Below are 71,821 nucleotides of genomic sequence, written 5' to 3'. Positions count from 1 at the left end.
GAGAGAAGAGATCCACTCTCAGGGCCATGGTGACCGAGGAGGTGGCTTCGCGGATCAAGACCTATAACTGGCCATGGAGGCTGGGGATCTTGTGGATATGACCACAGATCTAATATGGACTCCGCTGAGACAAGGGGAAACCAAGAGGGATGACAAGAGCGTAGATCGGTGGACTGGCAGCAGGGAGGGCAGCATCAATGGAGTCAGAACCGCCAAGGTTTCAGAGGTAAACAACCCAAACTGCCTAAGCCTGTAGAAAGGATTAGGTGCTTCAGGTGCCAACATGATTGTCGGTGTAAAGAATAGTGGGGTCCCCTCACGGGTGGACCCATGCCAATAAGATATCAACAGGTAATGCATGCCACGTTTTGTCCGGAACCGTGGTCATCCCGCATGATCAGTCAGTAACCACGTGACCAGGCAGCGACCATGCAACCAGGCTCTCTAACCAAGCACCGCGGCCAGTTCCCAGTCGCAGGAGTAAACCCCGCGACTAGTCTCCTCTGGTCGCGGGGCAGATATGTGTCTAAACAGTCTAATCATAATAAATGCTTTTTCACTTGAGTATTTCCCTTCCCTAGGTCCTCTTTCTGGTCGTCCACGACATGGTCGGCGCAGAGCTACCGTATCCCGTCCTATAGAATTAAATGCTACTGGACGGCTTGACAGGCGTGGCAGGAGGTCTTTTGCAGGTGCGCAGGCAGCGCGTGGGGATGGGACAGGGCAGTCCGAGTGACCGGGATGACGCAGGCGGTGGAGCTATGTGACAGGCTCTGTAACACCACAGAGCAAATGGGATACGTCTGCTCTTAGTAATGATGGGCATAGGTGGGAAGCTCTAGCTAGGACTGGGTCTCTGTCTTGACTCACGTGTAAATCCTCTCTCCCTCTGATATATAAAGGGAGCAGTACCCCAGGCTTGTAAGAGGGGGGTTTTTTCAGGCAAAACGAGTAGAAGGCTGGGCAAGAACATCATCTGTACCCAACTTAGACCACAAGAAAAGAATACACAGGATATAGGGTTATTACCCTGAGGGGGGCCTGAACCTGGATAAACCTTGGTGTTCTTGAGTTGCACATACACAGCTAGATTCAGCGGACGCATTTCGAACAAAAATCACGCACCCACTGTCCAACATACCCCGGAATCACTGTCAGGGATTTACCCTCAACATTTGGCACGCCAGGTATGGGGCGCATTTCTGAGTTCGAGATCCAACTTGCTATGAGGTGTTCTTCGTTGGATACGACCCAGATGGAGCCAATATGTCCCAAACTCAGGACATCGAATCAGGATCTGAAGGCTCCGGGAGGCAGCAGACGCATCCATGCTCCCGGCGCCAATGAGAGCTCACGGACCGCAAGCTCTGTGGAAACGGGCTTCTTCGGTGGCAGCCCAACCCGGATGAGTGCTCACCGCGCCGAGACTGCCACCTCCCATCTCCGTGACGTGAACCGAAACCATCAGGCATGTATGATTCGATCCGGAGAAAGAGTATCAGGGAACTAATCGCATGTGTCATTTCTCCGAGCAGGTTCAACCCAAGGACGAACAGAAGGGTCTACACCTCGAACTTTTGACATGAATAATGACCACTCCCCATAAGGTACTAGTAAGGAAGGCAGCTTACCAGAATCTCAGAAAGGTAACCCTCTCCCTTCCCAATGCTGACCACCCATCGATCAGAAGGGGAATCCTTGTCCTACCTTGCAGGATTTCAAAGGGTCACGGATGCGGTACTGGTCGCTAAGCGAGACATTGCTTTCCCCCGACCAGGAAGGAGCGCACATGACCGTGCATTGTCAGGTACATGGTTCAATTCTGTTTTTTTCCAGCTATTAAATACAAAGCGGAGTATAAGGGCCTCTTAACTGGAACACTAGCATCACCCGTGCAGGGAAAAATGCCAGCTAGCGATGAGGGACTTGCTGCTAGGTGTAACCCCGTCGCCAAGGGGTTTTCAGTACTTGGCCCGGACGATGGCGATATACCTCTCCGAAGTGGGAAAGCTAGAGCAATGCTCCATCGGCCGGGAAGTCACACACGTCCCTCGCAAGGACTTCTTCCCTGGCCGATGGGCTGGCCTGTCTAGCCTCTTCTAGTGAACCTGTCCTGGTCGGAGCCTTTGAGAAAAAGACTCACACGGCCACCTGCTGTGGTCTCGGACCGAAGCGGAAGGGATGCTCCGCTTAGAAGCGGAACACCAGAGGCAATGCCTCCCTCGGTGCCGTCGACCTCGGGTGGCCATGATGTGGTCGCCCTACTAGATTTGGGTACAACCTGGATGGATCAGATCTCAGACTACCTTCAGAATCAAGCAACCCCTGACGACAATGTGTCAGCAGAAAAGGTCACACGGGCTAACCATGACAATCCTCCTTGGTAGAGGGACGCCTCTATCACCAAGGGAGCAATGACCCTTTACTGAAGTACATCGCTCAGGATGGAGGGCGCATAGCGCTCCCTAACATCCTTGGAGGCAGACGTGGAGGCCGGACCTTCCACCGCCCTCTAGGATGCTCGCGAGCAGGTGAAAAGGTGCGAGTCGTGCTAGCACCACGACAAGGAGAGGAGCTCCCCCTCTCACTCCCCTCTCAAGCTGTCTCTTCTCCCTCGGATTTCTCCCTCAAGAGTCAAAGCCTAGGTATGCATGTGTTATCCATGCATTTCCTAGATCATGAGCTTCCCATCCATCCAATTCCTTTTCGTTTTTCCCAAGGATTCAATTCAATTTTGATGTCTTTTGGTGTTCTTAGTTGAAGAACGAGGAGCACCAGCGTTCTTCCTTTTTCCCGAGTGATTTCCTCCATTTCCTTCATCATCCGGCGAGCACCAACCTCGGCAAGGATCCTTGGGTAAGTTCCTTAGGCATCCATGGCAAGAATCCATGGTTTTGATGGTTGGATTTTGAGTTTTGAGCTAGGGTTGTAGAGTTCTTGAGCTTCAGAGCAATTTAGGGATTTGAATGAATTTGAGCTAGAGAATCAAGTTGATAAGTTGATGAGTGAGTTCTAGACTCTATAAACTCTCCTAAACATATTCCCCTTTGGTTTGGAGAGGCTCGCAAATCAAATTGCTGAGATTTCCCCCTTGAAGCAACCCCTCTGGACAACCCGGATAATTCGAATTGACCCGGATAGTCTGGGTAAACCTGGAGAAACCCTATTGAATTGTCTTTAGAAACCGTTAGAGTTTATGGTGCAATTTAAGTCTATAACTCTTTGGGTAGGGTATATACATGTTGATGTAACATAGATTTAGCATTTCGAGTTGAATCGATCGGGGAAAACACTGTAGAACTCAACTTGGCCAGAACCTGGATAGTCCGGATTAACCCGGAGGGTCTAGGTAAAAATTCAATTTATATTTAGCCGACAACCCCACTCAGAACCTCACCCGGAATTTCCGGCCCAATCTGGAGTATCCGGACTTGACTCGGAGGTTCTGAGTTATTTCAAACATGGTTAAACGAGAGCCCTCACCTGAAGGTTCATTCGAAGGTTCCGGAACTTGGATACTCCGAGTTCAACCCAGAGTCTCCGGCCTCCTGTTACTTTTTCGGTGTTATTTAGATCACAAGTTTCATTATTCCTATATATGTCTTACACTTTTAGCTTATTGTTATGCCTATTGTAGCATACATTATGCACTTTATTCATGCTTATCATTGCACACGTTCTTCCTTAGTGAACAAAGAACTGGAGCGTGTCGCGACCATGGTTGAAGGGGACGCCAATCTACCCGAGTTTTGTAAGTGTTGCGCGGGTAGCATAAGGCAAACCTCATAGCAACAAGGTAAGCATCTAAGCATATTTCTCCTATTAATTTGGATCATATGTGTCTAATATGATAAATATATTATGTACATTATGCATGCATTCGAGTCGATGTCGGGTTTCTGATAGGCAGAACCTATGTTGATACACTAATTCTCTTGTCATGAATAATTGTTGAAATGTATCCATGTAGTCTAGATTTAATATGATGTTGTCTAACTTAAAATGTTATTCGTGATGCTTAGCAAGTGCTCAGGTCCTCGGTAAAAGTCGAGCGATGAAATATTTCATCGTTCACGAGCATAGACTTTAATTACTTGTACAATGATTACAATGACGGGTTGATGATGTTGGTTGGATGAGTGGTGAGGATGAGACGAGATGTGGGCGGTGTTAGGGGTGTTTCTTCTGTCCGGATGTGGAGTTCCCCTGGGTAGGTAGGGAGAGGAACCCGGACACCGTAGACCGCTTGCGTCACTTAAGTACCAATCGTTGTTGCAGTTGGCTCTAGCACTTACCGTACGTACCACATATCGATCTAATGGTAAGACTAGCTTAATACCTCTGTAGTTGTGATCATTTGGGCTTGAATATTGATGGTGTGAGCGGGCGGGCTTGTAGAGACACTTGTGGTTGCTCTGGGAGTTAACCAAAGTGGGCTCCGCACCGAGCGATACACAATTCAGATGGTTGAAGCTTATTAGAAAAGGTTGACATGAGTACTCCTTGTATGTACCTGTGTGGTCGTGTAAGCCATATGGTCATCAAGTCTTGTGGGTAAAGTTATACCCCCTATAGGGTGTAAAAATATTTTGAAATATCACGCTCTCGGTCATGAGTATGCTTCTTTCCATTTGTAGCAGTCGTAGAGTTATGAATGTGGATTGAGATGGCTGATAGGTTGAGATGGTGTTTTTACAGATATTATTCATATGGTTCCTTTTACATTATGTTCAGTTGATATTTATGGACTAATTTTTTACTTTGGTCAAGTATAGATGCTCATACATGTTTATATCAAATTTACTTTCGCATATGAATTTACTTAACCATATTACCGTATTCTTGCTAACATCCTAATACATATTTTTTTGGAGTCGAACTATTTATAAATACACATTATGGATTAAGTCTTGCGAGTTTATTTGTACTCACGCTGCTATTTCAGGTACTACCGATAAAGAGAAGTTGATCTTTGGCTACTTCACACCCGCTGAAGGTTATAGCGGGCATGAGTAAGCAACTACTCAGAGCTTGTATTGATAGCCCTAGCTGTCCTATGTACATGCTATCTCCCCTCTCTCTTTCATTGTTTATACGTCTGTTTGATATTTTGTAGTTTGTTATTGGCTTTCAATATAAACTGAATTAATCTCTGTTAAAAAATATATATGTATGCGTGCGTTTGTTCAGCTGGGTCCTGCATGCTTGTATATATTGTCGTCGCTCCGGTGAATGATGACGGACGGGTATGGACGACAGACAATGGCATGAAAAGCACGCATAGCATGCATGCATGCCTACAAGGGTATGATGCGGTCTCACTTTTGCCTTTGAGGTTTTACATAAGCTCCAAGTATCAACATAGATCCTTGCGATCATTGTGCCCTACCTTGCATATGTACGTACGCCTTCATGTATTACGCTAGGTAATACATACATGTACATCCTAAAGTACGTATACAGGATATCATTGAGCATGGCTGTCGTATGATTGATGAAAGGAATGTACATTGTATACCGTACCCTTTTTTGTTTCCAACTCCTACATGGTCCTCAATACACACATCTGAATATATTAATGTAAATATACGTCATCAATAATTATGAAAATATAATTACATTATGAAAATACTTTCGGCTACGGATTCCCTATCACTACTTTCATCATCACAATTGAAGCACTTTTAGGTATAGTACCAATTGTCAAAGTTTTAAAAGATTAACGGCGCATATTCTTATTCTTCCTCGAGCGGCCCTTAAAATAACAAGGAACTCAATTAGTGGCACACTACAAACGACATGAAATGAAACCATTTGAGCACCTTAAAATAACAAGGAACTCAATTAATGGCACACTACAAACGACATGAAATGAAACCATTTGAGCACCTTCCTATGCTCCTTCCCTCCTCTACGCGCACACCGCCCCCTGCCTCTTTCCCCCCAGACACATGGGGCCATGGGCAATGAACCACTGCGCTGTGCCTACGGTCTAAGGCGAGAGGGAGATGAGAGAGAGACTCTAGATTCCTCCCTGGTCAGCCATGGAACCCAGCCAGCTTTCCTTGCGATCTTCTCTCTCTTCACCGGAGGGACCCTGCCATGTGGGTGCAGAGGACTTCACGGTTGTGTTGATTTCCGTGCACTGTTCAAGCCAAGGCCCACAGGCATGCATGCATGGTCGCATTGACGGATCCAGCAGAGTGCTCTCCCTTTTTCTCGTTTCTCTTTCTCTTCTCTTCCTTCTTTCTTCTTTTCAAGGAGCTTGAGGGCTCCCAGTACACCCAGGACAGTGACTTTTGAGCCCCTTCCGCTCCGCTCCCCCCCCCCCCCCCCCTTCCGATGCTCCCTTGCGCATGGTCATGGACAGCAGTCATGGTGGTTGGGTTGGCCAGCACGTTGCACTGCATGGCTATGGCTAGAGGCAGCTTCACTGCGGTAGGCAACCATGGACACTGTGGTCATTTAGGGATGGCAATAGGTATATTGATATAATACCCCACGGCTAGAAGCCATATAAATTTGTACTCGCCAGCTAATTTTTAAACTCGTGCTCGCACTTATTACCCATCGATCAAGCATGTAACAATAATATCATTAATTTAAGCATACATCTTAAAGATAATAAACAAATATCTCACAGATACATCATATATAACATGTATATCATATTAGTATATTATCACATAATTCACACATATAATATATTATTTTACAATTCAATCATGATTCGTGTAACACAAACAAACATTATTCAACAACACAACAAGTCTAACCATACAAACAAATATCAATAAAACATGTGTGAAACGGATACATGGACAAAGCCGACACGAGTAAGCCGATTTTATACTCAATCTATCCGTACCCATTAGGTTCATCTTCAAATCCACACCATGCACGGGTAAAATTTAGGATCTAAATCCACACCCGTTATGGCTTTTATCCGTAGCCACATGGATAAAATGTGCACATTACCATCCCCTGTCAGTACTGCGTTGATATAAAACCTTGATCTGATCTCTCCCCGGCAGTGTAGACCTTAGCTTAACTCGGTAAATGAGGCGTTGGTTTGTTCGGTCGTTTCGGATCGGGTCTCGAAGATTAGAGTGTGCATTTAAATCACCTACGAAATGATCGTCGAAGGGTAGAGACGAAGAAATTAAGGAACTTTCCAAATGATTCGCACAGATATACACCCATTCACTCAGCTCTCAGCAGCAGCTGATCATGTGTCGAACGGAACGGAACGGAACCACATGATCAGGAGGAGGATCCAGCAGTTCAGACTGTTTGGTTCATACTGCGCCTGCAACCTGCATCTGCAAGCATGGAACGGTTACTCTCGATGTCGCTGAACCACCGATCACCAATTCACCATTCACCGGCCATGGTAGGTAGGTCTGCCCGGCCGTGCGTCAATAATGAAGGCGGAAAAGATGACGAGGGAGACCAACAGACCGGCGACCAGTCCAGGGTGGTAATAAGTGCGCGCAGGAGTAACTTGGTACTGCTAAGCTCAGCTGCTCCACCCGCTCGTGCGCGGCGCAGGCGCAGGCGCAGAGGACAGAGCTGCAGCTGCAGCCATGGCTGCCCGCCTGCCCTTGCTTTTGCCTCTGCGTCTGATAAAGTGATAAGCTCATGTGCCGCTGCTGCTACAGCGTCCGTCCTGCGCCGAGCCAAAGGCCAAAGCGACGTGCTTTTGCTTTTGCGCGCACGCATGGCTCGCAGGCGGCACGGGATCCTCTGCGCCCATGAAAGCACCGTGGGAGTAGCGCCTCCTAAATTTCAAGCGACTGAAATTTCGCCTTCTTTGAGTTGACGAAGACAAGCACGCCACCGGAGAGGAGTTTGCAGCGGCGGATTTCGCCTGGGGGGAGGGGGGTATCATTGTTGCCGAGGTTAGACACAGTGGGAGGCAAGCCGGTCTGATGGTAAGGGCGGGGTGGGGTAGGTGCGGGCAACGGTAGAATGCTGGATGGGTCAGTCCTAAGAACAAGACGAATAGAGACGGTCTGACGGAGCCAGATTAGTGCAGTAGTTATGTATTTCTCTTTGGGTGGGTGGGTGGAGGGGATTTTTACTGTTGTCGAGGTTAGAGGGACGTCGTGGGAGGCAGGTTGGCTTGGCACTGGCATGAAGGGGGAGGCGGCGAGGATGTCACCAGATACGGGTGGCAGATGACCGCCATATGAGCTAGTGCCAGGGACGGGGCGAATACAGACGGCTATAGTTCCAAGTACACCGACTAGAGGGAGAGTGAATAAGCGGTTTCATAATTAATTGTTAAGCGATTAAATAAAACTAGTGAAATTTTAAACTAGAGATCACTAGAGCAAAATAAAGTAACTACAACTATGTCAAGATTTGCAATCCTAAAGTGACATATAAAAATTTATATTCTAAAAAGATAAATCGATAAGGTAAATTGCATGAATGTAAAATATAGCACAAGAGACATCACACGAAAAGGATAACGAAATTCACCCTGTGGTATCGGTGATTTACTGATCACCCCTAATCCACGTCAAGGTGAGTATAAGTAACTAATCGCTTATATATCAAGTATGCAATTCTCACTACGAGCAACTTGATCTTCAGTCAGATTAAAGCAATGAACTACTCAATATCTCAATTTCACTAAAGTGGCACTTTACCGCTTCAGTGAGGCGTGCTTAAAACCTCTCATAATCACTACCGAAGCTCCTTCACAAACTCCTTTGAAGGGCTCAACGGTACCACCAACTCTAAGCCATCTAGAAGGCGACAACATCTAAGAGTAACAAGTTGATGACACTTGCTTAAAGGATCATTAATACCATAAAACTCAAATACTATAAAGCATTGCACTAGATGATTTCACGCTCTCAATGATTGCAGCACTAGATGATTTCACGCTCTCAAGGATGCAATCACTAAGCCAAAAGAAGGAGAGCGGAATGACAAGTGCTCAAGAGATCAGAATGGAAGTGCTAGAGTATCTCCTTGAACCAACAAGGGGACTATTTATAGGCAACAACTTAAAATGTAGCTGTTATCTGAAGTCTGACAGTTTTGTGCACATGGCGATCAGATCACCATTGGCCTAACGGCTACTCCAGTGCAATAATTGCTTTGACTCTGAGCCATTATTGAACAGACAATCAAAACGATGCTAGTCATGGTCAGACTATGAGCCCTAAATAGAGATCTCAAACTCTATGTTCCCCTACCAGTCAGATCGGCATAGCCACAGTCAGATCGTGATCTAGAACAAAGAGTTCAAACCCTCTGTTTCCTATGGTGGTCAGATCAGCATGACCTCAGTCAAACAGTGTGCACACAACTTGGAATTTTGCCCTTGCGCAAATGGTAGTCAGGCCGTCGAGCCCAGGCGTTTAGATTGCTAGACACTCAGAATACTTAAAGGGTAGGTTTTCTGGTTTCTCTTAAAGTGAATTCCTCATTCTAGATGAAATACAAGTTTGAGCAATTATGATACTTTTGACACCTCAAGTAAACGAGCATAGAAACCCTTTTAATAGTGCATCATTTATCCTATCAATTCGATCATTTTTCTTTTTTAATCATCATTGATCGATAAAACAAAATACCCTACATCTTCCATACATGTCTTTTCTAGCTCCACAACAATTCTGAGACTAACATTCTCATAACTCAAATAAACATATTAGTCCATATTTAAATATTATTATTAATTATCAAAATACAAATTAGGGGTCTAGATGCTTTATAGGCGGAGCCAGATTAGTGTGACGGCGGTGGAGACGCCGCCAAACATGAGAGGAGGAAGGCGACGCGGTGGAGCGAATTATCGGCTGAGTTCACTGGAGGTGAAGTTCATAGGAAGGAGGAAGAAATAGGGAGGGAGATTAGATTTTCATTAGATGTCGCAGATTGGTCGACTGAAAAACAAATCGTTTCCAGGTATCTGTAATATGATCTTTTTTAAAAGAAGGATCACTATGTTTTAAGAAAAACTCTATGATCTGTATTAATAATAATGTAAGCAAATACATGAGTATCTAACTTTTACACTAAAGAACCTAAATGAACAACTTGTTACCGTCAAGTCCTTGAGGCGTTGAACGTGTTGAACTTCTTCTCCTACTATACACTGACTCTTACATCAATCACAAGCAGGAAGTAGGCTTTTAATGATCCCCATGGACCGGTACACTACGCCTTGGTAGCAATGTCATTCGACGAAAGAAAACTAGAAGGGATTTGTGGAAGTCTTTGATGTCGACTAGAGGGGGGTGAATAGTTATTTCTGAAAATTAAAATTCAGCAGCGGATTAAACAAGGTCCGGAGACTCCAGGCAGTTCTGGATACTCCGAGTACTGGAGTATCCGAATTGACTCGGATTATCCGGACTATACAGAACCTTCGAAAACAAAGTAAGCTAGAGAGATTCTACCAGAGATTATGAGCTATCACAGTATCTCTAAGATGGATATATTCTACTGAACAATAAAGGCACAATTTAAATACTCGCAAGCAATAAAATTAAGGCAAATCCTCAAATAGCAATATGAATGAATAACTTGCAAGAATTTAAATGGAGACAAGATTTAAATCCGAAGTTTAACCACCTCACAAAGAAGTGCCTATATCTCCGTTGAGGAGCTCACAAAGAGCCTGGTCTTTTTCAACCCTATCCTCTCCCAAGCGACCACAAAGATCAAGCAAGAGCTCTTACTCAAATCGAGGGTAATACAAACTCCCCGCGGCACTCCACAGCGATTGAGTGCTCTACGGGTGACCTCTTGTCGTCTAGAAGCATAAAGCTTCAAGAGAAAAGATTTCAATTTGCAGCTAGGCAAGAACTCAAATGCTCAAAGGGTTTCTTTCGCTCACTTGCTCAAAATCTCACTCCCCAAATCAAACTCTCAAAACTTTGCAAAGATTGAGCACTAGAGAGTTGGGAAGGCTATTGAGTGCACTAGAGAGAGTGAATGAGCTGGTGGTTCAGCAAAACTTCAATGAGAGGGGGTGAAGAGGTATTTATACTCTTCCCCAAAAACTAGCTATTACTGTGCAAACCAGGCAGACTCGGAGTCTCCGGGTTGCATAGAAAATCGTGCACCTAACCTGTCAGAACTAGCCGTTACACTGACCCGTAGTATCCGAGTCCACCCGGAGTCTCCGGGTAACACTTAGAGAAAAATCAGTTAGAACTCAAGTTCGGAGGATGCCCGGACCAACTCGGAGACTCCGGGTAAAAAACTTTGCTAACCGAGAGCCTGTCTCGGAGTCTGAGACATCAACAGCATCCGGAGTGTCCGAACGAACTCGGAGACTCCGGGATTTAAAATTAAATCCTAACCGAGAGCTCTTCACAGAGACTCACTCAGAGTATCCAGGTCAAATGAACTGTCCGGAGTATCCGAGCCATCCCGGAGACTCCGGGCACAAAAAATAATGCCTAACCGAGAGCTCTTCATGGAATCTCACTCAGAGACTCCAGAACACCTACCGAGTCCGGAGACTCCGGACCAGTCCGGAGACTTCGGTACCAGACAAAACAGCCCTTTGATTCCGGTGTTCGTGAGTGATGGTGTCTCTCAAAAATTGGTTTTCATAAAGCACTTTGAGCACTAAGACACGACCAAAACTACAAAAAGCATCCATCTTAATAGGACGACATTCCTAAGACTCAAAATTCAAATTTAAAAATAGTTGGAATCTAAGAGTCCCTTCATGTCACTTCTTTTTTTTTTTTGAGGGGTATAGACATCTTTTATCCTTTTTTCAACGGGACTAACACATGTTCATACACTTGATAAAACCATTAGTCCCTTTAATCGCTTGTCATCAATTATCTAAAACCTTCAAGGGGCCTAGATGCACTTTCAATTTGTTTACAACCATCTCGGCAAGAAATCAATCTTTAGCGTAGGCATCACCGTCGTCGTTCGAGTGAGTTGGTCCGATAGAACCAATCACAAGTAAGCAAAATCGATCCAGAACTCATAGGAGATCAAACTTGAGAATTGTGATCTAGAAAAAAGAAATTAAAGAAATCTAAAATGACTCCTAAAAAGTACAAATTTCCCACTCACTCAACGGTGGCGAAATCCCGAAAAGAGAGGAGAGAGGGACCCGACAATGAATTCCGGTGGCGACTATAATTTCCTATCGCCGTTGCTCTAGCTGGCTTCCGTTTTAGAGAAGTATGACTCATATTTTTGGAATAAACAAACGCACGTCCTACCACCTAAACTTGTACGCACCCTGAATTCTCCTAAAACTCGAAATCAGGATAGGTAGGACGTTTTGCCACTCACGCCCACCATAGCGCTCAAACTCGGGTTTCTCGGTAGCAAACGAAAGACTTGCCACCCGAGCCGAATGTCGCTCGCGAGAAGTATCACTCAACAGGTTGAGTTCTCACCTTTTCCCATTTCCCCAACAGGTTGATATCGTGAATAAGAATGTTAATGGGCATTTTATCTAGGTACCCGTGGATAAAACCTTGACATGTGCGGATTTAAGATGTAATTTTTATTTGTGGGTATAGGTATGAGTTTAAAGTTAAATTTAACAAGTTTAGAGATACGGTGTCGGAGGATTAACTCATGTTGCAGGGATCCTGAGAGACCCCTTTTTAGAGATTCGGCCAGGGGGATGATCCTGAATAAGTTCGTCGGAAAAATGAATGAGAGTAAATGCAACGGCCGGTGGATGAGGATGATGACCTAGTGCAGAAAGAAGTAAATGCACCGGAAATTTAGACAGGTTCGGGCCGCACGGGGGCGTACTACCCTACTCCTGTGTGGATGTAATAACTGCCCTGAGGAAGTCCCTCAAGGATGTGCTGGTTACAAGAATATTGTGTCTAACTAAGAGCTTGAGGCTCCTTGTTCTTGGGCAGGGACTATGGTTCGGTTCTTGGTGCTTCTGTGTTTGATGCTCGCGGTCTCTTCTTGGTTGATTCTTTCTTTGTCTGTCTCCGGGCCTCCCTTCCTTCTTGGGTGTGTCGTCTCTTTTATGCACTCGCCGGCTGAGGCATGCCCCGAACGGGAAGGAGGGGGCACAAGTTCCAAGACGCCATGACTGGGAAAATGCGTCATCATTTCTTCTGGGTGAAGTGACCGAGGGGTGGAAAACGCAGCGCACGCCCGGTCACCTATCACCATAAACGCCCTGGCAACGGGCGCCGTAGAGAGGGCCCACCGGGCAGCCACAAAGCAACCCGGCGTGCCCGCCCTGTCTTGTTCCTCTGCCACAGCAGGGTGGCGGACGGAATGCCTTGATCCTGGCGATGTTATCCCGAGACACATCGGATCATACGGGACAGGACCTGTGCAATTAATGGCCCCACGCCTCTCTGCCAAAGCATGGCAGGGACTGATACTGCGGCGGGAGCAGTTGGGGATGTCAGGCCACGCACGCTCATTAAATGCGGCCTCGGACCTCTAACTGATTGACACCTCATCGGCGGGCCCCTCGGGGGCCCTTCTGGGTCGTCGGGGCACCGAGTGCTCGGGGGTACTGTTCACCTCCCCGAGCACTCTCTCCCGAGAATGCCTACCCTTGCCCTCGGGGTACCGGGTGCTCGGGGGCACTGTTTACCTCCCCGAGCACTTTCTCCCGAGCACTCTTGCACGAACCTTCTGGGAACCAAGTGCTCGGGTGGCTGCCACGTGCAACCCCGAGCACTCTCTCCCGAGCACTTTTGCACAGATCTTTCAGGGAACCGAGAGCCCGGAGGCTGCCACGTGCAGCCCCGAGCACTCTCTCCCGAGCACTTTCACACTGACCCTCGGGGAACCGGGCGCTCGGGGGCTGCCGCACGCAGCCCCCGAGCACTCTCTCCCGGAACTTAGCTCTTCTGATCGTCGGGGGACTAGGGTGCTCGGGGGTGACCGGGCACCTCCCCGAGCATTTTCTTCCTGGTACTTAGACTCTGCGGATCATCGGGGAACTGGGGTGCTCGGGGACCAGGGACTGTGGCCCCGAGCACCTTCCCCCGGAACTTGGACTTTCCTCACCCCGCAGGAGGGACCTCGCGAGATGGTGACACATGGCGGACGGCTGGCCTGACCTCGGGACTCAGGGACCCCCGGTTTCAGATACACCGACAGTAGCCCCCGGGCCTATTGGCAGGCGATGGCATGGAGACTGCGGATGGGCCCTTCGTCGCGAACGAGGCCGAGGCTGACGCGGACGCCACATGGCAAGCTTTCAAGAGGTGGCCCTTTAGATCCGGGCCTCTGGTACGGCCCAACGGGGAGACAAGCGGATGCGCATCCACACAACTCCTGTAGGGCATGACAACGGGACGGGCGGGACGCGCGGCTGCCGCGCAGATCGAGGAAAATACGCCTGGCAGCCGCTGACGCCGCACGACCAGTGGGAGATTCGCCTGGCGGTTGCGTCAACCGAGGAAACTGTCCCGTCGAGCGCACCGTTGGCAGGAGACGTTTGAATTCTCTGAGATATAAAAGGGGGAGGGGATCGATCCGCCCCCCCCCCTCTTTACGCCATCTTGCGATCTTGCTCTCGTTTCCTTCGCGCTCCTGAGCCCCTAGAACCCCTTGGGCGATCAGAGCGCTTCTCCTCCTTCCTCTCCACCACCAGACAACCTCCCCTCCCGACGAGATGCCGAGAGCCGGAGGAAGCCGCCGTGATAGGACTCCGGACAGCGTGCCCGAGGGCCAACAGGGGGCCTCGGTGGTGACGCCGGCGAACTTCCCGCCGACGACGACCATCCCCGGGCGCATCGTCTTATTCACGTCCTTCGTGGCGGCGGGACTGGTGCCGCCGTCCTCCAAGTCCCCGACACTTACGGCGTCCAGTTGGTGCACCTGAGCCCCAACTCCGTCGTCGTGCTGTCGGTGTTCGCGCATCTGTGAGAGATGTTCGTGGGAGTGGCGCCTTCAGTGATGCTTCCTCGACATTTCTTCATCCTACGACTGGCCGGGAAGAAGAGGGGGTACTCCACGGCGGACGTCGCGGGGTGCTGCAATCTTCGGCTGCGAGACGGCATGGGGGAGTGGTACATCTCCCAGGTGCTACGAAGCAAGTGGGAGGAGTGGCGACGGGACTGATTCTTCTTCGACGTCGACCCCCATGACCGTCTTGCCCTACCGGAAGTGGCGGGGGAGCCCAAGAAGTCAACGTGGGAGGCGCCACCGCCGGAGGACGCGAGGCTGGAGCCGGTGTTCGAGCGCATCAGATTCCTGCGCGACGCCGGGCTGACCTCGGTAATGGTGGTGGCGGACTTCCTGCGCCACCGCCTGGCGCCTCTACGGGAGCGGGCCCGGCCGTGCTGGCTCTACACCGGGCCCGAAGACATCACCCGGACCCAAATCGGCGCAAGTTGGGACCTGGGCCCAGCGGAGCTGAGGGGAATGATCAGGGTGGTGACCGGCGTGGAGGATGCGAGCCGGGCGGAGCTCCCGTGGTCGGAAATGGCGCTCTACGCCAACCCCAAGTGCACGACGATCCAGGCTAGGCTGCCGGACTTCGACGCCCAGGGGCTCGTCGACCGGCCGACGAGCCAGAGCCCCGAGGCCCCCGAGCTCCATGGGTTGGATGAGGTGGCCAGCGAGGGGGCCGCGAGCAGCCAGGTGCAGACTGGTGGCCCGGGCGCCGCGAGCGGCGAGCCGTGGGCCAGCGGCGGGGCTGCTGCGGGCAGCAGCCGTCGCGCCGAAGGAGGAGGCACCGCCGACGATGGAGTGGCGGCGGCGCCGGAGGACCGGGGGAAGCGCCCCCGGCTGTACATTCCCGTGCCGGAGTCCCCGCCGTCGCCATCGGCGGCTGCGGCGTTCCCGGTGCTGGAGCCGCGCCTCGTTCGGATAGGGCCCGATCTGGCACCCGAAGAACGCGCGGCGGCCCCGCCGAGCCCCCGGCAGAAGAGAAGAAGGGAGGACTCCGGGCCGGCATTGACGGGCCCGGAGTTCAGACTCCCGGCGGCCAAATGGCAGTACCGGGGGACTACGACCGCGTAAGTCTCATTCTTCGTTCTTTCTTGGGCGTGCTTCGCCCGAACTAAGCTTCGGTTTTGATCTTTGTCTGTCTCCTGCAAGCCGACCACGGGCGCCACCGAGGATGAAGGAGCGCCGGCGCCGGCGCCAGCACCCGAGCCAAGCCGACCGGCGGAGCCGAGGCAGGCAGACGCGGCGATGGAGGCGGGCACGGCGGAAGCGGCGGCCGTGCTAAGGCCAGCAGACGCGGCGGCCGAGGCGGGGACGGCTGAAGCGGCGGCCGTGGCAGAGCCAGCGGACGCGGCGGCCGAGGCCAGGACACAGCCGTCGCCCGAGCCCTCGGCGCCGGTGGAACCTACCCCGGGCGTGCCGAGCCCGGGGCGGATGATGGCCTTGCAACCTTCGGGGTCCCCTAACCCCCCGGAGGAGGCTCGCGGGGAACCCAGCGCCCGACTGGCGCCCGGCCGGCCTGCCGACCCCTTCCTGGTCCATTTTATTTTTGTACCCACTCCGCACCTCTAATATGTGAGCCTACTTTAGTGTAAAACAATATATTGTATATGTTATGACATTATATCCAATGCATTTTTATTATATTTGTGGGTATACGAGCATACCCGTGGGTTTGTGATGATCGCAGGTGACATACGTGTGTACCAGTTTTTATCCGTGACGGATAATATATGTGAACACGAATTTAAAAATACACTTATAGATATGAATTTATATAGTTTCTACTGATGATACCCGTTGCCACCTCTAATCGTAACTGTAAAGATGCAGACACTGTTTGATCCATACCCAGGTTGACAGGGGAGCGATAGAGGCGCGCAGAGCTCACTGGGTGCCTTGCACTGCATGGGAGGAATAGGAAGGGGGAGGGGAGGTCCGGCTCTCGATGAGGACGATGACTGTGGTGCTGACACGTGGCATGCTCTGGGGCGGGCCGAACGGTTGGGCTCCAGAGGGCGACCTCAGAATAGATGTACCCTAGATAGAGTTTTTATTTTTATATTTTTTATATTAAATATTTAAATAAATAGACTGATGATGATAATATTTGTAGAAATAGACGCCTACCGCCCTCTAAAAATGCACAACCCTTTCACAGGACGGTAAGGATGCCACGGTGGCATGTCGATCCCTTACCACCCTCTCAGAGGGTGGGTAGGGCCCACCCCTCGACCACCCCTCTTACCGTCCAATGAAAGGGCGGGTAGCCCCTTACCGTCCTATGAGAGGGCGGGTTAGCCCCAATGGTAGCCCTAGCCGTCCTCCCAACGGGCGGTGGGGAAATTTGTTTTTTTTAATTTAACTTTTGTATACATCAATTAGAAAAATAGTGCACATTCATTCGGTGAAAAATGTTAGTTGTCGATATTTTAGAAATTTTGGATCAAAATGGTCAAAAAGTGGCCAAAACGGCATCACAGAGTAGTTACTTCTTGGAAATTTTGGATCGATGTAAAGTTATCGATATTTGTTTATGTATTTGATGTAAAATTGTATGAGTGATTTTTTAGTGATGTATTGTTAGGAGGATACAGAATCTAATTTTTTGAACAATTGTAGATATGAAGCACTCTTAGCATATTACCCGGCACGGAGGTTACATATGTTGACAAACATTACATGGGACATACGGTGATAAATATTACATGGGACCCTAACCATAAAGACACGACAACAATAAATAGTGGCATGTACAGTATGCCTAAAGACCAACCTAATAGTGTACCGCTGCTAATCCTAACATGCCTTAGGGAGTGAAAGATATACCGGGTTACATTAGATGCTCTCTACTGAGTGCACTTAGGATATTTGCCCTTTTTCAGGGCATCGGGGCTAGCCGCCTTAGCGCGACGGGTCCTCTCTCGATTCCTTGCCCTCTCAACTTTGTGGGCTTGAGCCGCGGTATGCTCCTGCGCTACCTTGCTCATGCGCTCCTCCTCCTGCCGCTTCAGCCGTAGTTCCTCCTGCTGTTGCTCATACTCCCAACGGGCGTACGCTTCCCTCCTCCACCACATGCTCATGTAGACCCACCGCTTCTGGTCTTCATTTTGCTCCGTGTCAAGCCATTCAATGAAGTCACATATAGGTGGAGGAGACTGGACAAATAAAATAAGATGTGAGATTAATAAAACAGTGCGTGAAATCGTGAACAAGATGTGAAAAGTGTCACATGATTGATCTATGTTGCTATACCGGTGGGTACTCATATGATCCATATTGTAGCTTGTCGTATTGGTAGTTGGCACACATGAAGAAGCATAGGTCATAGGTGTAGGAGATGTCATGTGACTCGCGAAGCCTACAGAGATTCTTTGTGTCAAGATAGATGTGTTGTCATTAAATTTATGGTTAAAGATCTCCCGTGTAGTCACTTCTTGTCTACAACCTGCGCCAAGGTAAAGGTGTTGTAATTTTATGGTTAAAGCTGAGTCGTGTGGTCATTTCGTGTCTACAGATTACGTCGGGACAGAGGTGTTATCATTTTATGGTTAAAGCTGAGTCATGTGGTCATTTCGTGTCTACAGCTTACATCAGGACAGATGTGTTGTCATTTCATGGTTAAAGTTGAGTCGTGTGGTCACTTCGTGCCTAATGCCAGACTCCCGACAGAGGTGTCGTGTGGTCACTTTGTGTATAAGTAGCTTTGTAAGAAATGCTTTTCTAGCTCTATCGTGAACGGTTCATACAAAGCCGATGACGATAAAAAGTAGCGTGCGGTCACGTTGGATTAAGAAATGAAACTAGCGTGCGGTCACGTTCAATTAAGAAATGCAGTTATGACATGGTAAGTAGACCATAAAAAGTTGACACATCCAAATATGTAAGACTAGTTCGCGAATCGAAGATGCATCATGAAACAGACATATAAGTTACAAAATCAAAGGTACAATCCTACTGTTGTCTCCCCCGCTGCCGTCGGTCGTTCCCACCATCATGGTCCTGGAGCCGCTGCCGCTGGTTCACCCTCACGTGGCCCCTAGAGTAGGTTAGGGCGTCCGGTGCACCAGCCTGGTAGGCCTAGTAGGGATCAAAGGTATCGAGACCTCCTCCTTAGTGTGCTGCGTCCGAAGTGGAGCACTGGGTAGCTGAGACTACGCGACGATGTCGTAGTCTGGTGTGGCCCTGAAGAAGTCCCTCACAAGGTCGAACGGGGAGTCTGGCCCAGGCTCATCCTCTTGACTCGGGTATGACGACTGTGAAGGTTCCGCCGTCGTCCATGTGTACTCACTCGAGGGGCCTCTGAACAGATGAATATATTAGATACGGTAAATGTGCAAATGAAAGTATTTATATAAAATGCAATGTTGTACCTGTATGGTATGCAGGTGAAGCAGTAGATGTCCAGGCATGAGTGTCGTAGTAGGGTGCGAACGGTGGAGCTTTGAACAGTGGATGTGCGAATGATCGAGGTGCAGATGAAGATGATCCGGCTTCATCACCGTAGTAACCTGCGGAATATATTAGATATACTATTGAATATATTGAATACGGTAATTTATTGTCGCCTGTTACCTAAGAGGCCTGCAAGTGGTGAGGGTGTCAGCACTAGGCATGGTCAACCAGTGCAGCGATCAGCAAATGGTCAAAATAGAATCGCCTCACCGCTGCCTCAGGGTTCTCTATCGCTCAGGCCTCCACCAAACGACACAGTTGTAGGAGTCCAGATGCTGCCAACTTGCACCATTTGGAATATAAAGTGAATGTAGGGCATGCGTTAAATAAATAAACTGGCACATATGTAGCTAATTAGTGACATACTGGTGCTTCCAACGATCGTCGATCGTAAGTAGCTCCTCATGGCCACGTGGTCAGAAAACCCCTAACTTCATCTAGTGAACGGCAAACAAGAAGCTGTAGTGCTTCTTGTCCACTGCAGGGTCAAGAAGCTCGAGGATCGGTGGGTACGCCATATTTGCATTGAAACCAAATATACATGAATATATTACAACATGTAGACAAGAATAATATACATTGAAATCAAATATAAATGAATAATATAAACAGTCTGTTACATTAAAATATACACACAGTTACGTGAACAACATATAACATACACGTAGTAATTGTGACTTTTGGCACTTACAGATGCATGAATATATTACAACATGTAGGTACACAATCAAATACAAATGTAAGGTATAAATGCAACGTAGATAACTAAGGCGAATACCTTACAAATATAACATCGAGATACGCTAAATATATTCACACTTAACCGTCGTCATGACCCCACCTACACAACAGGTATATTTTTCATACAGTACTTGTATGTGTGACCTGTTTCATCGCACTTGCTGCATCGCTTCACCCTTGGAACCGCCTCAGATTCATCCATATCGTTTCGAATCCACCGAGTTTGTCGACGTCCTTGTGTGTTCTTCATCCTCTCAAAGTCTGGCACATAGATTCGTGAGGGACCTAGATTATTTATAAATGTATCAATAATGTCGTAGCCATATAGCTCATGGTTCCATATGTTCAGTATCTGATCCTTCATAAAGTACTTAGAAACATTTTGCTCGGGTAGCATATTGTGCTCCCCACATGTAGGACATGTGTACATGGCCTGTGTAGTAATTGTGGCTTTTGGCACGTACAGATGCATGTTCCAATCCTAAGCACACACTCTTGCATATGGTGTTCACATCTGCCACCCTTACGACCTTATCACGGCACAAGACACTGAACCTATGCTCCGCAGTTCCCTTCTGATTGACGCGGTGCATATGTGCCTTCTTTGTGGCCTTATCTATGTACTCACATAGCATCGATCCATACAACATACGGTTATCTTCCATTGCTTTCGAAGCAGTTATGTAGCGATCAATAAAATATCTGCAAGTCCCATGCATAATATCTTCTACGATTCGAACAAGTAGGAGGGACCTCATACCCCGTATGACCCAGTTGTAGATCTCAGCAAGATTAATTGTCATTATCCAATACCTTGCCCCTCCAATGTTGTACATTAAAGCTCATTTCTCTCTTGGCTCATTTTGTATCCACTGCGAAAAGTTTCTAACAGCTGACCCTGACCTCCTTACTATCTGGGGAGTATCTGTTGAGAGTAGTCCAAGAGCAATCGGGTCATCTCATGTGGCTTCTAGCTCAACTGTATGCTTCATAGTTAGTTCGTCTGGTCTTACCCGTAGGGCATTAAACTTTCTCTACTGATTTTGGCTGCACAATTTCTTGAAAAGATTCATCAAGTACTTGTTTTTGAATTTTCTGTAAAAGTTTGCACCCATATACCTTATGCACCACCTGCTCTTCAAGTCGGACCACTTTGTTGTAACACACCGTCGAACACTGCTATATTGCATATCCAGCAAAGCCTGCAACAACCATGCATGTCTATCATGAATCAAACAAACATCAGGCCAATCCAGAACAATAGCATGCTTCACCCGCTCAAGGAACCAATACCAGTTGCCCCCATTCTCACTCTCCACGAAGGTAAACCCCAGTGGCAAGACTTGATTGTTCCTGTCTACCCTAATTACAGACAATATCTGTCATTTATACTTCCCAGTGAGGAACGTCCTGTCCAAGCAACTAATGAGTCGATAATGCCTATATACTTTGATGGTTACAACAAATGCAAAGAAAGCATGATGTAATACCCGCTTCCCGCTATACTTCACATCAATCGAGGGGTAATGCTTGATGTCATAGCAATTTCTAGGGTTTCTTACACTTATTATGGCTAATTGACGTGGTAGGTTATCATATGAATCTTCGTATGTCCAAAACCTCGTCTCAATAGCCTTCTGTTTCGCCCTCCATGCCTTGGCGTAGTTTATTGTGTACTAGAACCTTTCCTCAATAGCACGGATTATTGATCGTGGCTCATACTTCAGGTGTCCACAATCTCCTCATACATAATATTGACAACAAAAGCAGATGACAGGTTCCGATGGGAGAACTCTATTTTCTCAATGTAACAATTATGCTCACTGACTATTAAGCACTCCCAATAGTCAACTCATTTCCCCCTGAATGCGTGCACCCGCCAAGGACAATCAGGCACCAAACATTTAACGTCGTACTCCATTTTACTCGACTTCACAACCTTGAACTGCCTTCGAAGAGACAGCGATCAGAATTTAATTACATCAATAACAATCTCCTTACTAGGGTACATAGCACCCTGTGACACCTCGTTGTTATGATATTCCCATGGTGTCCGATGAGCCTCACTGACCACTAGCTTTGAAAATTCCTGATTCCTCCACTCTGCAGAAACAGGAGCATTTCCCTCCTCATCGGATGAATTCTCATCGGCAATGGTTTCCTCCAGCTCTTGATCCTTCATCTCCATCTCTTTAATTATGCTAGGGATGTGCTCCCCCTCATCGCCTACACCCCTTGGTTGCATCTCACGCACATCCCTAAGATCTTGCTCGTCCCCGACATTTGCCGGGTCTACTTCATGCACCACTGTCTGACTTGTTCCTACTACTACTTCCGCAGAGTTTATATCTGTTGGATCCTTTTGGTACGCCTCAGCTAGCAGCACAAGAGAGAGACAAAGTTCATACGATATATCTACATACTGCCTCTAAGTAGATGTCGCATTAATCGGGACGAGTTCCCCAAAGTATCCTTGATTAGCATGGCTTAGCACAGCTCTCAGCTTAAGCTCATGTTGCTAGAGATCCAGTTAAAAATGGCGCATTAGCCACTTGCACACCCACTATAGTCCTCTTATTAGCTCTACTAAGTCTCTTAACGACATGCTGAAATCCAGAGAGATTCACACTGTTAAGATCATAACTAATTTGACCTTCACTATAATATATCTGAAAATATAATTTATCTGATATCCCTAGAAATATCCGAAAATATATCCAATGTATCAAAAAACTATATTTCTGATTATCGAAACTCTAACAAAATTACCGACACCAATGATCACCTAACAATAGATTTATTTAATATTACCCGTAAGCAAACTAACCAAATTAAACTAATTAACCATCCATATATTTAATAAAGTTTCTAATTAGCTATAATTATTACTTATTATTCTGTAAAATCTAGATATTCGAAACTAGCATAGTCTAAATACTATTATGCATCTGCTGACTATCTACCATATCGTAATTAATCTTTACAATATATTACAAAATAAAGCATATCCTACATTTCTAAACCCTAAATCGCATATAATATAACTACTATTATGCCGCTAAACCTAGATCTAGTGGTACTGTAAATACTAATAAAAACGTAAGTCTAAAAAAATTACCGAAAAAACGAGATCCAAAATCCGCATATCCAGAACAATAGAGCTTCGTCGCGCTATCTCCCTTTCCTCTCCTCTCCTCTCCTTTTCTCTTATCTCCCTCATCTCCTCTCCTCTACTCTTCTTTTCTTGTTTTCCAGATTAAAATTAGGAGTTTTCATAAATTTTAGCCATTATATAGTGGTGTAGGGCGGGCGGGGGCAATCTCTAACCGCTCCTTGAGAGGGCGATAAGGGGCTAAACGCCCTCTCAAAGGGCGGTAAGAGTGGCGAGCGCGGGGTAGGCCCTATCCGCCCTCTAAGAGGATAGTAAGCTTTTTCAGAGGACGATAGACTTTTTTAAATCTTGCCACATGAACCTATTTATTTAAATATTTAATATAAAAAATATAAAAATATAAAAACTCCCCTAGATAGATGTCGAGTTCGGCGGCCGGAAAGGCCCAGAAACAGGCGGGCTCACGCGTAAGCCAGCCCTTCGTTCCCCGCACGGGCTCTCGGCCCGCCCAGCACGCGAACAGGAGCCCAGGCAGACCGGTGGCTCCGCTCCCTTCCGCCTCCGCCGCCTCGCTTCGCTTACGATTCCCCCGGCCGCCGCCCCCGCGCTCCCGCCCCCCCCCCCCCCCCACGCCGGCTGATGCGGGCCCTCGCACGCGCCGCCGCGATCCTCCGCCGCGTGGCGGCCGACGCCGGCCCGCGCCTTTCGAAGGTCCGACCGAACCCTTCTCTTCCTCCTCCTCCTACCCCCACCCCCGCCGGCTCCGGATGCCGGCGGCTTTGCGGTCCGTGCCTCCCGCCCGCCCCTTCCAACGCCGTAGGCTGCGTTCTGTTGCCGTCTCGGTAGGGTTTTCGGGCGGCTTAGGACCAAGGAAGGGATTGGGGGCCCGACGCCGCGGCGGGATGCTGCTGCTGCTGTGCCACGAGCTGATTCCGTTGGCTGTTTTGGGAAAGGGGTTTAGGAACTGTTTCTCTTGCGTTTGGATGCGTGGCCGCTTGGAGGGATGGGAATGCGCGTAGCTGCTCGTTCGATTGCTACAGGATTTAGTTTTGTAGGAGTCTATGCTGGTTGACATGCTGAATCATTGCTTTGTTCGAAAGTTGCGTGCTTGGGAAGTGCATAATCTGCTAATTTTCAGCAACCAATGGTACGGAGTAAGAAGTGTTGTTGGCTTAGGAATGGTTTAAGTGGTGCGTAGAACAGAATCCTAAGTAGTGAGGACAATCCAATTAAAACATTTGTGGCCTGTGAATATTGACGACTCCATGTATGTATCTACCTTGGGTGATAAACATCCAGCTGCTTTTTCTGTTAGGTTGTGGATGTTGATTCAGTTGGGTCTTGTCCCAATTGCTTTGGTCCGTTCATCTTGTCCTCAATGCTGCTGGTGCTGTGCGTTCTGCCTGTTTACCTTTGGCTGCATTCATTTACTGCTCATCAAGGGCTTATAGTTGGTTTAGGGACAACTGGACAAGGGGTTTCACATGCTGGGGTATTGTCAATTTTTTGCATCTGAATTGACCTTGGCTTACAAGTGATGGTAGGTGGTCTTCTTAATCCCTCAAACTTTTGCTCGACACTGGCCAATATATGCGCTGCAAACACCATATCAATGATGTGCTCCAATCTTCTGGAGCATTTTTCTTTTCATTTCTGATATTTTTGTTGACAATAGTTGATTTATTGTGTTTCTCAACTAGATGTATCTTGGAGGCTAGCATTGATTATATGCGTCTTGTTTATCAGTTTGGGGTGTCAATATTTCAACATAGAGATTTCTCTTGATGTTACCCTAGATTTAGCTGATTACATCTAATCATCTGTTAAAAAGTCAATTTTCTGTATCTCCGTTTGAAAATGTACTTTGGTATGTTTGATTGCACGTGATTGTAGCATTGCCATCTGTTGTAACTATTTGCAGAATTTGCCAGCTCTCTGTTTCAATGGGTATTCTACTCTTTTGGCTCCGGCAAACGAAGTGCTAATTCCACCAGAACTTCTATCAAGCAAGACTGTTTGGACACCAGACCGGGAGCTCGGTACCTTTCTAATATTCCATTACTTTCTCCCCTTATTGATCAAGTTGGCACCATCTTAATGCCATTTCTCTCGAAACTAATCTTCTCATTTCTTTTTATCTCATATTGGTCTATTAAATGACTTCCTATCTTATTTAGTTAACTAAAGCTTTTATAGCTGTTTATTTAATCTGACAAAATTTGACACGAATAGAACTTGACTTCACTTCTGAAGTATTACAGCTGTGTCTTAATTGGCTGATGGAAAATTATTGGATTTCTGAATATGCTGTTTTTTTACTTGGAATATGCTGAATTTTGATTGATCTGATATATTGTAATATTGCAGGGCAGTATGAAGACCTGGTAGCAAGGGTGACAAACTTCCATAATGAGGACAAGGGCTTCATGGTTTTGGATGGTGATGTTTTTGATGTTCCAATCAGGAAGGATATTGTTCACCGAGTAGTAAGGTGGCAGCTTGCTAAAAGACAGCAGGTGCATCCGTAGGATCTCTCATTGTCTTTTTATTTGGCCGCGACTTTTGAATCTCGGTTCATGTTGATATACTGTATAGCATCTTGGCGAAATAACAATTCCTTGTTCTGATAAATTGGACGCACCTTTGTCTTTACAGGGGACACACTCAACTAAAACTATCAGTGAAGTCAGTGGCACAGGAAGAAAGCCATACAAGCAAAAAGGAACTGGAAGAGCACGGCATGGAACGTTGCGTGGTCCTCAGGTTAGTTACGATAACTGAATGATGCATCAGTCTTACAGAGGTGGTTGTTAGAGACATCCCATCCGATTTGGAGTTCAGTCAACTAAACTAAGTCTGTAACAGTTTCGTGGTGGCGCAACCATGCATGGGCCTAAACCACGAAGCCATGCAATCAAGCTGCAAAAGAAAGTACGACGGCTGGGACTTAAGATAGCCTTGTCTGCTCGAACTGCTGAGGGGAAGGTATTTGCTACCTAACTAAATCAATATATACATGCTCTGTTGTGCTCACGAGCTCATGTGTGGTTAATAACTGTATTATGTCTACGAAATTATTATAGTCAGGCAATTTGGTACATTTTATCATGGTATAGTTGTATGCTTTGGGATGAAACATGCTTTTTTTTTGGGTTAAAACTACCCAAGACTTAATATTGCACAAGATGTTCTATGTACATGACACCATGACTGTTAGGTGCTGGAATTACTGTTCACGCGCGGTACAGTTTCCGTGTGGTACTGTAGCTCGTGATAAGCTAAGATTAGTTAGATTGGTTGTCAGAGATAAGGTACTAGTTTAAATCAGATAAGAATTAGAGGTAAGATTAGAGATAAGTTGGATTTGAATTAGGACTCTATAGGCTGGCTGGCCGGCTATATATACACGGCGCTAGCCGTGATTAATCAATCAATCAGGCAAGCAAGAAAAATCAATCTAGTTCCTAATCCCCTTCTCCTATATCTTTCCTATAGTTCTAAGTGTCCTCAATCTATAGCCTAATCTCTCCTCTAACAGTCGACGCTGCCTGTCTATCCTCTCAGCGGGTGTTTACCCTAACATTTGGTATCAAAGATGTCAAGTTCCAAATCCAGTGTTCTTTGCGTCAGGATTAGCTACTTGCTATACCCGGTGACCGAGGAGGTGCTTCACTAGGTCTTCGACCCATATGGCGCTAAGGAGGTGTAGTTGTTTGTGGTGGCAACACATGTGGAAGCGCTTGTCCGGTTCCAATCAACACACGACGTAGATCGATCTCACGACACACTCCACGGGCGTTGTATCTACAACAACTGTTGCCGATTAGACATCCAGCACATGCAACCAACACTAGCACCTTCCTAGACAATAACCTTGCCAGCGGCCGCAGAAGATCACCTGTGTGATTCCCTAACATCTAGCAAGGGCGCTAGCTCTTAGGTCATCAAAGCTTTAACCAAGTTGGTGGCTGGCATGCTGAAGCAGCTTGGCAAATTAGCACAACAGGTAACTGCCATCGACAAGCGTTTGCTAGATACTACGAGTTAGCTGGCTGCACTGCAAATTGGCATGTCATCCAGTGCAGCAGCTCCTTCATCGGCGGAGACCTCGGTGTCCATGGAGGCCTCGAGCGACACGACAGCTGCCCTGTACGCACTCCACCATCACCGCCACGGTTGATGCCACTGCTACGATTGCGTTGAGAGCGGACACCATCATTGACACTGAGTCATTTGCCATGTGTTAGACATTATGCCTAAGTGGCAGCAACGGTGCCGCCAGCACTGCAACCACGTTGCAACCAGTGATCACCGTCGACGTCGACCACAACATGGCTGCTGCTGCTCCAAACAAGGGACTTGGCGCTCTCACGTGAAGGGATGTCGACCCTACAACCATTCGTCAACATGGGGATTTCAGGGGCAACAACCATGGCCACCATTGCAAGGAGGGGTGAAGTTGTTATGTGCTGGAATTACTGTTCACGCTCGGTACTGTAGCAAGCGATCAGATAAGATTAGTTAGATTGGTTGTTAGAGATAAGTTTGTAGTTTAAATCAGATAAGAGTTAGAGTTGGATTTGAATTAGGACTCTGTCTGGCTAGTCGGCTATATATACACGACACCAGCCGCAATTAATCAATCAATCAAGCAAGCAAGCAAGAGAAATCAACTTAGTTCCTAGTCCCCTTCTCCTATGTCTTTCCTATAGTTCTAAGTCTCTCAAATCTATAGTCTAATCCCTCCCCTAGCAGTCGACACCGTCTGGCTATCATCTCGGCGGGTGTTTACCCTAACAATGACATACCTGAAGAACTGTTTTGTTTTGCTATATCTTGACTTTCTAGACCCTCTTTAGGATGGGAGGCTAAGTGGCTAACCACATGCCTAGTTATCTACTCCCTCCAGTCCGAAATAAGTGTCGTTTTGGACATCGATACGGTCCTCAAATATAATTTTGACTACTACTTTTTATTGTAATATATTGATAAAATATAGCAAAAGTGTACTATTATGAAAGTATTTTTTGAGACAACTCTATCCATGTCATTTTCAAGTATCTATAGCTAAAGTTTGAAACAGTTGACTGCACACAACCCAAAACGACACTTATTTTGGACCAAATGGAGTAAGAAATATGAGCTAGTCGTAGTGTTGATTAACACCGTTTTACATGCTGCCCTGTGTCCTATTGTCCTTGTAGCATTTTTAGGCTTTGCAGTTATATATGAACACGATGTCTTCCTAGATGGTCAACTTAATGATATTCCCATCAAGGATCATGTTTTCACAAAAGGTCGAATTTTAGTTGCCAGATTTTACTATGAACTGACATTGTTGCCCCGCCTTCCTGAAAGTTAACTGAAATAAATTGAACAATATGACAATACATGTTTGTTTTATGCAATGTTTTCTGGTGTGGCTCCTATAGATTCTGTTCCATGCTATTAAACTGTATGCACTAGAATTTACTTGTCTATGTTTTTGTATAGCTCTTGGTCTTTGAGGACTTACAAGTCCCTAGCCACAAGACGAAAAACATTGTGCAATACATTAGCCAGATGGATGATACAAAGAAGGTTTTATTGGTGGATGGAGGTGATATTGATACGAAGCTAAAGCTGGCCACTCAAAACCTTCACTATGTGAATGTCCTTCCGGCCATTGTAAGTTTCTGAATTTCAGTACTTTAGTGTTTGAGTAATCAAAAGAAGTGTAGTTTGCTGGGCAGGTCATTTTGGATCAAGTAGCATTGTGCTGATGTTTGAATATCCTGAAATGCAGGGCCTCAACGTTTACAGTATCCTCCAGCATGACACCCTTGTAATGACTCAAGCCGCTATCAATAGAATTGCTGAGCGGATGCACAACCCCATCAACCGCTAGCAAGGAGGGATTCTAGTCTGAGACCACTGTTTTGTAGCAACTAGTAACTGGGCTTTTAATGTTTGATCCCCTGAAGCTACATGCCTGCCAGTTTTCTGTGCTGGTGGACGACAATAGCTTGAACATCAATTTTTTCTCTCTTCTCCAAATGGTGTTTTTACATGAGCTGGTCATTTCAGTGACCTGAAAAGTTCTGTCAGATCTACTGTATCAAACTAGAAAGCAAATGGGGCACCCTTGCATTGCTTCTAGGATTCGCAATAAGATGAATCTTGACAAACTTGGGATATGTTATTAATATAGGATTTCCAGTGACCGCAAGCTTCTTTGTCAATCTATCATATTGCCCAGGCTTTGTAATTCGGCAATGTTGAAGCAATGCAGCTTGAATTTACCACTTGATTGTGGAAGCAGAAAAGGCATGGATGAGTTTGTAGAAGCAAGACTTGTAAGCAAGACCCTGCAAGGAGCATTGTTTTGGACTCCCTTTCTTCGGATCATCATAAAGGTTCTTCCTCACTCAAAATACACCAGAAGCATCATTCTTTTCGCCAATTCCATCTTTTTTTTTGTTTTTATTTCGCGACAGTTAGGTTGCTATGGTTCACAAGATATCATTTCATATCGGCATCGGGCAAAATTTAGACAGGCAAGTCACCACTAGCCCAAGCATGATTAGTGGTTACTCACACGACACAGGCAATCAACAAGCAGGCTTGGAATCTTGTTACCAGAACACGGCTTGAATACGCTCAAAATCGACAGGGATATTGTTGAAAACGATTAAAAATTTGCAGTTTGGTTGTACTAACTCCAATTAAAATATGCGTCTCAGTGGCTGGATATCTGCTCCAGCACGGACGTGACAGAAGTGATCGGTGCTCGGGGAGCCTGGCACGACAGCATTTCTGTCGCACGTACGCAAACCTAACCCTGTCGTGCTCGTGCGTGAGCTGATCAACCGGATCATGCATGCGTGTACGTGATCAAGCAGGGTGTGGTATCTAAATTGAAATTAAGCAGGTGGCCAGTACAATACAAAATGCTAAATATCTCGTTCGTACCTGCTTAATCCAAGTATGTTTTTTTAAAAACATTAATACAACACGAAGATATACATGCACACATTCATACAACTACACATACGTACTTACAAAACGTCTATTAAGAATCAGATATATGAAGTTTGAAGATTAACGAAGTTATCATGAACATCTTACTGTTGACAGAAAAAAAATTGTGTTAATGAGACATATAGAAAGCAAACATGTGGTTTGGTCTATGATGAATATAGGGTACAATAACTTTCATAACCATTCAAACCAAGGTTTGGTTCTCAATCCAAGTATTGTTTTTAGGGTGCTTAATCCGGATAATGAAATAGAAATTAATTAAATGTGGTCAGCTGCACTTTTTATGAAAATGGCATAGCATGTAGAGCACTGGATATATTCTTCATGACTGACTCCCTCCATTGTTGTGCAATGGGTCATGGCACCGCTGAAAACGAGGTACGAAATAAGCTCTATTTGTCTCGTCAGACGCCTCCACCTCCAATATCTCGATCTAGTCTGATATTTTTAAGTCGTATGCACCGGTCAATTGACTTTAAAAGTGAGAAATCAAGATGAAATATGTATTGATTTATTTGTGAGGAGTGATTGATATCGATATTTATTTGATTTGATAATCTTCGGTTTTGCATGAGCTTTAATGTGATTTGAATTGATTTAGAGTTTTATTTGAGCATATTGATTATGGATTAATTGGAATTATAATTAGAGATATGTTTGTTTGCCTCATGATGTACAGATGATATATGCAACTTGACGGTCGACGATAGAATGATCAGGGCCAAACGGAGTGCTTGGTAACAGACAATCAAGGAGGTCAGGCGGAGTCAATAGTAATCCTAGCTGAACATGTAGAGGTCAAGCAAAGCATGAAAGATGGATGGAGACAGTATGACAAAATCAAACGAAGAGGATATCGGTGCAAGTGACAAGACGACCCGAGGGATCGGGAGCAGGAGAGACTTGTTGGCGGTTTGGATCGCAAGACGAAGTACACACGTTGATATCGGAGCACTTGCTTAAGGTATAAGCAAGTGAGGAGTCACGCTTTGAGAATGTGCTAGGGTTTCGCGTTTTGGCCTTAAAACTGTGGGAGGACTGAAGAAGTATGTGGCATCATCGCGAAGCTTGCATCGAGACGAAACTAAGTCATGAACACGACGTGGCCGTCTGATAAATCGAGAAAAAAATGGACCAAAATATCATCGGTGGGATGTAGGAGTGTATTACAAGAGATGAGTATTTTAGAAAAAAAGCTAGAAAACTTAGGAGTCAACTTTCCTAAGCTTATAAATAGAGAGGTAGTGCTATGGGAGATCGTGAATCAGCCATTTTGAGCCTCTTGTGGTATCCATATGAGAGCCTTATGCTAGAGTATTAGAGGAGAGAAAGAGGAGTGCTTAGCCTATGCATTAGGTGAGAATTTTGTGAGATTTTTTTTAATCTATCTAAAATAAGGCTGACCTCTGTCATAATGAAGTTTATTTTTCTTCATGTTATTGTGCTCACCTCCTTCTAGTTTAACTCTATTGGTTCCTTTGTAAGTTTGTAAGTTTTTCGGTTTCTGGATTTTATTTTCGTTTTGGTTTTTTGTCTGAAATTTCAACACCTTATGAGGTCATTCTTCTCATTACTAGAGACATAAAATTCTCATACACATGCTTATATATAGGGTCTTGAATTTTCTTGCCTCTAAACAATTAACTTGGAGAGTTTTGTTACTCGCTATTCATCTTTTTTTGTTTCTTTACAAGTTATGATCTTTCGAGTACTAAGACGTATAGATTGATTTTAAATGGAACATATAGTTCATATACCATCTATGGAGTCGTGTTGCCTTGATTTTCTCTTATTAAAACTTCTCTTTGTTTTTGCTTCCGTTTGAGTTTTAAGGTACGTTGGGTGATTCAAATAGGAGAAGGTCATCGATTTCGCAAGAAATTTGTTGAGGTACCTATTCACCTCCCTCTAATCATCAATCATGTTCCTACAATTGGTATCAGAACCGGTTTGATCACTTGTTCTTTGTGGTCGAGATTTTTCGAGACTTTGTGATCCGTAGGCGACAATAGAGAAAAGTGAAAAAAATTCTATTCTTCGATGGTCGAGATTTTTCGTACTAAAAGGTTTACATAGAGACTTATCTCCAAAGCAAAGGAAGTACAATATAGGAGATTGTGGACTTTAACTATGTGATTTCTGTTGATCATTCTTCTCCGGCCCATATTGAATAATATGAGGCTAACAACAAGGCTCATAATATATTATTCACTAGCCTGAGTCGTAATGAATTTGACAGAGTTCAGCACATCCGTACTACTTGCGAGATTTAGTCGACTCTTAGTGTTTTTCATGAGGGCACTAATCAGATTAAATCCAGATGTCAAAGCACTTACAACCAAGAATACCAAATATTTATGAAAGGGTCTGGTGAATCTTTGGATGCTATGTTTGCTTATTTTGATAGAATTATGAACAACCTTAAATTCATTGGTGTTTTGCCCTACCTGACCATGAGAGGACGATCATACTTCTCTATGCTCTTGACCTTAGCATATGGAAAATGAAGATCTCAAGCATTGAAGAGTCATCAAATTATGATACATTTACTTGTGATGAACTCTTCAGTAAGATCAAGTCCACCAAGATAGCCAAGACGGCTCAGATTGGCCTTGAAAATCCCATATCTCAGAACATGGCGTTGGTTTCTGGACCAAATGGTGTCAATAAGACTGGAATTAGCTTTTCTTGTGCTAACACCTCACTGAGTGGTTTTGCTTTGTCTTATTTGGTTTCTATCACAAAGGAGCAGGTGGATGAACTGGATGATGAAGATCTTCTCTTATCGGGAAGAAGTTCACCTGATTCTACAACAATAGGAGACCAGAGGAGAGGGGGCTCCCGTACTTGTTTTGAGTGTGGTGATACCACTCACTTCAAGGCGGACTGCCCCAAACTCAAGAAGAGGGAGGCCAGCAACCACGACTATAACAAGCACGAGGAAAAGAATAAGAAGCTCTTCTTCAAAAAGAACCGCGAGAAGATGACCAAGAAGGCAGTCAAGGTGACTTCTAGGATATTCGTGGTAGCTCCCAACAACATTGACACCTCATCAAGCGAGGAGGAGGCATTGTAAGTGAAGAATATGAAAAGGGCCATGGACTTCACCGGCCTCTGCTTCATGGCAGATGACAACAACGATATCTACACTGAGCTTGATCCTTCCGATATATTACCTTTGTACGATCAGCTTTCCATCCAAGTCGATACCTTGAATAATGTTCTCGTTAGCCAGGATAGATTAGTTAAGAAAGTTACGCATGAGTTGAAGGAGCTTAGACCTAATTATAAGTTTGTTTTTTCTAAGCTTGAGTTGCTTAGGTCTAGAGCCAAGGTCGAGGATAAGGATTATGAGAGTTGTTTGATTGTCATAAATGAGCTTGTCGAGCTTCAAACTGTGCATGCTCAAGTCGTCAATCAGCTTGAGACTGTCGAGAAGAAGCTCCTTAAGGAGGAGTTTAGACCTACTCTCTTAGACGCTTGTAAAAATTGTTCTTTGCTTTCAAAGGATGATGAAGTGAAAGACAAGCGCATAAAGGAGTTAGAGTCTAGATTGGAGAGTGTTGAGAGTTCTACGGATGTGCAGTCTAAGTATCCCACCTGCATTATCCTTTAAGACAAGTTCAACTGAGTTAGATGGCAAGTTAAAAAGCCCATGACTGAGAATGAGTATTTCATTTCTCTTGTGGAGAAATGATCAGAAGGCAAGGGCAAAATGAATTTGATTTTGGCTAAGACCAAGATGTGTGCTGATAAGGTTGGATTAGCTTTAAGTTTGGGCTTTGAGAGAGTTGCTTACACCAATTCTAGCAAGACTGTATTTACCCCACCCACTACCCTAGAGTCAGAGAAAGGCAAGATCAATACCTTACAATCCATGCCAGAAAAGAACAAGCCTGCACCTCAACCTACAAAGAAGAAACACACACCCAAGAGAGCTCCATAGTCTAAGACGAGGGCACCTGTGAGAGAGCCTAGAGTGACTGGTAGTCGAGTTCCCGAGAGACGCTATCACTGCACCTACTTCCATAGAGAGAGTCATCTTATTGGGTTTTTCTTTCGCGTTGAATGATTTAAATAGGAGAAGATCATCAATTTCACAAGAAATTTATTGAGACACCTATTCATCCCTTTTAGTCGTCAATCTTATTTCTATAAAAAGCATAAGCTAATGGATACACAAAATTTACATGTACTTAAACACGACACACTTGGTTCTTGATGGTTTGGCGACAGAGAGTTCACCCTCATTTTGCCTTTTTGCCGACAGACTTCAATCCTCAATCGTGAGTTGCATTGTAGTGATACATGCATGCTAGAGGATTTGAATCCCCAACACACTCTCGTTACACATTCCGTAGAGTTCTTACTTCTTGTTGCTTTACCATTGCATACATGCCGATTGCCAAGGGTGAATGAAAACTTGAAGAAAAAAGAAGTCAGAGATGATCTATTACATACATGGGCGGACCTAAGGGAGACCGGAGCTCTATCCTCTCTATCAGTTGAAACTTTTTTTTTAACACCGGATCTTTTTTATCTGGAGCCTTCATTAGAGGTTAATACAGGATACGACGTTAGGGATCGAACCCTGACGGGCTCGGCTCTACTACTGAAGCTTTGCCACTGGGCTCCTTATCCGTTCGCTATTGATTGAAACTTCAATATAAATTAGAGGTGAAGGACAAGGAGGAACAATGAGAAAAAAAAAAGTGGAAATGGAGGAGAAAGAAAACTCCCTACCCACCAAGTCTGCGTCCGCCACTAAGTACATATGCAGTTATACAACTGGGACACAGCACAATAAGGGAACATTCTTTGCTAGGCCGGTCGAAGTACGCACCTGCTTGCTTTAGGGAGCAAAAACACATTCCCGGTGCACTCAAACTACCGAAGGTTTTGCACACCCAAAAAGTAGGCTTTACTGCTTTAGGAGTAAAAAATATGCAAAGCACCTCCGACATAGCAAAAATATGCATGATCCGTCTCTAGTACTCCATCTGTTAGTAAATATATGACGGCGTAGAGAGAGCGTGCAGGCAAACATCTCGAAGACTAGAACTTTGGCCACTGATTTAAACAGAACATTTAAATTCGTCGTATGAGTTTTATTGGATTTGTCGTATACTTTTTTCACAATATAATATTTTTACACTTTTTATTATCTATTTTATAAGAAGGTACTGCATCCGTTCAGAAACAGTAGATATACTTTGTGTATTTTATAGAAAAATAAAATTTTATATACTTTGACTAGCATTTAATCAAATTATAAGAATATTTAGTGTCTAAAAATTATACAACTAAATTTATAATTTAAAATAATTTCACTATATAAATTTTGTAGCTATAAATGATATATTTTATAAAAAATCTTAATTAAAATCTAGCTTCGAAGATCGAGCGAAAGAAATATATATATTATTTTTGAACGGAAGGAGTAACAGCCAAAATTTTGTATCCTAAATCGTATCGATGTCCAAAACATCGTACATTTATAAACCAAAAAATTGATCATGTTGTTTTCATGGTACCTAAACTAACCACGGTTATATCAGGCTAATGACTGTTGCTAACGTATGATTGTCTTCTTTGTCGAGTTCTATCTGGCTTGATTTGGACCGGAGCCGTTGGTCGGCCATGCCCCAACTACAACCTCCCCACACACACACACACACACACAAAAAAAAAAAACTAAAATTTCAAGCTGACATGGACGTCTAGCTAGTACACCTGCCATTGCCAAACTCGATTAAACTGGTTGATCATCCAACCACTTCGCCCCCCCACTGATGCGGTAGGTGTCAGTGATAGATGTAATATATATCACACGTGTGGGGTCAATGATAGATGTAATATATATCACAGTGTAGGGTCAGCTAGCATATAACCTATACCTTTGGTAGGTCAACTTCTTCAAGTGTTGCTCGCATAAAGTATTTGCAAGATGTTCACGATCATTGCTGTTTTCAAATGCTTTAAACTATTATGCGAGCGGTTTGAACCACGAAACAAAGTACCAAGTGATTTCCAAAATTACTTGTTCCTGGTTACAAATCACCGGGTAATCAAGTTTACCATCTACACTGTTTGCATATATATATACACACACTGTATGTATATTCTGTAAGTATGCTCACTGTAGTTTATGTTTTCACACATTCACAAATTGTAACTCACAGTGTTTCAGGTTATAACTGGGGATGTACGCAGTGTGAATAACAAGTTGTAACTCACAGTGTTAGTTTCTCGTGTTGCAATTATATATTTATGGACGTGAAGTTGTAACTGATCTACTTAACAAGTTGTAACTCACAGTGTTAGTTTCTCGTGTTGCAATTATGCATTTCTAGACGTGAAGTTGTAACTGATCTACCTAACAAATTATAACTTATAGTGTTTCAGGTTGTAACTGAGGGATATGCGCAGTGCGCATAACAAGTTATAACTCACAGTATTTCGGGTTGTAACTAGAAATGTGCACAATATGAATAGCAACTACGCATAGACGCAGAACCATTAGACTAAAGACTTTATGACTCTGTTTTTATAGAAAACAAAAAAGAGTAAAATACTCAGAATACCAGCTTACACAATTTGGTACAAGCACCCAGTCGTTCAAAGATATAAATCAACTCTATCAAAACACTTCTACTGCATAAACCTACGTTGTCATATGTCAAAAGGGGATTAAAAACCATGAAACTGACAAACAAAGATCGAGCCACAAAGGTTTAACCGCAATTGGAGCACAGCTTAAGTTGATTCTTGATCTTGGACACCATCATCTCCGACCATCATGGTTTATTATCCTTCGCTAGCACCATCTACCGCCACACGAAAGAAATTATATTGGAGACCATAGCTTATGGTTCTATTTGTTTTTGCTATGACTTGTTACATTATGGATTCTATTAAGAAATTTATTCTCACTAGATTATAGATTACAGAATTTTATAGTATAACTTGTCATGTAGATGGTGAGAATCAGGTTTTAAATTAGAACCATTTGTTTTTATTTTTGTTTTTATTTTTAGACTAAAATTCATAATCAAAATAAAAAAAACAAACCAGGCCTACGAGGAAGCCGCAACAATATTCTTGAAAACAAAATCGTTTATATTAAGCCAAATAGTCCAAATTAATCCAACCCCTCGTGTACGCCTAGAATGAACTCTCCGAACTGAAACTCGACCTTGTTACATCAGCAAGCACGATTTGGTGATGGTGGTGGTGGTGGTGAGCCCCAAAATCACGTACGCTGTCAGGCGCTAGCCGCTCACTTGCTCTCATAGTTTAAGCTGTCACTGTCCTAATCTGCCGGCTTACTTAGGTTTGGCTTTGGTCACCGGATGGACCAGACCCAACGCAATTAGCAGCACCATGTCATCGTCACACGATCTTAATTAATCGCTACTCTTCTCATCTCATATTTTTCTTTACTTTTCTCTCATCTAATAAAAATTCTTAAAATTTAAATAACTTATCTATTTTCCTATCCATTCTCGTTTCATTACCGGCTACGAATATATAACCTATTTTACTAATAAAAATAAATAAAGAAATTAGAAGAAAAATTAGCAGATAATTTTCTTCTCCTTTTGAATTTCATATAAAATCAAACTACAGAATCGTTTTTCTACGTGACATCCATATCTACGTACCTTTAATTTATATTTGATATTATTTCATTACATATTTATATATTTTTTAATGTACGGACATTTAACTAGTTAATTAATCAGCAGTTGCTGCTGCTTCACTCCCTCGTAAACACGGTACATGCAGTCCGGGTCCGGGTCGGGTCAGGAGTAGCCCACAGGGCGTAGGGTAGGGCTCGCAACGCACCTAACCTGAGTGATGTGTCCCCATCGCACACTAGTGATTAGCCGTTATATCCGCCTGGTTTCCCTACCCCTGTTCAATGCCTATAGGGGAAAAAATATCCATTCACTAGAAAAAAAACAAGAGTTCATAAAACAAACCGGAAGGTTAATCCTTCATATGCGCTAGTAACTGTATACGTATTTCACATATATAGAATTGATTTAGGATATAACAAATATTGAACTTTTCAAAAACACACTTGCGTGGTTGCTAAAAAGATAGCACAATCATGTTATTTTTTTTTATTTATAGGTGGAGAGATTAAAAGCATTTTTAGAAGGAATAACGGATCCAATTTTGTACGGTAGCTATAGGATCAATTTGAGTGGATGATAGAGATCATTCGGATTTGCTATAACTTGTATATTTTATATAAATATAGATGATATGTTCTAACTATAAGCTAGTTAAGAGTAGATGACTACAGTATAATCATATGTGGGACAAACCAGCTGAGTTTATTTGTATATGTATATGCGTAACTCTATAAGTATCTTACGAGGTTTAATTTCTACAAACAAGTATATTTTTACAAAGGTTGCTTTTTTTTTCGTTTTTGAGAAAAAAGAATCCCCTTTCGCTTTTTAAATGCAACTTTGCACTCTTGAGATTGTATTCTGTTTGAAATACAGTTTTCCCCATGTGGCCTTCTGTTTTCTCAACTAGAAGTGTACTAAAAGTAGTAGATGGAGAGTGACGTACGGTGGGCTGCCGCTAGTGCGGCTATTCTTTAGAGTTCAGACCCTTTACCTCTGACCATGTGTGGCAGCGTTGGTAGGACCAAGTTTGACTTTGAAACCAAAGAAGATTGAGACTTGGAGAGAGAGAGAGAGAGAGTAAAACTTGGTGTTAATAAAATCAGATATTATCAGAATTAGATGTGAATTTAGGGCTGTTTGGTAGAGCTCTGATTTTATGATGAGAGTGATTCTGTGGTGGAAGTAGATGGAAGTGATTTTGTAGTGGAAGTGATTCTATTTGTAAAATCGTTTGGTATGTTAGTGGTGGAAGTGATTTCTGAGAGAATATTATGTTAAAATCGAGAAGAATCAGCTGGGAATCAGGTGAAAACTAGATTTTTTTAGCTCCCACCTCACAATACAAATCGTGAAGTGATTCCCACACGGAATCTGCTCCCAGGCAAAATGTTTGATAGCGCGGGAGCTGATTCCCACGTGAAATCACTCCACGAAGCGTTACCAAACAGAGTCTTAGTCAGATCCTACTGCCAGAGTACATTGATTGAAGCAACACAAGCTTCAGTTCGCATCAGATGTGGACTACACGCGCTTGATTTGTTGTAGCATTATGCACTTGATATATTCTTAACACCGTTTATACAGAAAAAGCGGTATAGCCAAAACTTGTTCCTCAATTTTGCATGTAGGGTTGGTTTCATCCTAAAGTACAAAACTGACCCCTTAAATTTGTTTGTTAGGTTAAAGTTGTCCCTAAACTGACATGACATGTTACGTGTTCGTGCCATATTAGCAATGACTCATTAGAATTTTTAGATGGCTACTGCATAGACAAGAAAATCCTTTTTACCTCTCCCTCCCCTGTCTAGCCTATTGTTGTTACAAGAGCACTATTTTGCTCACGCCTCTCTCGTGTTGCAAGGGCAAAGCGCAAGAATATATGGATGAATGATGTGGGATAGGGGAAGAGGGATGCCATTTTGTGAAGAGGAAATGGATTGAAGATCTCGGTGCCGCCTGTGGCTTTCAACGACATAGATGGGTAGGTAAGGGATGGATGTATAATTGAATCAGGTTTAGGGTTTGAGAATCAATTTTCTTCGAAGGTACAAGGGATCAATTTGTGTTGAAATAGGTCTGTTTTTCCATTGAATTTCACAGCTAGACAATTATTTGATGAACATAGAGAGGACATGTTGGTTATGAACTATTGATAGGATTGTGGTGTCACCATAGCCTGTACATGTCAATTGCTTTGTAGCTGGTCTGGTTCAAATGTAGGGAGGAGGTTCTTGGCATGCCCTCAGGTTGTGAGTCGGTTTTTTTTTTTGACTTTTTGGTGTTTTATTGTTTCTTTTGGCTATGTGTGTGTGCTTCACCCTGAAGTGTAGCAGGCCTTGGAGGCACCCAACCACCGAAACGAGCCATTGTTGCGTGCCTCCTTGACGTCTGCCTTAAAGCAGCTGGTTTGCCCTCCCAGCGAATCCTAGTATTAGATGTAACCTCCATGGGAGGGAATGGGATGAAGGGGGTGAGAGTGATTGGATACGGATGATTATGTCTAATGGAGAAACAAAAAAGGTAAAATAAACAATTTCTGCTGAGGGATATAGTGTCTAGTGGTAAGATCGTTCAGTAAAACTAAGCCCATCGGAGTTCAAACTCCATACACCTTATATTCCCTATCAAATAGCCTCTGTGGAGACTTAGAAAAAGGACATGTTCTTAAAAAAAAAACAATTTCTATGTGATGACTCACTAAAGGGGAGCCCATTGCTGACTAGTCTCTCCACCTATAAGAAATTAATGTCATAGCCATAAAGATTGAATATAGAGAAATTGCATGTAGAAAATATCTTATAAATTAATGATCAGAAATGAAGTGATACATCAAGTGTGGTAGTCCGTAGTTGCACGTTCTCATCGATGCAACGTCGGCCCGGGCGCGGCGGCACTTTATTTATTGCTCTGGAAAAAGAGAATTCGTGCACATGCATGATGTCACTAGACACCAAGAAATAAATATTATGCAAGAGGGTGTTCAGACTAAGAAAGGATGCTATGCAATATTATATTTTCATGGCACTACTTAATTAGTTCCCTAGCCCTAGTTGTATTGATAGATTAATCGATTTGTTTCCATGTCCCTGTGCATGAATAATTAAAAATATCGCGTGGAAACAACACCCATCCTAGCAAAGCTTGAAAGTCAAAAGTCTATGTGTTGAAAGTTGAAATAATTATACCTCCAGCGTAATTTAGGCGTATGAACTCTCGAGACAAAATCGTCTTTTTTGTTTTGTAGATGCCTGTCAAGTTTTTTTTTTCCGTACGTCATTTTACTATTTTCATATACTTAGTCATTCAGTTTTTTCTCCCAACCTCGTAAGTTATAAAATACAGAATTAACAAAGCCAATTCCTTCTGTAGAAGAAAGAACTAAGAGTTTGTTTGGTTAGATCGAGACTTTTTTTTAAAGTTACTGTTGAAAAACTGTTTATAGAAAAAACTGTTTTGAATTGATTATATGGATAAAATGTATAATATATGTAATACTACTTAGAACATCATCTCTGAAAAGCTACAAAACCTCATCCAAATCAATTTTTGACTTCCAATAATAACAACAGTTTTTGCTTTAAAAACTATTTCCAAAAACAAACTATTTGATTTAGATTTCTATTTCTGAGTAGCCAAAGACAAAATCTGAACCAAGCGGGGCCTAACCGCCTAAGTCCTTGCTTGAGTTGCGTAGAGTTATCGTCACGTGCAACATACACTTGTCATTCACAACATCTGTACATTTTTTTAAAGCACCGTTCTTCAATGGCGTTGTCTATTCAAAAGAATTTAAAAGTAGAGTTTCTAAAATATCGTGAGCTTATTGTGAAATGGAGGCAGTAGGCTGTTGGACTTGCAAGTACAGTTTCTAAATTTTCTTCGGATTCACTCATGCTGATCGATTATGTAGCTGTTGAAATAATCGCGCAACCAAATCTGTACGTTGGCCGTAAATTCCCATCCCGCCCACGCAATTCCACCCCTCCGCAGGCACGCACGAGCGAAGTCCGCCACCGCCGCCGCCACCACGCAATCGCCAACTCGCCGTCTCCGTCGCCAATTCACACGCGCGCCGCGGCCCGTGCGTCGTCGCCAGGTAAAACCCAAAAGGCGAATGAAAAAAAAAAACAGAGAGATCCGTTGCATCGCAAGCAAACGCCATTGGAGAGGAGGCTGGACCACACGCGCGCACAGCCACAGTGGACGCGCGACGCCATCGCACATCCCGCAAGAACGCGGGCGGGCGAGCAGGCCCTACCAAATGGGTTTTTAAGCGATTAACCGCATAATTAACTCGCAGTAGTTTCTTCGTCTCTCTCTCTATCCGCCGGTCACCTTGCATCGTTTGCGGCATCGTCCTGTCCTTCTCTCTCCACCCTGCTTCCTTCACAAAAGAGAGAGAGGGAGGTAGATAAAGGACAGCCTCTTTCCCTTCTTTCCTCACCAAAAGGAGAGCGAGACTAGAGAGAGAGAAAGAGGGGGATCACAATTCACAGCAGCTGCACAAAAGCGTTCGTTGGCAAGGCTGCCTGCCTCGTCGGAGCTTTGGATTCCCAAGAATTCCATTCGAAAGCTGCATCTTGGGGCTCCGCGCCCGCCTGCGCACGCCTGCTCCTCTTCCTTCCCCCTTCCCTCCGTCATCCTGCTCCCGCCGCTCCAGCGAAAGCGAGGCAACGCGACCAAATCTTGGGGATTTTCGCTTTGCTCGAGCCCGTGCCGGTGGATTCGCTCGAGTAGGGGGTCGCCTGCCCTTTTTCCGTACTCCGGGTTGGGTTGGATTTGGTTGCGAGGTGTGGTTGGGGTGGGAGGAGAGAGAGCTCGGGGCAGGGGGAGTGGTTAGTTGTTCTTGGCTTCTTGCTCCGACGCCAAGCCGCCCGGTTGGCTCCTGCCATTAAAGGCCGCGCCTTTGGGTTTCTCTCCCTATCTCTCTCTCTCTCTCTCTCGCTGCAGATTGGTGCGGCGCCTGCCTACCCGGTGGTTGGGGTTGGGTTTCCTGCTCCCGGAGCTCGAAAGGCGCCGCCTTTCCGGCGCTCCACCGCGGAATTCTTGAGTTCTTGGGTTCCAAATCTCGCCGCCGGCGCCGTTGTCCCCGCCGCCGCAGGTGTCGGGGGTTGATTCGTGGTGTTTCTTGGCTATTGGGGTTGATTCGGGCGCCTGGATGGGAGAGATTTGAGTGGTTTGGAGGGGGAGAGATAGAGGGTGCTGATTTACCGTGGTATGTGCCATGAGGAAGCTCTTCTTCTCCGAGTCGACCTGCAAGGAGACCAAGCTCCACTCCGCGCCCCACTCATGGCTGCCCCTCGAGAGAGGGAAGCTCTCCAAGTTCTCCGGTCATGCTGGCGGCTCCTCCATGTAAGCGTTCCTGATTTCTAGCTTGATTTCACAGGATGTGCTTGTTCTGGCTGAATTGTGTTGCTCAAGATTCAATCTTTTAGGTTCTGATGTTTTTTTTTCTGTGAAAAATCGGCTGATTTTCATCTCTTTTCTCTCCTGATGTCTGTGATGCAGAGAGTCTCTGATGAAGATGCCAGAACCGGCTGTTCTTCCGCACTTCAAGCCCGTGGACTATGTTGATATACTGGCTCAGATACATGAGGAGCTGGAGTCTTGCTCTCCGGATGAGAAGTCCTGCCTGTACCTGCTCCAATTTCAGGTCTTCGGTGGCCTCGGGGAGGCCAAGCTGTCACGGAGGAGCCTCCAGTCCGCGTGGGAGAAGGCGAGCACGATACATGAGAAGGTGATCTTTGGGGCGTGGCTGAAGTACGAGAAGAAAGGGGAGGAGGCGATATCCGACCTTCTCAGCTCGTGCGGCAAGTGTTCTCAGGAGTTCAGGCTACTGGATTTCGTGTCGCAGGTCTCCACAGAATCACATGAAATGAGCTATGATGATGGGTCTGATGAATTCCGGGGCTCTGCAGTGGTTCATTTCCAGATAAGAGATGATATGATTGCATGTGATCGGCGGAAGCTTGCAGCTTTGTCAACTCCACTGTATGCGATGCTTAATGGCGGATTTAGGGAATCATATCTTGAGGTCATTGACATGTCTCGAAATGGCATCTCCCCTATTTGCATGAGGGCGATCAGTAAATTCAGCCTGTCAGGAAGACTACCATATTTGTCAGCAGATGCTATTTTGGAAATGCTTGATTTTGCCAATAAGTTTTGCTGCAAGGGCCTCAAGGACGCCTGTGAGCGAAAGCTTGCTTCTTTTGTCTGTTCAAGGCAAGATGCTATAGACTTCATGGAATGTGCTCTTGAGCTGGACTGTTCCATCCTTGCTGCTTCATGCTTACAAGTGCTCTTGAATGAACTTCCAGAATGCTTGAATGATGAACAAGTGGTTAGGATATTCTCCTGTGCAAATAAGCAGCAGAGATTGACAATGGTTGGCAATGCATCTTTCTCCCTATATTGCCTTCTTAGTGAAGTCTCCATGAGCATCAACACGACATCGGATGTCACTGTAAGTTTCTTGGAAAAGTTGGTGGAGTCAGCATCAGATTCTAGACAGAAGCAGTTGGCCTTACATCAGCTTGCATGCACGAGATTGCTAAGGAAAGATTATGCTGAAGCTGAGCACCTGTTCAATGCTGCCTTTTCTGCTGGTCATCTCTATTCGGTAGTTGGTTTGGCTAGATTGGCCTCTCTGAGGGGTAATAAGCATTTTGCTCTCAAGTTGCTAGACTCCGTGATGTCATCTCGGTGGCCTCTTGGATGGATGTATCAAGAGAGAGCATTATATTTGGATGGTGATAGCAAGTTAGAAAATCTTAAGAAGGCTACTGAGTTGGACCCTACTCTTACATATCCGTATATGTTTCGAGCTGCATCTTTGATGAAAAGGCAAAGTGTAGAAGCTGCACTGATGGAGATCAACAGGATCCTGGGATTCAAGGTGGTGTTGGAATGTTTAGAACTAAGGTTCTGTTGCTACCTTGCTCTTGAGGATTATAGAGCTGCCTTATGTGATGTGCAGGCAATCCTCACGCTTGATCCAGATTATCGTATGATTGGTGGCCGGGTGTCTGCCAAGCAGCTGCGTATGCTTGTGCTGGAGAATGTAGAGCAGTGGACAACTGCTGACTGTTGGATGCAGCTTTATGATCGGTGGTCATCTGTGGATGATATAGGATCCCTCTCTGTCATATATCAAATGCTGGAGTCAGATGCTGCTAAAGGGGTTTTGTACTTTAGGCAATCTTTGCTGCTTCTCAGGTAACTGAATTAGTTTATGTTATTTCACAGAATAATAGTTAGCACAATTCAGTACAATAGAGTCGGTCAATAATTGTCATACTATTGCTACTGCACATGGTTGGCTGATTAGAATGTTTGCACATGCCTCGTGTGGTAACGTAAAGCATGGCCTTATTTTTTGGCAGCAGTATCTGGGGCGTTAGGATTAATACAATTTCATTTTTTTTACCAGATTAAATTGTCCTGAGGCTGCGATGCGCAGCTTGCAGCTCGCTCGTGAGCATGCGGCAAGTGATCATGAACGACTTGTTTATGAAGGATGGATATTGTATGATACTGGTCACTGCGAGGAAGGATTGCAGAAAGCGGAAGCATCCATTACAATACAGAGGTCATTTGAGGCATTCTTTCTAAAAGCTTATGCCTTGGCCGATTCGAGTCTCGATCCTTCTACCTCAGCTACAGTTGTATCACTTCTAGAAGATGCATTACGGTGTCCCTCAGATAGACTCCGGAAGGGTCAGGTATGGTTCTTTCTCCCCAACATCTTTTTTCTCAATTCTACCTAGCCAAACAGATCGTGCATGATAAGGAGCTCTGGTCCTGTTTTTGCCATGACATGTTGCAAATGTAGAGATCTAAGAGGTCTTGTACCAAAAATAGGAATATAATTGCAACTCATAAAATTTGCTGAGGGTTTCATCACAACGCTGTCTTGGGATAATATGGAGTGGAAATTTGTTGCCTTTGTTTGTTGAGTGGTCTCGAATTCTTTCTATTGCTTTCGCACTTCACATATGCACTTGTTCATTTGCCAGGTGTTGGCATACTTTTGTTAGGAAGTTAAGATGTCCTATTCATTGGTGCATTTAGTATTGAACGGCACTCTCAACATTAAAAATGGTTGTCCTGGTGCTCCTAACATGGCAAATGATCATCAACTGGGCTTACGCTCCAATGGTGATTTAATTTCCTAAGTGTGATTGTCCTGTTTATTGAGTTAGAACATCCGATAACATCTGTCCCTTTCAATTTCTAACTGAAAGAAATGCATAATTTTTGTTTTCATCTTAACTGCTTGAGATGTTCAGAAAGGGGTCATAACTGCATCTTATGCACAATTATTGAACATGTTGTAGGCTCTGAACAACCTTGGGAGTGTTTATGTGGATTGCGGGAAGCTAGACCTGGCAGCTGAATGCTACATCAATGCCCTAAAGATTGGCCACACTAGAGCGCATCAAGGCCTTGCAAGGGTTCATTTCCTCAGGAACAACAGAACTGGTGCATATGATGAAATGACCAAGCTAATAGAGAAGGCCAGGAACAATGCATCAGCATACGAGAAGAGATCAGAATACTGTGACCGGGAGCTAACAAAAGCGGATTTGCAGATGGTCACCAAACTTGATCCTCTGCGAGTCTACCCCTACAGATACCGTGCTGCTGGTAAGCGCTGCTTCCTGCATGGCACATCCAGTTCATTATAATTTTGGTATGACAAACCTAAGCTGTGACACGATTATAGACCACCAGTTTCAATGCAGATTGAAACTTGGGATATAAAATTCTGGATACAGTAGTTTTATTTGTTAATAGATGTAGCTCATCTGTGCCCAACTCCCAGTGTTTTGTGCTACTTCAACTAACCAACTGCCCTAGTTCCTAACATAAGCTGGTAAGAAGTCAATGTGTTCTATGTCCAATGTGATCAGTAGGTGTAACAACCATAATATATTTCATTCAGTCCATGAATTAGCTGATTTGGTACCCAGTGCTGATGGACAACCACAAGGAGAAAGAGGCCATCACGGAGCTGACAAAGGCGATCACCTTCAAGGCGGACCTCAACCTGCTTCACCTGCGTGCTGCCTTCCATGAGCACATCGGCAACATCTCTTGCGCCCTCCGGGACTGCCGCGCAGCCCTCTCCGTGGACCCCAACCACCAGGAGATGCTCGAGCTTCACCACCGGGTGAACAGCCAGGAACCCTGAGCCCATGGTGTACATACAGGAGTTCTCGTAGCCAACCAACCATACCAGTGTATGTTTTGTACCATACACAGCAGAACAATGTAAGGATAGAGAAGCCATTTAGGCCCCCCCTTCAAAACCAACCCCATTTCTTGTGTTCTCAATTAGATATGTTGTTCATCATAGTCCCCTTTTAGTAAATTATTGTCAATCTGTGATTAAGCCTCCTAATGTACCAGCTCATGTTCCAAAAAGTTTTGACTATCTCATGTGTAAATGTAATGGGAAAAGAATGGAAGCTTTTGTCGGCACAAAATTGTCAGACCTTGGCAGCTTGCTGATCCCTGATTGCACATGTGCATACATGCTCCTTGGTTGTTGATTAAGGCTAACAGAAACTCAAAAAAATCTACATTCTATAACACTATTACAGTATTTTCTAACACTATTACAGTATTTTTTATTTTTTCATCTCCAACAGACATCATATTTTTGATATTTTATTACTTTCCTCCTCTCCTGAACCCACGTGCATACTCAGTGTACAGTGATGAGACATGCTACAGTAGGTAGCAAATTTGCCGTCCCCTCCGTCCCGGGTGTATTACTGTAGCTGTGAAAAAGTACATTTGGAGTATCCAGTGGAGAGATATTTTACTATAGCAGGAAGTAAAAAATACAGATACTATCTCTGTTAAAGTTGACCTTAACTGCTCTGATTTGACTCAAGCATCAAAGGCGATGATTATCTCCTGATGCATACATCATAGGGGATCTGGATCCAAATCCTTTGACAATTTTATTTTTACATTATTTCGGTCTGGCCGGCTGAATGCCTCTTATCTTTGTTTAAATCTTTTTACATCTTCGTTGGTTTGCTGCCTAACAATCTCAACAAATACGATCCCATGTCCTATCAACAAGATCTCCAACGCGGCCATCGTCATTTATAAACGAGAAATCTGGGCTAGTTAGGTGATAGGTTGTAACCATCCAGGCAGAAATGACAAAAAGTTTGGCCTTCTATTTTACCCTTTTGTGCGAACTGCCGATCGACAATTGTCAAGAAAACGTCACGGAGCAGCGGCCGCATCCAGTTTTTGTGACGGGTTTTCAGTGGCAAGCTTCCATTGAGAGGCACATTAGAGAAAACGATGTGAATTTGTTGAGTCCTTCACGGGTGGTGGCGGCTATCGGTGAGCATGGAATGAAAACGAAGTGAGGAGAAGACTATTTTTAACGGGTTTTTTTAGGATCAGAATCTTTTCACGATGAAATTTTCATTTTTTTCGGTGCTCTAATGTTTTTTTTCTTTACGGTTTTCGTTACGAAGGGATTCTTATGGTCATTCACTTCAGGACAATATTATCTCTCCTCTCCCTTCATAATTTCCTTCAAAGTAAAGCTGTTGTAGATGGATAAAAATAAAGGAAATGTGAACGAAAAAAAATGAAATAAAGAAAAAATGATTAGGATAATCTAAAAATAGCTTATGGTGATAGGCTGAAACTTAGCATCGGCTTCTCGAGCACAAAAGGTTCAAGCTGAAACTTAGCCAAAGGCCCTGAAATCGAAAGCCTTGTAGTTTGTACGATCCCATTATTTAATTTTGGGAACATAAGATAAACACTTGACGTACAACTCTCGTGCAAACTTGTGGCGAAGCTACTTTAGCTAAGGTGGTGCACATGTAGTAGGCTATTTTTTTTAACATTAAGTAACTTATTTTGACCATCTAAAATAGTTAAAATTGACAATACTACTTTATAATTATATACGTGTACCGCCATCTATTTACAAGTGATTCTTATGAACCATCATGAGCAGACAAAAATAAAACTTAGGGTCTGTTTGTTTTTCAGCTGCTTCTGGCTTCTGCTTCTGTCAGAAGTCTAGAAGCTAGAAGTCAGAATAAACGGGTTTACTGAGAAGTGGTTTCTGGAGAAATCAGAAGCTGCTTCTGAGGAAAATGAACTAAAAGCTGAGAAGCTCGTTGAGAGTAGCTTTTTTGAAAAGTTATGTGCTGAGAAGCCAAAAATTTATTGTAGAAACCAACAGCCTATTTTCAAAAATAACTTTTCAGAAAAACCAAAAACACAGCTTTTCAGAGAAGCCAAAAACAGAAGCTCAAACAAACAGACCCTTACTACGGTTACGTGCATATAAGGATACAGAGGAGTACACAGAGGCTGTGATTATTTTATTCTGTTATCTAAAACAATTCGTACAAACTTTATAAGGAGGTGCCACACACTACAATAGTTAAGCTCTCCTATCACTCTACCTTCATAATTTTTGAACTAAGAAACCTAATGGGGCTGAAATACCAGGCCTTCATCAGGACACGTCAACAGTGTTTGCACGAAGCAAATGCCATTTCCGGCTCGAGCACAATGTTTTCGTTCTTGGTAGCTGCAATCGCTAGGCCCATCACGAGCTTGCGACTAGCAAGTCAAGCCCTATTTCTCATTAAGGGAAATGCAACTTTATATATTTTTACGTATGTATGATCTATTTTGATTGTTTATTTTTTAAATATACTACTTATCTATTAGTTGATTTTTTCACATATTTTATAATTTTTTTATCTATCTCTCTAGCAAAAAATCAACACAAATAAACAGTCTTGATAAGTCATGTGTGCATGCACATGTAAAAATTTCATTTCGTTCCATTCATTTTATGAACTAGCTCAAACTTTATAAATTGTAGCTGAAGTCAGGGGCGGAACTTCCTTGTGGCTAAAGGTGGCTATGACCCCTTGCTCTCTAGCTATTCTGTTCAGGTGCGATGCTTGTCGGTCGGTCGTGCAACCAACATATACATATTTGGCCCCCTGCAACCTTCTTGCTTAGCTTGGCCTCCCTGCAATCCTCGTCAAGCTCCGCCACTGGCTGAAGTTATCTCCAAAGGTACAGTAGCAGTATAATCTTGTCATCAACCCAAAAAATTACAAACCATGATAATGTGCATGTGTATTAAGAAAAGAAGAAGAAAATTTGACCACTAAACTATAAACAACTATTTGAATTGGCCATACACATAGTATTACTGGATTTATAATGGAAAACATCTTCATACTACATTATTTTTACATACTAATCCTTTACATCTTTCATTGGACTAAAACATACTTATACCAGTATATTTGCTATATTTGAACTGTCTACTATAAATTCTTACCTACATATTCTTGCTGCTGGTTCCTTCTATTCCATTTATTCGCTCGTTACTTATTTAAAATTACACTCTAATTCCCATAGCAACGCGCATGGAATTACACTAATCTCTTACATCTTTCATTAGACATAAACATACTTATACCAGTATATTTGAACTGTCTACTAGAAATTCTTACCTACAAATTCTTGCTGCTGGTTCCTTCTATTCCGTTTATTCGCTCATTACTTATTTAAAATTACACTCTAATTCCCATAGCAGCGCGCGTGGAATTCACCTAGCAAATAATTGATTCTGAAATCTTTTCTTGTTCAGAGAGAATTCAATAATGCGGTGAAGATTATTCCTTGATCAAAACAATAGATAAATGTTCTTTCAAAAACAATAAATAGATGAATGAAAAAACGACAGTGGAGCGAGCAGGCAGGGGTCGAACCTACGGCCTTTCTGCTTAGGAAGCAGATGCTCTGACCACTGAGCTCTAATTCTGATCATCTCTTTGCATTCCACTTCCCCCGGGCTGTCCGGATTCTGAATCGACATGTTCACGCAGCAGAACTGCCCGGATTTGCAGCGCTTTGTTTGATCGAATCGGCCAGCCTTTTGCAGTTTTGTGAGCACGGACGAGCTCGCGTGTGGGCTGCAGATTGACCGGAGCGTGCAGCAGCAAGTGCACCGGGCTCGCGTCATGGCACCCAGCACTGCCACTGCGTGTGTGCTGCTCCTGTGCTCTGACATTTCTGACCTGTCCCAACTCTGAAAAAGACTAATAATAAGGCGATAATTCTTGGACCGGTCTGAGCTCTGAAGAAAGACCAAAAGCACCAACAACGAGCGAATATGCAGGAACCCTTTCCTTTCATTCAGATTTTGTGGTTTCACAACTCGAATCAAAGGATTCAGTGTCGTATTATTACGCACCTACGCACAGTCAATCATTCATGTGTCCGGCGTGCGTTGGGTTAAACAGAAATTAATAATTTAAATGAAAAACTGAACCACACATCAAAGGTCCCATGGTCTAGCGGTTAGGACATTGGACTCTGAATCCAGTAACCCGAGTTCAAATCTCGGTGGGACCTTATTTTTGCCCTCATTTTTTTCCTCCTAAAAAATGTTTCATTTCCCCCCAGAAGAACCCGCTGAATACGGACTACGTGATGATTTTCCTCCTCAGAAATGCTTCCATTTTTTCCCGACGACGAACTCGCTGAATACAGAATACACGTTGATGGTCGATATATTGATACTGCCCCGTTATTCCATCTTTATTCCTTTACGACCATTTTTGTTTTAATATATTGTTCAGTCATTATTGATTTGTTGTGATATAATTGGTGTGAAACCACAAAACACATTTTATTTTGGTACACCAAAGTTTCTGAAACTGAATGGTCCGTGAATTTTGAGTGAAGGCAGAAGAGAGAGAGAGAGAGAGAGAGAGAGAGAGAGAGAGAGAGACCCGGTATCACTGTCTGGAGACTGGATGGCCCATCAGTGATGGAAGTCGAGATGAAATGGAAGGATAAAACTGAGCAGCATTTGCCGGCTTATCGAACGAAAAGCGTCATTTTTCTGAATGTTTGTGACGTTTAGCTGCTCTGATCTTGACCCAAGCATCAACGATTGTTATCCTGCGGACGTGGTTATGGAGGAGGCCGTATGCAGATGCATCATATGCATGCATGCCCAGGTCTAGCAGACGATTTAGTCAGACGAGACGACCGAGCAAAGAGAGGACCTTTTTGGCTCTGTGAGCCTGAATGTTCAGAGTTTGAGCATCACGCTAATCTCGGATCCCAATCTGCTGCTGTTCCAGGGTAAATCCGGCAAGAGTTTGGCCGTACCGATCGACGAATTAAATGTCAAAAGGAAGTCACCTCCAACTTTAAAGAAAACCTAGAACTGTCAAACTTGGAAGGGATACGAAGAAAATTATCATTCCGGGTCGGGCCGGCCCACCCAAACGTTCCATCTTTAGCAGTAGAAGTTAAGAATCCCAGGGCCCACTAAGGTCACCATTTCTCCTCCTCCGTCGCCGGCGACTCGCCGATGCCCCTGCCCGTCTCCGGCCACCGCGGTCTCCTCCTCCTCCTCCTCCTCGTGCTCGTCGCGCTCCCGGCGCTGCTCCCGAGGTGCGCGGGCGAGTCAGTGACGTGCCTCGCCGTGTACCGCGAGGGCGGCGCGCCCGCGGTGTTCCAGTCCGCGCACTGCCCGCGCTGGACCCTCCTCCCCGGAGGAGATGGGGATGGGGGCCAGAGCTCGCCGAGGGCGTGTCACGTGGCGGCCGACCGCGGGCGCCGGCGCTCACAGGAGGATCGCGCCGTCTGCGCCCTCGGCATCCGCATCCCCTTCATAGGTACATCGCGTACGTGCGAAGTTAAAAAAAATTGGTACTTCTTCACATTATGAACCGAAAGTTTGAGTTTTGTTGCTCAAATCAGCGGGGGACTTGGAGGAATTCTGTGAACTGAGTTAGAAATTTCAGGATTGTACTAGGAGCTTTGTGTTGTAGCGGTGCTATTCGCCAGGTGCAACGAGCTACAAATCAATTATGAAATTATCCTTTGTTTAAGTTATAGTTCAGTATGCTTGTGCTTGTACGATATTGCTTGGCATTTTGATGATATGTGCAGTAGTAGTGTCCGAGTGAGAAGCTGAGTGTCGGATTGTAACACCACAAATGTGGTAGTTATTTATCGCAGAGTGGTGCACCATAGCTGGGTGTCTGGATTGTAACACCATGAATTTTCTAAAGGTATAGTAGAGAGATACACCATAGCTTTGGTTTGGTCGAACTGATAAATTGATAGAACATCTTAGAAAGAGTTATATTTCTCAAAAGAAATTTAGTTATTCTGATTTACTGCTTGACTCTTTAACATGCTCTCTATTCGTTTGTAATTTGGCCCTAGCTAACTTTCTAACAATATGCAGAGCAGATGAGGATTAAAGAGGCTGATGTGGGAGTTGTGGCTGTATTTGATGGACATAATGGAGCTGAGGCTAGTGAGATGGCTTCTAAGCTTTTGCTGGACTACTTTTTGCTCCATGTGTATTTTCTTCTTGATGGTATATACTCCATCATGTTCAAAAAATCTACTGGGAAGCTGACATATAGGGAAGTTACTATTCTTAACAATGTACTTAATCTGTACAAGGTGGATTTATCCAATCACAGAGAGGGGTATGTCTTTTTTCACATATGTTATTTTTGTTGATAAATAGCATAACTGTAGATATGGCATGTATTAATTTTGTTTATGGATCCTCTATGTGAACTTGTATGTATTTTGCTCTTGCATGTTGATACATCTACATTATACATGTACCTTCAGTATTCCTCATACATGCTAAGGATGGCAACATCTGAAAAAAAATCTACTTCTGCAGCAGTCTTCATTGACTTATATAGTACCTCAGTATTGCTAGTACATGCCTACTATTGCTACCCATGCATGTTGCATGTCTGCAAGACTTTACCTTGCTCCTGCAAGTGTTGATGCTGATGCTCTCTACTGTCGTTAGTGGATAATACAGTGAATGCTGATGCAGGCTGATTGTCAAGTGTTAAGAAGATAGTATAGGAACATGCAGTCTTTTAGTTGTGAATGATTCATTATGCCACTAGGTCCAATGGTGACTTTCTATGTCAAATCATCCTTTTGCCCTCTCAGTTTACAACACTGTGGTCTGGAGCACATGCTGTTCTAGAATGGTTGAAGAAGCGATTGTGATGAACTCTCTATATGGTATTTTCATGGCATATAACTTTAGCTATGTGCTCTATAGTTCTACCCTGATCTTTTCTCTTGACTCTGTCAATAACAATTACCAGCATGTTGCTACGAAATTTCTGTAATCTTGTTCCATTACTTGTTGTGTTTATACTGCAAAGTTTAACATCCTGTTAAGATTTTAGAGCAGGCGTAGTCCAAGTTAGTATGAGATTTCAAATAGAGATTAAGATATGTAGCACCAGCACAGTAACCTTGTTGATGTTGCCTTGACTTGAAACTGTTAGTTGTTCAAATGATTTCAAAGAATGTGAGCCATGCTTTCAGGATAACCAAAGTACCAAGCTTGCTCACTACTAAAATTTGCAGGTCATGCTGGACATCACCGGCTATTTTAGATCGATCATTTCATATGGAAATTCTGAAGGAATCGTTAACGAGGGCAATTCATGATATTGATTTAACATTCTCCAAGGAAGGTCTTATTTTTTATCTGCAAAATTAAATGACGTTACACAGGTTCATAATAACTGAAAAGGATTCTTTTGTGTGTAAAATGCAGGAAGCTTCACGGAAAAGTTTTGAATCTGGTTCAACAGCGACTGTGGTCTTGATAGCTGGTGGACAAATCATAGCTGCCAATGTAGGAGATTCAAAAGCTTTTCTGTGCTCAGAAGGACATGATTCACACCCTCAAAGTAGTTGGGTTTCTTTCTTCTATTGTTCAAATTGATAAGCCCAGTTAAATATTGTTTTAGTTCTACTGATATCTGAGTGAGCTATAGGGCTACTATCCTATGATCTTCTTTCCTAGTATGCTTATGCTCATATGTTTCTTGCATGGCTTTCATTCCTTCCCTCCCTCGTGATATTCAATAATGTATGTGTTAAGAGGTATAGTTATCCCTTACCCTCATTGAAAATATCAACTCATGCTTTCTGTGGTTCTACTTCCATGGATCCATGTTTCTATGTACCAATCTACATCATGAATCACATTCAATATGATTTATTGCAGTTGGGTGATCCAGATTGGCACAGTTTGGGACTTAACATCCTTGTTCATGATGTCACTGTACTCAAGTAGAAATATGGGGAAAACGGTTGCACAGGGGCTTTGATGTGTAAAATCATGCATTATAAATCATCATAGAAGAATTATATTATTGAATTATGTGTAGCCATGTCACCGTGTAGGCTATTTTTTAAAAACTATGACATTGCATTTTCTGCATCGTGGCACACAAGCATCCCTACAGCAAGGCCTCACAGTCACATCATTGTATGTAACCAGCTGGATGTGCATCAGCCTTGAGACTTTGCTTGGCTCGCCTTGTTTAATACCTACTAGTTTTGTTCTTGCCTTATATACATTATGTTGGAATAGTTTCTGCTTGGTCACTGAATAATAATTTTGGTAGGTCGCAATCACTGCAAGTCCAAGACCAATACTGGCTCGTGCATGAATTGGGAATCCTGAAAGCAGTATGCTAAAAAAATTTCTTCCTTTCTAGTGAAGAAGAAATTCCCCAAAACAATACATTTTACTATTGCACACAAATTAGGCCTTTTGCTTTACATATGTCTATATCCTGATTAGCTTGTGTTTCTTGCACTTTGGAGAAACAATAATAAGGCTTGTATTGTATCAGGGAAACGGAGAAGAAAGAGAAACTCAAGCAATCATGATGAATTTGCTTTGATGAATTATGATGGACCATTGTATCATGTAAAGGAGTTGACTAAGGATCATCATCCTGATAGAGAAGATGAGAGAAGCCGTGTGGAGACTGCTGGCGGTTATGTTCTTGAGTGGGCTGGTGTATATCGTGTAAATGGTGAGCTAGCACTATCAAGAGCTATCGGCGATGTTCCTTACAAACGGTTAGCACACAATCTATTGAGCTTTGTTCCATCTATGTCTTCAATTGCCAGTTGCCCCAGTTTTTTTACGCATCTTGGAAAATTTCTATATTGCTTTTTATAAAAGTTTTGTCAATGGTCATAGGTCTGCATGATGCTGTCACTTTGTAGCTAGTGAAAGCATGCAGTTCATACAAAACCGTCAGGTCTACAACAGCCACACAAAACTGTCAGATCTTAGTGAAATAAAACAATAGGTAAAACTCCAACAACCACTCCTGGGAACACCGGGTTAATTGTGAAGCACCCAGCCAAAAGTAAACATCTGAATTGACTAGCTAACCCCTCTGCCAGACTTAAACTAAACAAATAATTAATTACACCGCAACCACTTTCTGTTACATGGAACCCAGCCTGTGCACTTCGGTTACTTATGCTGAGCGTAGCAGGTGTGTCTGCCAATCTCCCTCAACCCATACACATCTGAATAGCAGAAGTTCTAGATCCCAAGATAGCTCAAAATGGAATCAATTTAAAATATTAGCCAGAGAGGAGCATTTGCAGGTTAACGCATTAAAATATTGTGCATTTATTAAAAAATATATGTCATTCCAGAAGCAGAGTACTAGTCCCATGCTAAGGTGTTTTAAATGATGAAGTTTTTTTTGTAAGACTACTCCCAATGGATTGTATCATGCACATTTATTAGGTGCCATGTAGGATTTTTTTTGCTGATGTGGCAAAGAAATAAATAAGAGAGAGAAGGAAGTAATCCAACGTTTTGGGTCCACTCTCATAGACACAACCACAAGAACAATTAATTGTTTTGGGAACTCCTAAGAAACAACAACATGATACTATGCATTGGAGGGTTGTCTCCACATCAATTTAATGATCATCTTATGACATGGCAGTCTTGGATACAACATGATACTATGCACTGGGAGTAGCCTAACTAACCTTTGTCATGTTGTATACGAAGCTATCTCTCCATTCAGTAGAGTTGTATGGACAGGCTGAAGTGATTCGTCTGTTGCAGGTATGGTGTAATATCGACACCTGAACTGACAGGGTGGCAGCTTCTGTCAGCAAATGATAGTTTTCTTATTGCCTCATCTGATGGGATATTTGAGAAAATGACTATGCAAGATGTTTGTGACCTGATGCTGCATGTGAAACTTCGTGCTAACCGGGAATTAGGATCCTTTGATAGCACACAGCAGAATTTGGCAGATTATGTTGTTCATCTTGCTTTGCAGAAAGGCACAACAGACAATGTGGCTGCTGTGGTCGTTCCATTGGGATCACCAAGTAGCTCTGTTACTACATTAGAGGATTGGTCCCATCTTGAAGAAAACTCCGAGACATCTATAACGCCTTTTCAGACTATTCCTTACCTACTTAAACCTGGTAGTCTCACTGATCGATTACTCTTTTTATTAATTGTATTTGTAGACACTCCATAGTCCATAAATTTTGTGCATTGCCATCTTATTTGAAAGCATTTGTATTGACTGGTTGCAAATGACCCTAACAATTTGCTTATATCTGTGCATTTTCTTCTCACAAAACTTATGTGGTAGTCAATTCCCTATTATTAATATACCAGAAAACCTAAATAGGAATGCCAAATCTTCACAAGAGAGCAACCCCCTCCTTGTATTCTAGTTCATATGATGTTATCCTCTTTTTTGCTGCCCTGCTACTACAATTTGTTCCATATTTGTTAGTCCTTAGCTTATCCGTTCAACTACATCACTGGGCTTAGTACACCCATCACTAGGCTTAGCACACCTTAAGTTTAGTTCAAGTTCTCTTATGAAGTACTTGTCCTTAGTTTTATTTACATGTATTCCCATGTGGCTAGCATGCAGTTTTTTCTGCTGTTACTGGCATGGAATATTTCAAGCTATCATGAACTCCTTGCCCTTAATTTTCTTTACATGCATTTCCATATGGCTAGCAGATGATGGCGCTAGTTCAGCTGTTATGAACATGGAGTATTTCAAACGTTCATCAACAAAGTTTCAGAGGTTCTTGGTAAGTGAGGTTTATAGCAACATTTTGTCCTGGAAGTTATATTTGGTGTTTTAATCAATCTTCATTCTTGTTATCTGGTTCACACTTCACTTAGCATATATAATGTTCTGCAAGGTCTTTGATGATAAAACCCTATTTGCATTCTTTCCTTATATTAAGCTTCTTGTTCAATTTTTGCTTTCTTGTAATTAGTTGGATAATGCTATGAGAGCATTTGCTTGCTTAGGTTGAAGCAAAACTTAAGAGACTTGGCTGTTTCTACTTATCTGAGAGTCTGGATGAAGACATGGATTATATATTTAGGGTACCGGAAGCATATCAGCGTCAAGAAGTCCATGACTTCAAATACACATCAGTTGAGACTGTGTTATCTTCTGATGGTGAGTTTTCTATTTTTAGATGCTCATAGGTGGGTCGTTTTCTGTAATAAATCCTTTCATGTTCTTTTTTCTTGTAGGGGTACTCTTCTTTTGTTCGAATAACTTATCATCCAAATCGTAATTATTTTTTTTAATCTTCTTCTAAGACTCAATATTTGACTTGCCTCTATGTGGGGGTGCCTAGGCGGCCACCTTTTAGAAACACTGGTTAAATCACCAAATTTGGTGCTTGAGAGAGCTGTGGGCTTCTGATGCGATGCTTGACTTGCTTGATAATGTTCTTTATCTTGGTCATGACTTCAATTATTCTCTTCTACATTTTATACAGTGAATCTTGAAAAATATAAGGACAGAAACTTTTGCTGGTACCTTGGTCAGCAAGATGGTGAAATGGAGCGGTGCAATAGTCCCGAAGTTTTCGCAAACTTTTTTGGTTTGCTTGACTCTGTTCCACGTAATGGAAGCAAACCAAATGGTTCACATTCATTTGGCCACAAGATAGCTGATTTCAGGTACCATTTCCATTTCTGAATACATATTTTGAGAAACACATCCTGAGTAGTTGCAATATTATCGATTTGATATCTTTCTGTACCTTCTTTTCTACATATTTAGCATATCTGGACAATGGCCTGTTGATGTTATTGAAGATAGGTTCGTTGGTTTAGTTCCTTCCTATTCATCAGACTTCTCCCTAGCTTAAAGATTGATGTTAAATGAATATCTAACTTGGTTCTATGTCAACCAACCTTGAGCCATCTTGAGACTGTGCATAGCTACATTATCTTCTTGTGCTTGCATTTTTTAAGTGTAGGTGTGAATTCTTCTCATATGCTATGCAAAACATTAGCTGCTTATCCAAGTGAAGGAGCCCTTTTTCTTTTTGTTTCCCGGACTATTTCCCCTAGAATGTGCATGATGTTCTTTCATCAAGTAGTGTATATTATATTATTTAGTGAACTATATTGCTTCAAGAAATGTACATTTTCATGGTAGTGTTTCAAGTCTTGTATCCACAAATATGAGATTTCTTTTGTTTAAACATATGCAGGTACAAGCTGAAGAAAAGATTTGACCGCGGTTCATATGGTGAAGTTTGGTTGGCATTTCGTTGGAATTGCTCTATAGATATAGATGTGCATAAAGATCCTCTGCACTCCACTATACTTAAATCGGACTCAGATAATTGCACAAGTTCAAACACAACGTCATCTGATGGAAGTCACGCCTCAGACACAATAGATGGTGATTTATTCATACTGAAGCGCATAATGGTAAGTCAAATATTTTGTACATCAATGAAGTGCCTGTCTTTATGCCATGTAGTGCTCTGGCCCTAAAGTTTCATGTACTTAGGTGTATTCATTTTTTTTTCTCGAATAAATAGGAGAGCTACATATCTTTGTATTAAGAGAGAGAATAGTGAACCATTTACAATGGTTCAGGGGGAAGACACCCCCAAAATCCCCACACGCACAAGCTCAACACTTAATAGAGCATGACTACAAACTACTCCACACGATAACACGACCCCATCAAAGCATTCTAGCCCGGGCATAGTTCTCTAAGACTCCTAGCCCCCGCTAGACTCCAAATGTGAATCTCGTTTACCATAGCATTCAACACCTCTGATACACTTGGAGATGCACCATCAAACACATAGGCGTTACGTTGCTTCCAGATACACCATGCTCCTAGGATAACCAAGGAGTTGAAACCTTTCTGAAGAGGCTTAGCGATTCCTCGGTGAGCCTTTCTCCACCATTCAGCAAAGTTATCGTCCTGCTGAGTCGGAGCTACGTTTTGAAGGGTGATGCGTGAGAGAATCTGAAACCACACGACCCGAGCAAACACACAATTAGTGAGGATGTGTTGGGCAGTCTCGTCCTGATCACAAAGAGGACAGTGCTCAGCATGATCTAAACCCCGCTGTGCCAACCTATCGGCGGTCCAAACCCCATTACGGATAGTCAACCATAAGAAGATTTTGCACTTAAGCGGTGCCCAAGACTTCCAAAGCCGTTTCCATGGTTCAAAACCAACTGCACCCACAAAATAGGATCGGTAGGCGGATCTAGTGGAGAATAAACCCGAAGGTGAGTGTCTCCAAACATGCTGATCAGGAACATCCCGCTAAAGCTCAACCTCCTCCAGAATAGTCCATAGTTGTAAGTATTGGATCAGCACCTCAGCCGGGAGAGCTCCCTGTATATTGTGCACCCACCTGTGGTCAAAGAGAGCCTGCGCCACAGTGCGATGACTAATGATGCGGGACGGTACATCATCAACTAAAGCCGGTGCCAACTCAGCCAGGGATTGCCCATGAAGCCAACGATCAGACCAAAAGGGAGTATTAAGACCATTGCCCACTTGAGTGACTACTGAGATAGCAAACAAAGCGGCTGTGTTAGGATGCACTGATAATTGAAGTCCAACCCAAGGGCGATCTGATTGAGTTTTTTGGAGCCAAATCCATCTCATCCTAAGAGCCCATCCCAACTTCTCCAGGTTGTGAATGCCAAGCCCCCCAAGATCAATCGGTCTGCAAACTTTATCCCAAGACACAAGGCAGTGGCCCCCGTTGACTTGCTCTCTCCCTTTCCAAAGAAAACCTCAATGGATTTTATCAATAGCGTGCACAACCCATTTGGGGAGGTCCATGCCAATCAACATGTAAATTGGAATAGCTGTGAGCACCACCCGGACCAGCACTGATCGACCCGCGCTTGTTATCAAAGCAACTTTCCAACCTGGCAACTTATCTGCCACTTTCTCAATTAAAGATAAAAGATCAGCTTTGCTGAGTTTTCTGGCCGAGATAGGAAGCCCCAGATAAGTGCAAGGGAAGTCCACAATAGGGCATGGCAAAGATGCCTCAATTATCTCCAAATTAGTATCATTGCATAATATGAACTACTAAACATTTCTGCAGATTGGTTCTCAAACCAGATGCATTACCAAAAGAGGTGAGGATCTCCTTGATAAGGTGCACCTCCTCTTGCGAAGGATAAAGGAAGAGCACCACATCATCAGCATATAATGATACCTGATGTCCAGATCAACGTGTGAGGAATGGCTGGAGAAGGCCCTCATTTGCCTTGCCAATCAAGGAGTTAAGTACGTCCATCACTAGAATAAAAAGCATCGGAGATAGAGGGTCACCTTGGCGCAGCCCCCGCCGATGTTTGATGACATCTCCCGCCTCACCATTTACTGGAACACGTATAGTGGCTGGATAGTAGCAAGCATACAAGGTTACGCCAACATTGACCAAAACCCAAATGAGAGAGAACCTCGAGGAGAAAAGGTCAAGAAACCGAATCAAAAGCTTTGGATATATCCAACTTCACCTGCACTCGTGGCTGTCCTTGGCAGTGGACTCCTTCACTGTTTGTTGCACTAGGATGTAATTGTCATGTATACTTCGACCGCGGATTAAAGAGCTTTGGTTCGGAGAAATCATAGAGGGCAGCTGGGGGGGCGAGCCGATTAGCGATAAGCTTTGCCACCAATTTTGCGAAACTATGAATCAAGCTTATTGGCCGAAAATCCTTGACATGAGTTGCATCCATTTTTTTGGGCAGCAAGGTCAAATATACCGAGTTGAGCAGACCCAATTTGCGCCTGTCTCCCTGCTGTAGCTTATGAAGAGCAGCCATGACATCCTCCTTTATCACATTCCAACAGACCCGGTAGAAATGCCCTGTGAACACATCCGGACCAGGGGCTTTCTTCATCGGAAGTTGCTTGATAGTATTCCACACTTCTTCCTCTGTAAAAGGATCATCCAACTCTGAAAGATCGAAAGAACCCCAGTGGAAAAATTGGAGGTCCAGAGTAGCCGATCTCTGCTCAGCCGTACCTAGCAAATTATTGTAAAACTCATGAATGACCCTATGCTTCATTTTTGGATTCATGAACGACCCTATGCTTCAGCCGTACTTAGGTGTATTCATGATTCTACTATCTTTAGTTATTCTAACCCAGGCCATTATGCTCCACACTAATGGTCATTTTTGGATTCTAATTTGTGATACTTGAACTATTCTGCTATTTTTGCATGAACATTCACCATTTAAACATCTAAAGCAATTTAGATTTCCCTAAAACAAGTACTTAGATGCTAGATGAGCCTTATTGCCCTATCTTAGACTTTATTTGAAACTGCAGGTGGAGAGAGGACATGCTGCTTACTTGAGTGGATTGCGGGAGAAATATTTTGGGGAATTATTTTCAAATGCTTCCAGAACTCTTGAAGGTTTGTCGAGGACAGAACCATCATCTACAGTATTTTCAGTGGACATGCAATTTGATCCTTATATCTGTCTAGAAAAGAACATGTCAGCTACTGAAGAACCACTGAAGCATGTGGCTAGGTTTATAGAATCTTTTGAATCAGAATCAAGGGAAATTTGGCTTGTGTACCGTAATGAAGGCCGCTCGTTATCAAAACTGATATATACAGCTGAAGAAACAAAGTTAGTTACTGGCGACAGTAATGAGAGAGTCAAACACATTCAAGTTTTACACCCATCAAAGTGGTGGTATTGGTTGAGAACAACAAAAGCTGGGCAAAAGCAAATGCAAAATCTCTTATGGCAGCTGGTATGTTCACTCTGTCTCTATGGTCTGCCTATAAACCAAATACTATGCATATGTTTTAGATGCTTCTCACGTAGTTTCTGTGGATTTTAGCTCTTGTTTGATTAACCTATCATTAAAAGTCTAAAATGAAAGATAACAACAATAGTTCTGCAAGTTGCCGACTTCTTATTTGTGATTTAACATATGTTCATTTTACTTCCCTTTTTAGCTGATGGGACTGAAGGCTTGTCATGATCGTAATATCACTCACAGGGATATTAAACCTGGTACAAATGGCACTTCATTCTGTTCTTTTCTTGTTTTCCGTACTTCTTGAACCTCCTTGTTCTATTGACAACTTCTATTAACTAGTCATGTTAATATTATTTATTTTACACCATGGAAGAGAACATGATCATCTGCTTTGAGAATGTGGAGACTGGAAAGTGTTTAAGAGAGGTTCCATCTGAACCAAAGCAAAACAAGCTGAACATGTAAGAATCAAGATATTCTTTACTTACATGTTCTCCTTTTACAATTGCCATAGTTTATAATTTTAGAAAGGAGTCTCGTAATTATTGATAGTTGGATGACAGAACAGTGATAATATCTTCTAGTCACCTTAGTGGCAGAGGCACGTTTGCAGTTGAGGAGTCAATTGGCCCCACGGAATGTTGCAAAACAACCTAGATTTAGTGTCTAACACTAGTGCACATTTTTGTAAGAAGTTATAGTGGCAGAGGTACGTCTAGCTCTGGCACTGTCGAGCTATTTCAAATGCTCTGGCAAGGTATTTGGAAAAAAAAATAACTTCATGCTAAATCAATTTAAACCTCAATATCTGAAATAAAGATCAATTAAAATTCAAAATCTCATATTTTTTTAAATTGGCTTTTGGCCTTCCTTCTTTGTGGGATCTTATTTTTTCAATTATGAGTATTATTTCATTTATTCTTTATCTTAATATCTTGTTAACTAACAAAACGATAAGGCCAAACATATAAGGCAATTAGATGGCATATATCATTGCATGGCTCCGATTGGTGTATTGCAATTCTAACTTGATTATTATTTTCTCAAATTGCAATAGTCATCTTTGCCCATCTAAAAATGTTATATGGATGTTGCATTCTTTTGTTACTACTTAAACACAACTTCTTGTACACAGGCGTCTTATTGACTTTGGCAGTGCTATTGATGATTACACGTTGAAGCATCTTTACGGTTCAGGGCCTACTCGGTGTGTTATCGTTTTCCTTTCCTTTTCTTCTCTTTAGTATTTGGTTGGACATTAAAATTAGGACCTTTTTTGTATTTGAATTGGAGGATGTGTGATATTGTTAAGTAAACATCCACCGGGAGGATAGTCGGGCGGGGTCGGCTGCTAGGGAAGGGATTAGAACATAGATTGGGAAGACTTAGAATATTGAGGGAGACTAGATTAAAACTTCTTGCTTGATCTAGGCGCAATGCCACATATATATCTAGTCGACTAGAGAGTATCCCAGCCAGCCTACAAGTCCCAATTCAAACCCACTTCTGTCTCTAATTTAAATCCAACTGTCTCTTAATCTTGTCTCTAATTCTCTCCTGATTTAAACTAACCAAACTCTATCCTTATCTCCTAAACCGAACCTGATTCAAACTAACAAACAAATTACGTGCTACAGTACAGAATACTGTTCACGCACTTGGACAGCCCGTGTCCGGTAATTCCTGCACGTAACATCTATTCTCTATTTGACATATTGAACATCACTGCCAGTTTTGTACTTGAGGTCACTTGCTTTGTTTGTGGATGAATTTTTACATTGATCTTGTTATTACAATAGTGCAATACATGGTTACAGTATTTGAATGTCAGGAGTAATTTAGGGTTACTTATCTGAGTTTTTTATTAAGTTTGTGGGTTCACTATTTAGACTCCCAAAGTCATTTTTGTCCTATTCATTTTCCTAACTATGCCAGTGGTCCATTGTAAGGTAGGCCCTTTCTTTATCAACTCGAATGGTTTTCCTCCCTGATGGACATGTTTTATCCTGAAACTTGGGACGTTTTTAGTTAGGGTTTTTATACCCCTGCTTGCTCGAGAATTTAAACCCGCCGAATACTTTGGACCATATTTGTCTATCAATTTATTGTTTGACAATCTTAAGCAGCATATAAAAGAATGTTATGCTCACTGTGTTTCCCAACATGCTTTTTCTTGAACAAGGCATGGGCTGCATGGTACTACTTCGACCTTTTTTATCCATCCTAATCCTATCTTGTAACTCAATTCCAGATCTGAACAGACTTTTGAGTACACTCCTCCAGAGGCACTCCTCAATTCAAACTGGTTTCAAGGATCAGAAGGTGCAAGAATGAAGTATGTCTCTTTTCTATACTCTTTTTTACTTTAACAAATGCTGCCTTGTGCCAATATGTTTGGACTATTTGGAAAACAGCTGCACTGCAACTCACTGAAGTTCTCATTTACTTATTTACAGGTATGATATCTGGAGTGTAGGAGTTGTCATGCTGGAGTTGATATTGGGTTCTCCGCATGTTTTCCAGATAAGTGACCGTACACGTGTTTTAATGGATCAGCGACTCGAAGGGTGGAGTGAGCAAACAAAGGAGCTTGCATACAAGTGAGATGTTTTGATTTCTCTGTTTGAAATGTGAAGTATGCTTTTTTATTTCTGGCTTAGTATATTATAGCAATGAGAGGAACAGTGGATACAAGTGGTAGGATAGGCAGATTGCCCTCTAATCGGTCGGGCTTTTCCCGCCGAGAAGAGGCTCTGGTCTAACCATTCGGGCAAAAACCCTTTGCTGCATTCTTCTTGCTTGCTTCCAATGATGCGCGGCTGCCCCTTTATATATAGAGGGGAAATTACAATCCAAATCCAACTCCAAATCCTAACTTACCTATTTTATCTCTAGTTGAATTGGAAATTAATCAAACTCTATCTCCTAATCAGATCCAACTTATCTCCTGCCCATAACAATTAGATAACTTGCCTAAACTAACTTGACTCTTTCCATAACATAGCAAAGCTGATACAGTTTGTATTTCTCGTTCTCTTAGCAAGCGTAGGAACATCACAAATGGTTCTCAGGGTATCCCAAAAGATTGGTACTGAGTAAGTCCAGAAATTACCACTGCCCTTTTTAGACATAATTGATGATCCAACCTAAAGTGCATGATAAGCAGTAGGTTGCAGACTTTGCTGGAAATTTCGGTCCACCCAACTGAAAGCTGCAAAATGTTAGCATTCTAATTATATATAGTCAATTTAGCACACTAATGTTTCTTTCTTTTGATATGCCATATGGCATAATGTAACATTTCTGGTTCCTACCCCTCTGAAACCATTATTGTTTTTTTAAAAGGGAGCTTTATTAACTCTCTTTGTTACATCAAGCTGATATAACCACACAAGAGTTTACCTTCGGTCTCTGCATTACTAAGATGCACACAGCCACTGGAACCATTATTGTGAAGTTGTTGTATTAGTTGGAGTCATAGATTGAGGTGTTTCGAAATCCAAATAGATGTGCAGTGTGGAAGTGTTTACTCTTCCTTTCCTGTTATGATATTAGGTTGAGGTCATACATGGAGTTGTGCATTTTAGTCCCAGGGATTTCGTCTCAACATCAAGGCAGTGTTAGCTCAGAACAGGTTAGTACAACAACTCCATTATCTGCTGATTAACTTGTAGTTAAACTGTATTGATCCTGCGCAACCTCTATGTTTCTCTTCTTCCAAAAATGTGTGACAGATGAGCAATTCTTGCTTTCTTTCCTTTGCACATGTGACAGATGAGCAATTCTTGCTTTCTTTCCTTTACACATTGATGTTCATCTGATCAGAAAAAGCTGATTTCCTTGACTTTAGGATAGGACCTGTAAGAAATATGCAGAGCTGCTGATATATCCTTGTGGTGAACAATAGCCCATGAAATATAATTTACTGCATATCTGTCATTTTTACTAATAGCTTAAATTTTCAGGAGGTTTATGTGCCAACTGATGATTGCTTTATTTTACTTCTTTTAGGGCCAATTTGGGCTAGCTTCTTGGAAATGCTCTGAAGAATCATTTGTGCATCAAGTGAAGATCAGAGATCCTCTTAAACTGGGGTTGGCATTTCTTTTCTTGTCCACATCTTCTGTGGTCCCAGAATATTTAGACCATTTTCATATCTAATACTCCCAATTTATTGCTTATACTTTCCAGCTTTCCAAATATATGGGCATTGCGACTGGCACGCCAGCTACTAGTATGGCATCCTGTAAGTTTCTTGAACCCTGTTCCATAAGAAAGGGAAAAAATTTGGCATTCTTGTTCCTTGAACCCTACATTTTCAGAAGAAATTTGCAATTAAGAGGAGAATAGGTATACAAAAAAAACCATGGATAATGGATAATTGTGAAAGCTGTAAACTCTGAAATGTCTCAGAGAAATCAACCATTCCTAAGTATGTAAAAAAATAATGTAGTACCAGGGAAATGAAATAAAGATTAAGTAGAAGGAAACTCATCACGGCAAATAATGGTACTGTCCCTGTTCTGCATTCTGTGAGCACTTTGTTTTACACGCGTTCTGTGAACACTTGGAATAAACCGTTTCGAACCACAATGTGGCCATTCTATGTCTTGCAGTTTTATTTTATCAGTTTATCCATTTTTATGTTCTCAATAATACTCCTTGGTGTGGCTCGAGTAACACGCATCTATTCCTACCTTGCAGGAGGACCGCCTAAGTGTTGATGAAGCACTGAACCATCCCTACTTCCAGGAGCCACCATAGACGAGGCAATGAAGAGATGTAACTACTGACTGGTGACCCTGTAACACGGGTCTTTCAAGTGTAACCAGCAACCATTTGGCACGTTCGGTCAACGAGATTGTAAATCGTCTGCGGTTGTCGACCTGGTTGTGTCACCAAATGTTGTAAATATGACAATGAAACAATGCATAGTGCAAGGTACATGCTGCAAGAGAATGTAGGTAGATGCTAGGAAATGAATGAAACCTTGTTACTTTGGCAGGACCCAAGATGAGTTAAAATGTAATGGCGGCAAGGTGCAAATAAAATATCATGTACTAATCCATTAAAAAAGTACCATGTACTAATCCATTCAAAAAAATATCATGTACTGACACTTCTTGTATTCGTTGGTGGGTTCTGATATATATACAGGCGACTGTATGGTACTAAGTATCGGTCAGTGGCTGGTGACAAATAGGAAATTTTCACTACCCCCTACGTATGCATATCTTATCAAAGATTGTTTCATGTTGAAAAGTTAAGTGAAAAAATATTTTTTTAGATAAAAGAATCAACAGATGGATATGTTGGGAATTTTGGATCTAAAAACACAAGATTTAATGTTGAAAATCTTTCAATACGGAGGTAAAAAATCAAGGGAGATATATTTGTATTATGATGGCTCATATTACAAGTATAGGGGTTGTCTTATATTTATATGTCCTATTCGGAGTGTATTCGATTAGGAGTCTATCTATAATTTTGAGACATAATATCTAACAAAACCCTCTCTCCCTTTACCCAAAATCCCTAAAGAAAATGTCTCTGAACCCCAAAGGGCTAAACAATGAATATGAACACTTAAGTATTCAACACTTCATATAAAGTCGAATTGAGCAAATAACCAGTATATTCCAATACATAGCTATCAACAAAGCAAACAAATAATCTGAGTCTTCACGAATTCATAACCCCAGCAAAAATCTAAGTATATGTAACCGACCTTGTTATCTAAACTGGAACAACACTCAACCATAAAAAACATAAGCCAAAATATCACTTGTGGTGCTGAATAAAATTTTCAGTGAAAGACTCATCTTATAGAATCATATATGCTACACCTGTAACACAAAACTCAGCAATCAATACTCTTACAAGAGAAAATTGCATGTGTGACCATCACGTGCACTAAACTGACAACTATAAAAGAATATAAAGCTTATGACATGATCATCAACTGCTTCTTTAAAATAATAGTGTGGATAAAGACATAACATGCAATTAACAGAGTATAAAAACTTTTATACTAGGCCTTTCTAAATGAGTGAAGATAGCAACACCATATTACATCTGCAATACCAACCGTTGTAGTATCTAGTAGAAAAAGAACCTCCTCTTTTGCACTTTGAATCCTCTACCTTAACTCAATTCAGAGCAAAACCTTCACTTTTAGATATCAAACTCTAAAGAGTATTTAGAAACCATCAGACTAGCATTAACGATATCGAAACATCCATAACGATCAACTCAAAGTGATTCAATAAAATATCATATTTATCTCTTCTCGACAACATGCAGAACAACCGAAATATGATAGCACCAAAGAGTAATAAAATATACCATCAATTAAATAAAAACATAATCAGCAATCAGTTACATAACATAAAATATAACTCACTATCAAATAGTCGGCACAAACAAAACACAAGGGCTAGCTTGCTCGGCATAATCCTACATAAAATTCCTGTGTTTGTTTTCACGGGAGAGCAGAACAGCGCAACTTCCTTTATTTTTCTCCTCGGGAACTGTGGCTGTGGCTGACAAATCTGATCTGACGCGCGCCTGTTGAACACGGCAGCAAAAAACGAACGGAGACGGCTTCGGCCTCGAGCGAACGGATGACCGGGCGCCGATGGAGTCACGAGAACCGGCTACACCCACTGGCGCGTGGAGTTGCATTTCCCGCCGGTGATACCCGAAAGGTGCGAATTTTAGTGGCAAATACTGAAATCTCGAGCGTGGTGGGTCTGCGGTGGTGGCGAGGCGACACAGGTGGTCGGGGCGCCGGAGACGATGAGGGGCCAGTGGCGAGGCAGAAGCCGGTGGTCTCGGTCCAGGGAAACTGGGTGGCCATTATGGACAAGCATCTTCAGCTGCCTGCCTGCGCGGCCGCGACGAGCCGTTCTTTAACGACGCGACGAATCTGGCCGCGTCCTCAGCCGGCGGGCTCGCCGTGGTTCTCCCGTGGTTGCAGAAGATCGCAGAACCCCCCTCGCCCCCATCGCAGTCGGTTTTGGCTGCTGCGGTCCGGGGGGAGACGAAGGCGCGGCACGGACCAAGCCGCCATGCCCCGCCGGCGCCGTGACCTCAGGCGCCCGGCTGCTCGCTCGGCTCGGACGGCGGCGAATCGCGCGCGCCTCGGTCCTTGCTGCGGGAGACGGAGCAAAGGATAGGGGAGCTGGTGCTAGGGCCTCAGCGGGGGATGGGTGGGGTGGGGCTTCACGATTCCGGCGGGGACGGAAGGTCGGGAGGACGGCGGCGGTAAGCGGAGGGGCCGCGGAGAGAGAAACGAGCCGGCCGTCCAAATCAGAGGGCCTCTCGCGAAATTCCGGATCCTGCCTATTTGAAAATATTCGGATTCGTGGTTATTATGGATGAAAACGGATGAGAACAGTCCAAAAAATATTCTGATCGCGGTTTGACCTCTATGCTATATTATAATTTGCGAAATTTAATATCAATTAAAAAAGTAATTCCGATAGAAAATTCTAATTAAAAATGAGATATCGATAATATGATTGGAAAACAAAATTATAAAAAATGGATCGAAATGGGACAAAATTTATCCCTGTTTTTCATCCTAGTGGTTATTAGTCGTGATCTAAAATTGGGGACTTTGTGCGATCCAAAATAAGGGGTTTTGTGCAAATATTAAAATAGCGGTTATTAGTCGCGATCCAAACCCTAGGAGTTTTGTGCAAATATACGGATCGTGATGAGGAGCCTCTTTTCAAATATTCGGGGCCGGCGGCATTGCACCCGGCGAGGCTGCGTTGCCGCCGGCGATGTCCGCTCGCCCGCCGCCAAGCGTCCTGCGCGATCCTCCGTCAAATCTACGCGCTCGGACGCTGCCTCTGCCCTACCCTCGCGTCCGCGCTCGTGGCCCTAGGTCCCGGCGGCGAGGATGATCATAGGGCCCAACCACAGCGACCGCCGAAGACGCGCTCGGCCACGGCACGGACCAAGCCACCATGACCGCCCCCCCCCCTCGGCGCGCACTGGGTGGTCGCTCGGCTCCGCTCCTCGTCGCCCCGCAAGAACCGGCCGCACATTCCACAGTTCCACCTCCAGGTATTCATCCATACTCAAAAACTCTCGAGTGTGCACGGCATGCCATCATCTCCGCTTGTTTGCTCCCACCCCTGATGGTCTCTGGCCGGCATTCTCCCCTGAAACTGGCTGGCCCTTTGGCCAAGCATCTCTCTCGACCTCCCTGCCTGCGCGGCCGCAGCGAGCTGTTCTTCGAGGACGCGGCGAACCTGGCATCCTGGCCATGACCTCGGCCGGCGGGCTCGCCGTCGTTGCAGATACGAACGCAACACATTCGTGTCAACGTGTATCAGCTTGCTATCAGATCATTATGACATCTTCAGTCTATGAACTTTGATGGCCATTGCTGCTTCAGTGCTTCCTGAAGCGGGATATTTAGTTATTTGCCACTCAATTGGTGTGACTCATCCAATTTGCCATTATTTTCGTGTGAATTTTTTTGATGCTATCAGATCTGCAAATTCTTAGTTGTATACCACTTTGAACCCTTTTGCCCCTACCTTTCTTCTTCCTCCATTTCCTTCCTATGCTGCTCCCTCTCCTGTCCGAGCTGAGATTGTTGGTTAGCCGGAGAGGTAACCGTCGCCTGACAACCATTGGCTCGCCCTTGCGCCCTCTTTCACCCTTAGCAGTCATGCAACTAGGCCCGTGGAGGTCTTGGACCTCGTTCCAACAGCGGCCATGGAGCTCGGCCTCACCGCGCGGTCCAAAGTGGTGGAAAGGAGGAAGAGGGAGCTCGTTAGCCCAAGGGAGGTTCTAGACTGGGTTCGTGTTATTTGTTATCGCCATGGCCGCTGGTGAGGAGGCATGCGTCCTTACCGTAGGGGCCGACGACGGTGGCTCTTATGAGGTCACCACGAGGGCGAGGGGGTGCTTATTGACCTTGCCTATGAGCACATCTCCACAACCCATAT

General features: G+C 43.6%; 3 protein-coding genes and 1 non-coding gene across 11 annotated transcripts; all 4 read left to right on the top strand.

Annotated features, from left to right (window-relative positions):
• The first annotated feature begins 23,809 nt into the window (after positions 1-23,809).
• LOC133900856 (uncharacterized) lies at positions 23,810-29,402 on the top strand. Its single transcript, XM_062342114.1, has 7 exons — positions 23,810-23,905; positions 25,116-25,233; positions 25,562-25,710; positions 25,850-25,957; positions 26,060-26,179; positions 28,688-28,861; positions 28,980-29,402. The coding sequence occupies exons 1-7, from the start codon at positions 23,834-23,836 to the stop codon at positions 29,079-29,081; spliced, it is 843 nt and encodes a 280-aa protein (XP_062198098.1). The 5' UTR covers positions 23,810-23,833; the 3' UTR covers positions 29,082-29,402.
• A 12,715-nt stretch (positions 29,403-42,117) lies between these two features.
• On the top strand, positions 42,118-47,376 carry LOC133899991 (ETO1-like protein 1). Its single transcript, XM_062341054.1, has 5 exons — positions 42,118-43,212; positions 43,369-45,078; positions 45,293-45,584; positions 46,200-46,509; positions 46,836-47,376. The coding sequence occupies exons 1-5, from the start codon at positions 43,085-43,087 to the stop codon at positions 47,054-47,056; spliced, it is 2,661 nt and encodes an 886-aa protein (XP_062197038.1). The 5' UTR covers positions 42,118-43,084; the 3' UTR covers positions 47,057-47,376.
• A 3,849-nt stretch (positions 47,377-51,225) lies between these two features.
• TRNAQ-CUG (transfer RNA glutamine (anticodon CUG)) lies at positions 51,226-51,297 on the top strand. The gene has a single exon. It is a non-coding gene; the product is annotated as a tRNA-Gln (tRNA).
• Positions 51,298-52,149: 852 nt separating this feature from the next.
• On the top strand, positions 52,150-67,980 carry LOC133900076 (uncharacterized). Of its 8 annotated transcripts, XM_062341174.1 has the most exons (21): positions 52,150-52,583; positions 53,153-53,402; positions 54,322-54,431; positions 54,519-54,653; positions 55,605-55,836; positions 56,855-57,225; positions 57,779-57,855; positions 58,082-58,235; positions 58,564-58,747; positions 59,287-59,509; positions 62,406-62,493; positions 62,566-62,840; positions 63,049-63,106; positions 63,226-63,313; positions 63,988-64,059; positions 65,104-65,187; positions 65,309-65,452; positions 66,408-66,486; positions 66,864-66,946; positions 67,044-67,098; positions 67,557-67,980. In XM_062341174.1, the coding sequence occupies exons 1-21, from the start codon at positions 52,268-52,270 to the stop codon at positions 67,614-67,616; spliced, it is 3,138 nt and encodes a 1,045-aa protein (XP_062197158.1). In that variant the 5' UTR covers positions 52,150-52,267; the 3' UTR covers positions 67,617-67,980. The 8 variants fall into 8 exon arrangements, with proteins under 8 accessions (XP_062197158.1, XP_062197156.1, XP_062197155.1 ...); XM_062341172.1 differs by having other exon boundaries at positions 54,519-54,650; positions 62,406-62,840; XM_062341171.1 differs by having other exon boundaries at positions 57,782-57,855; positions 62,406-62,840.
• The last annotated feature ends 3,841 nt before the right edge of the window (positions 67,981-71,821 follow it).

Source organism: Phragmites australis, chromosome 19 (genome assembly GCF_958298935.1).
Source record: "Phragmites australis chromosome 19, lpPhrAust1.1, whole genome shotgun sequence".
Lineage (NCBI taxonomy): Eukaryota > Viridiplantae > Streptophyta > Magnoliopsida > Poales > Poaceae > Phragmites > Phragmites australis.
This window is presented reverse-complemented; position numbering and strand designations above follow the sequence as displayed.

Excerpts from the sequence above, each read along its gene's own strand:
- LOC133900856 (XM_062342114.1), top strand. The coding sequence starts at position 23,834 with ATGCGGGCCCTCGCACGCGCCGCCGCGATCCTCCGCCGCGTGGCGGCC. Across the intron at positions 26,180-28,687 it reads CTCGAACTGCTGAGGGGAAG|CTCTTGGTCTTTGAGGACTT; the intron begins GTATTTGCTACC and ends GTTTTTGTATAG. Across the intron at positions 28,862-28,979 it reads TGAATGTCCTTCCGGCCATT|GGCCTCAACGTTTACAGTAT; the intron begins GTAAGTTTCTGA and ends CCTGAAATGCAG.
- LOC133899991 (XM_062341054.1), top strand. The coding sequence starts at position 43,085 with ATGAGGAAGCTCTTCTTCTCCGAGTCGACCTGCAAGGAGACCAAGCTC. Across the intron at positions 43,213-43,368 it reads CATGCTGGCGGCTCCTCCAT|AGAGTCTCTGATGAAGATGC; the intron begins GTAAGCGTTCCT and ends TCTGTGATGCAG. Across the intron at positions 45,585-46,199 it reads ATAGACTCCGGAAGGGTCAG|GCTCTGAACAACCTTGGGAG; the intron begins GTATGGTTCTTT and ends AACATGTTGTAG.
- LOC133900076 (XM_062341170.1), top strand. The coding sequence starts at position 52,268 with ATGCCCCTGCCCGTCTCCGGCCACCGCGGTCTCCTCCTCCTCCTCCTC. Across the intron at positions 52,584-53,152 it reads CCCCTTCATAGGTACATCGC|AGCAGATGAGGATTAAAGAG; the intron begins GTACGTGCGAAG and ends AACAATATGCAG. Across the intron at positions 58,748-59,286 it reads CACAAGATAGCTGATTTCAG|GTACAAGCTGAAGAAAAGAT; the intron begins GTACCATTTCCA and ends AAACATATGCAG.